Source organism: Mus caroli, unplaced genomic scaffold (genome assembly GCF_978045245.1).
Source record: "Mus caroli unplaced genomic scaffold, Mus_caroli_1 scaffold_15, whole genome shotgun sequence".
NCBI classification, from domain to species: Eukaryota; Metazoa; Chordata; class Mammalia; order Rodentia; family Muridae; genus Mus; species Mus caroli.
Window position 1 is genome coordinate 101,671,848 of NW_028227270.1, and position 72,089 is coordinate 101,743,936.

Genomic DNA, 72,089 nt, shown 5'->3' on the forward strand with positions numbered 1-72,089 from the left:
CCCTAGACAGCACATACAGATTGTCTTTTAGGGCTCATTTGGTTCCGTTTCTTTGTGGCTCTTGTTTCTGGTGGCTATCACATGGCACTGGTCTTTCCAAAACTGCTGGGGTCCCTATCCTGGGCTCTCTTTAGGAACTCCAACCCTGCCACACAGTGCCAAGTCTCAGTTACTCTCCAGGACCATTTCATGTCTTTAAAGCCAATGCTACTTGAGTGACTCTTTCATTATAAAGTTTGGCTGTCAGCATGAGGTTCATTCTTATATATAAATACATAGAGATGCAGTTTTAATACCTTATAAAACAAGCACTGTTTTAAAATCTTATCTTTTAAAATCTCTTACTTTGTTTTTAGGACAAGCATTAGCATACAAAAAAAAAAAAACCATGCTAATCTAGGATATCTTGGAGACCTGTTGTTGCCTCCTTGATTGATTGATGATATCACGTGGTCACCTTTAGCCAAGATGGCGATGAAGTCACATGGCACACACCCTTTCCAGCAAATGTGGCTACTGGACTCTTGGTCACCTCTATGTTAATAGGGGGCACAGGCTAAGATAGCAGCAAACCATATGTTACTTATATTCCAGATGACATCACACCATTTAGTTCCTTTAAATTATAAACTTTTAACTATTGCCCCCCTGTGTTATGAGTTTTAAGTTAATGTTTTTGTTACAGATATTACAGGACTTAACCATACCCAATAAATTTATATATATTGAAGTCCAGGAAGTTCATATAATTCACATAATAGTCTTTCAAATCTTATGGTTGGGCTTATATTTTACAAAAGTTTTAGACAGTTAAATGAAACCAATAGTCCATTTTTATGAGTTCTTTTTAAAGATTTATTATATACATTATATGTAGTCCATTTTTATGAGCTCTTTTAAAAGATTTATTATATATTGTATATAGTATATAATACATACATAGATGTATTTGTGTGTATATATATACATATATACATATACATATATGTGTGTGTACATATATATGTGTGTGTGTATATATATGTATATATATGTGTGTATATATACATACACACAAACACACACACACACACATATATATGTATATATATATATATATATATATATATATATATATATACACAGTAGCTGTCTTCAGACACACCAGAAGAGGGCATTAGATCCCATAATAGATGGTTGTGAGCTACCATGTGGTTGCTGAGGATTGAATTTAGGACCTCTAGAAGAGCAACCAGTGCTCTTAACCACTGAGCCATCTCTTTAGTCCCAATAGCCTCCCATAAGCCTGAAGCAGGCTAAACCAGAAATCGACCTTGATGCCACTAAGGAAATTAACTAGGGTGGAGCCTTCCTCCCTAGATCACTCTATTGTTCTGCCACTGCTGCTGTTCCTCTTCAAGATACTGCTACCTGCTGAGAGCCCCCCCACCCCCGGAGCTATTCCAGAGTCTACGCCCTATACTGCACATCATCACCTGCAGCTGGTTCCAGGCTCCAAGGATGAACTGGCCAGAATGGACTTTCCCCCCTCTTTTATAAAGCATGTCTGCCATTAAAAATTTGAACCTTGAGCAGACTAGTTGTCTTGGTTCCATTAATTCTCAACCAGCCTAGGCTCCCTCTTCCAGATTCCAAGATGCCTTCCAGGCTCGAACCTGGACATGTGAGCTGCTGGCCGGCCTTAACACTATAGTCAAATGTTTAAAGCAGTTCTGCTTTGCTTTCTTTTCTCTGTCAGAGAATCAGGTGGCTCTTCTGACAAAGGACATAGAGGAAACTTAAATAAACGTGCTTGGGTATAGAGAAGGGAGAGCTGCAACCCAACCCCAGAGCCAGCATCTCAATAAAGTAGAACAGCCTAAAGCAACTTTAATATTATCCACACCTAGACGATGTTTAAATCTCTGCTAAACTAAATCCAGTGACCAGAAGGGCTAGAGATAAATTCTGAACTCTGGCAGTAAAAGCAGCCATGACAGGTGAAGTTAGTGGTGGTGGCTTGCATCAGCAGGGAGAGCAAAAACAAAATCAATAAACACAGAACACAGAAAGCTCTCCCACACGAAGGACATCAGCCAGAAACAAAACATGTGGTGGCCACCATCACTCATACATCCAGCTGAGCCTGACTCAGATCCATCTAGGCTCCCAGGTTTGCAATAAAGCTTATGGGCACACCACAAAACAGAAACCCATCAACACACGCACAAAACAGACAGACATAAACTTTCCAAATTTCCTGAACCAGGTGGGCAGGCGATGTCCTGCTTTTTGCCCTGGATGGAAGAATATTTGGGTCTTGTTGAACCCCTCCATGCTCCAGATCAGGACCCCACAGAGAGAACCATACTATGACTGACCAGGAGATGCCTCTGTAGTGCTGCTGCTGTTCTCATCGTGGCAGTTCACTTTGATAGTACACAAAACCGAAAGCACTTCTCCGAGGCTTGGAATATCTCAAGCTGTATACCTCTTAAGGAAGGCCTGGAGTTTGGGAATGAAGGTCTAGCTTTAAATTTTAGGTAGGTTGTCTGATTTTGCTGGGGCCTCCAGAACATGCTAATTCTACTAGGTGAGAACAAGACTACTACCACAATTTTTGAGCCAAATTCGAAGCAGGTTTTATTAAATACTGGACTGGATAATGGATGCTGGCCAGGTCCATACCCAGGATTCCCAGAGAGTGGCCACAAGTATGCTAGTCAATTGCTTGTAAAGGCAAACCCCACACAGCTACGTATTTCTTGCCTTCAACCAATCAGGGGCAAGCATACATCCTGATATACTTCCTGTCTATGTGCTGCTCACATACATGTGATTAAGAACATCCTGTATAGTTGAGGTAAGCAACCTTGTTTACAGAAGTGAAAACCATGGCTTGTTGTCTTATATGAACCATAGCTCCCAGAACTCCAAGAAGTTATCTGCCCTTGGTCAAGTGGAAGTTTCAGATTAGAGGCATTTTTGTTTTATAGATTTCTTAAGTACAGTAATTAAAACTTAAAACATAACTTTGGCCTTCACAATTCCTGGGCCATGTTCTAACACAATATATTTGAGATGAAGAACTCATATCAAGAATATAAGAAAGCCTTAAGGAAAAGGCTGATAACATAATTAAAGAGTTAGCAAAAACTAACTTTTTGAGAGATATTGACAAAAGACATACAAATAATCTTAGTTTATAAACTCATTTTTATGTAGAAAATGCAAGTTAAATGCACATTATGATACTTATAAATATAGACATGTAAACATGAAAAGTAGTATGAAAGATTACAGCTGAAAATATTATCCATTGAAATATTGAGCATCCAGATTTTTTTCCTTGTTTGTGGATGTGGAAATTGATGAAACCAAAAATTTACTAGGAAATGTCTATTACTGCTAAACATGTATTTATATCCTGAGGCACAGTGAGACATTTCTTATATATCAGGATCAAATGTATATAGCTATAGGTACCAATGACAAGGTGCAAGAATATCCATAACAGCATCGTTGTAATTACTCCAAACATCCAATACCTAATGCTGAGCAACAGTAGAATGAACAACATTTGAAATTATAAACAAAACTGAGAATGGATAAAAATTACTATAACATTTTTACTATGTATTAGTATTACAAATATAGTGATATGTTACTTATCTTCCTTATTGTTTAGATAAAATATAAGACAGAAAGCAAGTTCAGGAAAGATATATTGGGCTTATATTTAGGGTACTATCCAAAATGTCAGAAAAGGCATGGTGGCTGGAGTGTAAGATGTATGATCAGATACATCTACATATCTGGAAACACATCAACATGAACACAGCTATTCCACTCATTTCTCCAATTTACTAGTTCTGGGACTGTAGAATATGAACGAGGTGGCTTTAGAGTGGGTTTCCCACCTCAATTAACACAAGCTAGAAACTTACACAGACATGCCCAGACATCTGTCTTCTTGATGATTCTCGATCGTGTGAAGCTGATAATCAATACCAGCCATCACTGGTATCAAGAAAAAGGAGCCTTGGAGTAAGTATGTACTTTGTATGTATACAAAAGTCTGAAAGCAGGCAAAACTAACCACGGTGACAGTATTAGGATAGTGCGTAGTGTTTTAATTACTAAGTGGAAGGCGTCTGCATTACAGTAGTCACACAAGTTGCTTCACCTTGTCACCCAAATCATTGTATACAAGAACCCTGAACTTAGTTTGTATATATACACACACCCTAACCCTAATTTTTCTCATGCTCATCAATTTGAAAACAACAACAACAACAAAAGCTTGCATATTATTTGTCTTCCAAAGGGTAGTAAACAGGATTATTTAAATTTTATGGGTGGAAATGAACACTGTAGCAACACTAGGGGCCCTTATCTGAAGAATCTACTACTAGGATTGAAGATGTATGCCTGAGATCTAGTCTGTTCTTTTGTTGTCATCTGCACCATAAGCAGTACTTGGACAGAAGTAGGAAAACACATTCACACATGTTTAAGGTAGCATTTCTCTTACTAGCAATTAAAAAAAAAATCCAAACAAACTGTATGTTTAAGGACATAGAAATGGCAAATTATATCATTGGTGCTGAAGACTTTTAGCATTTAAAAAGCAATGAGGCACATTTAAGGATAGATGAAGAACTGAACTTGAGTGTTAACAAATATTTTCACATGTCAACGCACAGGAAGGACCCCATGTCAATGCAGGAAAGACCCATCACACAAAGACTGAGCCTTTAATTGGTTTATAAAAACAGGTTTCACCCAACTTGCACTGTTCAAAATTTTGTACGTATATAAATTCACATTTGTAATTTAAACATTATAAAAGCGATTAAACGACTTTATAAGAGTATCTATTATAAATACTATTCTTAATATTATTTTCCTCTAACAGGCTGAGAATCTTCAGAACTCATTGTGCTATTTTATCTTCCTTTGTATTCTTGCATGTAAGGACGTAACTGTACCAGCTATTGGAAAAATCTAAAACATCACTTAGTGTGAAATGTCATGTATAACAACTAAGTAAATACAGTTAGCCTTAACTATCAGTAAGACAAAGGCATTACTGAGTGGGGGTGAAGAAAAAAGCATCCTACGGAAGACTGAGCTGATTGAGACTTACGGTCGAGTCCTAGCATAGACAAGTTCTTAGTGCACCTGAAACCAAGGGACCAGGGCCTGAAATCCACTCTCAGAGTTACCCCTCACCGGCTGCAGCCTAAAACCTATCAAAGAGAAGCCTTCCGTAGAATTCCACAGGAAGGTAAAACCCACTAAAACCCTGCCATTGGAAGCTGGATACCTTAACAGGCTTTGGAGGCGCGGCTAATCCTAGGACCGCCCACTGCCTCCTTTATGAGACACCTACTGGTCGTCCGAAAACTGACAGTTCTGTAAACCAACCCGCCGTCTCCTCTGCCACTATTCACTTTTCCAGCAAGCTGCAGCGTCTTTGCGTGACCAGCGCGTTGACGTCACGGACAGGGTCCCGCCCTGCAGCCCCGCCCCAGCCCCGCCGGCGGGGACCGCGGAGCCGTGTCTGCAGGCCGGCGGGCGGCTCGCGCCGCGGAGGAGGTAGGCTGTCTTTCCGCGCCCTGTTGGGCAGGTCGTGAAGCCAAATGCCTGAGGTTCCGGGGTTTGCCGGGCTCCCCAGACCTGGCCTTGGCCGTGGGGCCTGTGGGTGCAGCCGCGGAACGCGGCGGAGCGCGGGAGGGAAGCTGGCCCCGGGCCCACACCCACACTCACCGAGAGGCAGGTGGTCCAGCTTTGGCCCAGTGCCTTGCATCCCCATCAAGACCAAGGTGACATGCGGGTGTAGGCCGGCAGGTACTGTTTGTTACTGGCCTTGTGCCTTCGTCAAGAGAAGCCCTGATGTAACAAAACAAAACGAAAATTAAAGCATGAGTCATGAATGTTCTAGCCATGGTTTCAGCTCTCCGCGTTGCCCACTCATCCTGCCTTTAGTTTTTCTTTTTTTTTTTTAAATCTCAGTAGGGCTCTTTTTCTTCCTCTTCTGGTTGGAACATGGGTGTACACTGTGGAACTTTTCTTAGTGCTCTCTTAGTATGGCAGTTGCAAAGGCATTTGTCTCTGTTCACAGATGGAATCCATCACTTGACCCAGTACTAGTTTGGGTAAGGTTAGTAAGGCTGAATGAATGAACACAGTAGCGGGTCTGACCTCCCAGGGTACTGGAGTTACTATAGCAAGTCCCGTCTGATGTTTTTGTTTAAGGGTCCTAACGGTAAATCCCATCTATGCTTCCTCTGTCCATCATCCACTTAAAGAGCAAGATTTGATGACAAAGAGCAGTTTACAGTATTTTTGGCTGCATCTCTGCATAAGTAAAATGCTAGATAATCATGCTCATGAAGGGACAGTGTAGACTGTGCCCCCCTCTACATAATATTCACACATATGTAATGTTTTGTATTGTAAGGAAGAATACATTTTTCTTTGAGATCTTCCTGTCTCAAACATGAACCTTTAAAGATTGCATTGTCAAAAGCATTAAAGAAATGGATTTAAAACTGCTCCAAGGACTTACCTTCTCAGGAGAGTGATTATCATTTGGATTTAATTATTAGACAACTTATATGATGCCACGTGCTGTTTTAGGTGTTAGAAATTGAGTATTGAACACTAGATAAGGTTCCTGTCCTCAAGTTCCTTTGATTTTAGTGAAGATAGAATATATGTGCAAATAAAAATATGATTTTAGATAGGAATGAATGCTAGAAAATCTGGCAGTAAGGGACATTGGTGTGGCTGTGGTGTGGGATCTGGGAAAATGTCCCTGAAGAGGTGATGCTCTGGATGAGACCTGAATGTTTAGAGTGATTTAGTCAGGGGAAGAGCAGGAAGTGTCCAGTTACAAATGCAAAAGCTGGAAGAGCAGGCACAGTGGGAGGAGAGTCCAGCAGTGCTGTCTCCTTAACGGTGGGCTAGTGAGGTGGCTGAGCTGACCTGGGTTGGGCAATGCTGAAGAAGGAACAGGCATCCTTGTGGAAGTGCGGACTTCAGATACGTTCCGAGGCACTCCTAAACTCTCAGCAGCGTTCTATTTGTTTTGATTATGAAATCATTAATTGTTTTATATTTTCTCTTTAGAGGTCCTCTTAAGAATGGCTTTCTTTTCCCTAGTACTGTATCCCATAGTAGTTTTCTTCTAATTGCTGCTATATGCAAGACTCAAACCCTGTGCTTATCTTCAGTTCTAGCTTTTATCCCCTTTTTTCCAGCTGTCACTCATTTCCAGGACAGTCTTTATCTATTTTCCATTTGGAAAGCACTGGCAGGCAGTCCTGCTCTGTCCAAACAAGTGCTGAGAAGGTGTAACAGTGTAAGTAGGTGAGCCTTTCCTATTAGCACTTGCATTTCTAAGGATTACTGTGTCTTTATTTAGTTCCTGCAGTTTTCTGGGCGTGGCACATGCATTCTGTTCTTTCAGACATACTGCAAATACTAAACTTTTCATCAGTGAAGAAAATGTACACTAAGTTACCTCAGCTAGACTGATGGAGGTCGTTAGCTTTACTCTTCGTCACCATGCTCCACCCCATCTCCCTGAAGCAAGTAGAGGATCGACAGATTGATGTTTCAAATTTGGTTCCTGATGTTGCATTTTGGAACTCATGTGTTGGACCCTTTCGGTGGAGAAGGGGCTCTGGAACTATAGATAGGCAGCAGTTTCTAAAGTGCAACACATAAAATGCCAAGAATGCCAAATACTTATTTCCAAATTTGCATGCTAGGCCTTTTTTCTTGTTTCCTTTTGGTTCTATTTCCTTCTCGAAAATCCCATAGCAAAGAGTGTGTGTATATTTCAAAGTACAGCATATCAGTATCTAGGAACTTAACTCATGCTTTTAACTCACAGAAGATGGGGCAATGTTTTTCCTTGGACTAAAGTAAAGCTCTTTTAGCTTTTTTTTTTTTTTTTTCCTTTTTTTCTGAAGAAGTGTATGTCAGCAGTTTACACACACCCTTCGTTTTTATTAGAAGGCTAACTGACTTCCAGTGAATAGTACATATGGCGTGTAAGTGACTCCCAGTACAGAGGTATACACTTACAATACCAACTATATGCAAAGCCCTGGGAGGGGAAATCCCAAGTTGTAGACCAGCCTGGGCATAGCAAGACCCTGTCTCCTGATAAAAAAATAAGAAGGCAGGATTGTAGCTCAGGGAAAGAATGCCTGAGTAGGCCTGAGTTCAATCTCCAGTACCTCTGAAACAATTTTAATTCAAGTTGTAATTTCAGAAATACTTGAAATTTAAAAGTTGTTAACTATTTTCCTAGCCTGATCTTTTTCTTAGATATGAGGTAGTATGGCTTACGATTTGCTGGTTCTTTGTTTCTGGTAGCAAGTAGAATTTTCCCATGATTGAGGAAGCACTTGGGTCAACTCAGTGATGTCATTTTTCTCATGCTACTTTAAAAAGGTAGAAGCCAGTTTATAAGCTTTATATGGTTGAGGAACCAGTTTAGTATGTGGTTGAGAAATAGCGTTGGTTGTCCTAAATTTTAAAAAGAACCATTAGTTGTAAGGTTCTCTTAGTCAAAGAACTATATTAGATTAACAACAGTAAAGTTATAAAAATTAAAATCAGTAGGTTAATTTGCTTTTGGCTGCCACTTGAGTGGCTATCAAGATGGAAATTGCATTTAATAGCTTTAAAGTACTGTAAATAGAATTCTTAAACGTCAGAGATCTTTATATTTATGCAAAAGAGGTTTTTCCATTTGATCTCAAAATATCAAAACTGTATATTTAGAGCAAGTCTCAATGTCTGGAAGGATGTTCGTGCAATTGATGCCCACATTCTTAGAGATCTAGGCTATCCGCATCAGACTCTACCTTGTAGGCATCTGGGCTATCTAGTCATGGTGAGACCTGTGCACCCTGACCACTTCTGTGCCACTGCTGTGTTCTGCTTGAGGACTACCACAGCTTAACTGTGCCTCAGCGTCTACCCCAATGTTGGGCCCTCTCAGTAAAATACTTATTTCTCTTCTGTTGATGGAAGCTTTGCCTTTTCTCATAACCTTTGGAACATTTTCTCTGCAACATGTTTTATCTTCATCCCCTTTTCCATGTGTTACCATAGATGCACCGTCATATCTGTGTTGGCTAAAGTTGAGAAGACTTCGTCTGCATTGTCCGCGCTGTAGGTTTTGCAGAGTCTTGAGCCTTCTAGTTTTATTTGCACTTTTATTACCATGTTTTCAAGAAGTGCTGGCTGGTGAGCTTTTCTTGGCTTTGATTCCACGGAACTGTCTTCCTGTTCCATCTTGGGTCTCTTGAGAATCTTAAATCTTTAGCTGTAAATGTTGAGAGCACATTGCTACTGAGGATTTTGTGTTAAGATAGTTATCATCGTTACTGTTGTTAATGTTATAGATGGAGAAGCTGGGTTCTAGAGAGACTGGCCTTGGGACTCTTGGCCACTTTCCTGGGCCTGGTCAGCTCTTACGGCTTTTGTTGCACTTTAGAACTCCTGGCAAGCACACCAATCACAGATTTTCTGATTGGTTCCTTTCTTTGTGAGCAGATTTAGATATAGAAGATCCTTCTTCTCTTGTGGTGAATGGAGACTAAAACCTCCGTTCTCTGCTGGGGTTTTTGACTCAGGCTCTTTAAGGCTGGAGAGTCTTGCTGGTCGGGAACTGGATTAGGGTTAGGTTTCTACTCTTGAGTGTGAAACATGTCTCTTCTGGGGTTTTTAAAGTTTCACAAAGTCTACCCCTACCCCCAGTGTTTTATGACTAATCTTCAGTTTGTTAAATGCACAGAGCTTTTACAGTTGAAGCAGTTATAGATTTCTTGTATCCTATATCTCTCTAGAAATAGACATTTCAAATATTGCATGTTATTGAGTATTATAGTACACTCTTATTTTTGTTTTAGAAAAATATATTCCATAATTCCTTGAATTAGTCACTTCCTGTTTGTTGATTTAATAATGCAGAATCAAGTAATCCCAGTAACATTTTTCTCTTTAACTTATTTTAAACATTTTTTTAAAACAATCTGTGTGTTTGTGCGTGTGTGTTGGAGTCTGGCCATCTGCACCTGTTTGTGTAGGCACCTGAAGAGTTCAAAAGAGAGCATCCCGTTGGTTCCCTAGGAGCTGGAGTTGAAGTGGTTGTTAGCCACTCCCAACAGAACTGAATTCATGTCTTCTGCAGAGGTGTTCTCTGCTCTTCGTGCTGTGCCATTCTCCAGCTCCCTGTGCCATTCTGTGATGTTGTAAACTCATCAAAGGGAACAGCAGCTCTTGAGGCGTTAGAAGTTTCTCCAGCCCAGGTAAAGCCACCAAGCCAGGACTTGCGCTGGCCTTGTTGCTAGTAATTAGCACAGATTTTCGGTGTCCAGAGGTGTTCTGATGGCCTATTTTAGGGTTTCCCATCCTCAGTACCACTGATATTGGACTAGAAAAGTCTTTGTTGTGGGAGCTTTGCATTGTAGCCCTAGATAGTCATCTATATGGCAAGTGCCTGGCTGTGAGCAAAGCTACATGGCTGTGAGCACATTCGACTCCCAAGTGCCCTGCCCCATGGGGAACGTCTGTTGTCTTTATTCTCCAAGCGTTTCTCTAAGTTAGCTTGTGGTATTATTGTCCCTATTTTGCAAAACACAGAAAGGATGAGTAACTTGACCAACGTGGCAGTACTGGGTTGTAAAACCAGGCAGTGCCCCTCTGACATAATACTATCAGTTATCCAAAGACCTGGTAATAAAAAGGAAAAACAAATGCCAGCAGGAACCAGCTGATACCGGAAGTAAACACACTGGCTAGGTGCCAAAATGGTGAGATGGAGAATTTGGCCAGTTGTCTATTTTTTTTTTCAAGAGAAACTAGAAGCCTAGGGATTTCATCAGTGAAATGTTCACCTGTGCATAGCAAATAGTGATAACCTGGTTAGAAAGTGGGTAAGCCAGCAGGTAACCAGAGCCTCCGCTTGGTAGCTCAGGTCCTTTTTGGAGGTTTGTGGTAGAGCTTTGCTGCCCTAAGGACCTGTGCATCCACTCCATGATGGAAGTCGGGTTCATGCTGGGTGGAAGGAAGGCTCAGGCGTGCAGGCAGAGGATGGGCAAGGAAGGCTTCCTTGAACAGGCCTTGTCTTGTGTTCTTTTCAGCCCAAGGAATGTGGAGATGAAAGCTGGCCATCTCCCATGCTTTGCACTTTGCTGCTAGTAGGGACAGTGAGAACTGCCAGCCTTTACCGTCAGGCATTGCTCACAGTCTTTTCTTTCACGACTTGCACTCGTCTCAGTGCTTAAATAAAAATCTCTCAGGGCAGCGGGGCGTGGTGGCGGAGCAGTTTAATCCCAGCACTTGGGAGGCAGAGGCAGGTGGATTTCTGAGTTCGAGGCCAGCCTGGTCTACAAAGTGAGTTCCAGGACAGCCAAGGCTACACAGAGAAACCCTGTCTCAAAAAAAAAAAAAAACCAAAAACCAAACCTCTTAGGGCATTGAGAACACTCAGAGTCTGGGTGCCTCCGTCCTGGAGCTATGAACCAGGGCACACTTCACATTGTTGAGAGCCACTTATCCTGGAGTTCTTGTTTACCTTTCTCCAAACAAGGAAGTTCCCTGCCAACGATGATGTAGAAGCCCTGGCCTTTGATGTTTGCCCTGCCCTTAGGATCCTGGTCTCCTCAGCCCGGCCTTGTAGGGAAGGTGTCCTCACTCTCCTGCCGGCTTTTCAGTCCTCTCACTAGCACACACGTGTTCCAGCCTTCCAGTTGTTTCCCTCAGTCCCCTCACCAGGGTTCTTCAGGCAGAGGCTGACTCACTGTTAGTGGACATGGGAGTGCTTGGTCCACTTTAAGCTGCCCTGTGTTCCTCCTCACTGATACACAGTAGCCTTTCAGATCACTCAAAGTTAAGTTTCTTCTAAGACAAGCTGGAAACTGATACCGAGCCTTCTCTTTTTATATTTATTTCATACTTTGTTTTTATTCTACTAGCATACTTTGTAGGTGAGGATAAGGACAGTGTCTTGTCCATCTGACTTTCCCTCGTACAAACCAGCACAATGTTTTACATGCAGGAGATACTTAACACATATGCCCATTTGTCTGTGTTGGGTAGGTCAGAGTCATAGGTGATATGTTTATGCTTTCTGTGTATACAGCCTTTCTGTGCTGAGCTTTTACGTTTTGGAAAGATGACCGATCTAATCTATTTGGGAAGGTTAGGTTGTTTTTATTTATTCTTGCATTATGAAGAATAGATACTGAACTTAATATTGGGGATATGCATAGTTGTACATGCAGGTGACTCAGGCCAGGTCACCTCCTACTATACAGAGAGTTCATGAGACCCTAGCTCAGAAAAAAAACAAACCACAAATTATTCTTGGTATATTAATATATCATGTTGAAATTCTAAATATGTGTGCAAATCTTTTTAATTTTAAATTTTAATTAGCAAGTCCCCAGACTCTGTACTCCTTTTCCCTGCTTTATGGTTTTGAGACAGGGTCTCTTTATGTAGTCCTGGCTGTCCTGAGGGGTTTGTAGAGTTGTCTGGCCTTGAACTCACAGAGATCCTCTTGCTGCTGCCTCCTCAGTGCTGGGAGTAAAGGTGGGCACCACCACACCTGGCCCTCTTTAGGTTTATACATTGGTATTTGTAGTTTAAGAATCTGACTAGCACATAGAATGTCTGGCATGTCCACTATTTCTCTATGATGCAGAATTGTTCTCTAGGAAATTTTCTGCTTATGTTTTTCTTTTTTTTTTCTTTTTTTTTTTTTTTTGCTTTATTTTGTGTTTGGCAGCGCCTCATATAACCCAAGATGACTCTGTCTGAGATCCCTGCGTAGCTGAGGATGCCCCTCAGCTTGTGCTCCTCCTGGCCCCACCACTAGACGCTCCATGCCTGGCTTTCTAAGAACTTTTGATATGTGGGCAAAAAAGGATACCTCATTGTTCCATAGGAGCTCTTGATATTGTGCTTCACAGAAGACCTATGAGCAATATGTGAAATATATATATGTGTATATATATATATATGTATATATATATATATATATATATATGGGCCATTCATTCTTATTTTAGCTTCTGTTTTTAAAAATAATAATATACTACTGTAAAAGTAATTTTTTTTTTTTTTTTTTTTTTTTTTTTTTTTGCCTGAAGTAATTGTTGCCTCAGAGGCTGCAAACCTAGGCCTAGTCATGGAAGCTTATAGCTTCCATATAATCTTATCTAGGCCTGGAAAGTTTTCAGCCTCTGAGACTTACTGCTGAATAAACTTACCCGTTCCTACTTCTTTCTGAACTCTGGATGGTTCAGTTTAGTTCTTCTGACTCAAACTCCTCTCTAAGCTGACGGAGTCAATCTGGCATCTCTCTTGGCTTCTTGCTTTTTGCTCTGCTTGGCTTCACACTAACTCTGGGAATCTGTTCTAATCTTCTGTGTCCTTCTCATTCTCTGGCTCTTTCTTTCTCCTATGTCTAACTCATTTTCTCTTCAACTTGTCTCCATAAAACTTGCTGGGTAAAACTGCCTCCTTCCTCTTTTATTTCTCTCTGTGCTGTCTTAAATGGCTTCCCTTTCTTCTTATAAGAGTTGGGCATCTCGTATTCTGTCAAATCTTTCTCTAATTTATCACCTTGTCACTCAGTTACACATCACTTTCAAACATGGGTGCTTCCTTCAACAAACTAACTTTACCGTCAGTTTTGGGATTAAAGGTGACATAAGGGCATGTCTTTATTCCAGCCAGAGGGAGTAAAGGTGTGTTCTAAGGGTTGAGACACAGCACAACTAGAAACATATTTTTTTTTTTCCAGTAAATATCACAGTCTCGGAGTTCACAGTGTGGTCAACTATCCTGCAAAAAAAAGCTCAAAAAAATAATTATGTCATTTCACCTCCCTTCCCTCCCTCCAAATCTTCCCATATACCTCCCTTTACTCTCACATTTATGGTTTCTGTTTTTATTATTGTTATATACATATGCTTGTGTATGTGTGATCCTCTGTGTATGTGTATGTATAACTACAACTCTTTCAGTTTATATAATGTTACTTGTATGTATAGGTTTTTGGGGCTGACCACTTAGAATAATAGAGGTAGCCTTGAAGGTGTTATAACAAAATGACTGCTATAGAATAATTCTATAAGTAAGTGGTTTAGTTTGTAAATAGGTCTCCTAGTTAATTTCAGCTGTCACAGTTTGGAATTGTCATAGTATTGATACAGTCTAGAGGAGGTTCGACTGGGGGATTGCCTGGATCAAACTTGTCTATGGGCATGTCTCTGGGGCATTTTTTGATTAGTAATTGCTGTAAGAGGGCCCAGCCCACTATGGAAAGAGCCGTCCCTGGGAGGTGGACCTGGCCTTTTTAACAGAGGTACCTGAATGCTAGCTTGGGACTAAGCCGGTGAGCATCACTCACCAGTTCAGTGGTTGCTGCTGCTGCTTGAGTTCCTGTCTGACTTCCCTCAGTGATGGACTGTGGCCTGGAGTGTAAACCTGATAAACCCTTTTCTCCCAAGTTGCTTTTGGTAATAGTGCTAATCACAGCAACAGAAAGCAAGAGACTAGCATGCAAGCTTTTGCTAACACTTGATATAGAATGGGTGCATCTTGAATACACTGTGATAAGTAAAAGTTACACAAATTCCAGCACGTTCTTATGAAATATTTAAAACAAATCAGTGTTGTCAGGGCAGGGCAAGGGGGAGGAATAAGGAGTTACTGTGTAAGTGTTATGAAATTTCCATTGGCAGTGATGAAAATATTTTGAAACTATATAAAGGTGAAAATTACACAGTATTGAGAATATGTTCAAAGCCTCTGAGTTGTACACTTAAATTTTATAATTTTATGTTATGTAAAGTCTACCTCAATGTTAAAAAGAAAGAGGTTTTTTAGCTTATTGCTTTGGAGGATAGAAATTCATGGCCAGATAGCTCAGCCTCTGGCAAGGGTCCCTTGGTAAACCAGAAGACTCAGGGCCCACAACTTCTCTTTTACAGTCTGGTGCTTTTTTCAGGATCAGCCAGTCCAGAGAACTTCAGTAATGTCTCTCTCCAGTGAGCTAGGCTCCCCTCCAGGCCCTGCCTCTTGATGGTTTCATTACCTCTCCACATTGAGAACCAAGCTGCTCACACCTGAGCCTTTGATGGAGGCCTCAGAAGCCTCTTAGATGCCCAGGGATGCAGAGAGGAGGTGTCATGTGAGTTTCCTGAAGCAGTGGATAGATAGGCTGTTGATAGGTGGTTGCAGAATGGGCATTCTAGGTGGAGCTGAAGTATAGCAAAGGTGCAGACCCCTAAACCTGTACAAGGAGCTCAAATTCCTAAGCAGAGTAGAGAGAGGAAAGCTTTGTTTTTGAGCACAAGGCAGAACTGGGGGCTTGCAGACTAGAAAGACTGAATTGTTGGATGAGAGGTGTTGAGAAAACGGTGAGGATGCTGGTGAGAGCTGATTGGGGCTGTGCTTTTCACCAGTGAGCATGGTGCCCTCAGCTGCAGTCAGCCTTACCACCTTTTCCTATTCGAGCTGTAAATAAGACCTTAGTGATGGTTAGCGGCTATTCTTAGCTATGTGGAAGGTTTTATAGGTAATGTGTGAATGTCAGAATCTTTGATTTAGTCACTAGAATTTTGTTATCATAATTGTTTATCTCGTTCTAAAAGTCACAAGATTTAACTTTTTGAGAATGCTGCTACTTTAAACTCTTTACAGACCCGTAATAAGATTTTAGAGCTCCTATTGCAGCCAGAGATGGTTAGGGCATGCCTGACCTTTCTACACTTGGACTTTCGGGGTGGAGGCCGAAGGTTTGAGGATTTCCTCAAGGCCAACCTAAGCTACAGGCAACCTGGTGTCTAAACAAACGGAGGAGGTGGAAGGGAGGGAGGGGAAGAATGAGGGAGGGACGAAAGAGAAAAAGGGAGGGAGGGGGAAGAATGAGGGAGGGACAAAAGAGAAAAAGGGAGGGAGGGGAAAGAATGAGGCAGGGACAAAAGAGAAAAAGGGAGGGAGGGGAAAGAATGAGGCAGGGACAAAAGAGAAAAAGGGAGGGAGGGGAAAGAATGAGGCAGGGACAAAAGAGAAAAAGGGAGGGAGGGGGACTTTTTACTCTCAGGTGTGCAGTATACTGATTTCTCGGAATATCAGCCTGTAGTTGCATTGCGTCTCTTAGTGGTTTTTATTGTTTTACATGATTTTGTTTTCTGAAGCACAGATTAGCCTGATAGAGATGATCCTGGACATTGTACTTGATTCTTACCCTTTGAAGATCTAGTTTCTTGTGTAAGTGTGAAAAACATCTAATGAAAAAAGAGAAAGTATTATTTCTTTATTTTTTTTTTTTAAATCTAGGCATCCCTATGTTAAGATTGACGCCTCTAACTCACATTCAGTAAGATTTCAACTGCAGACATTTATTTGTAGTATACATTAGAAAATTAGTTTTGAAGCTGGGCCATCTGTGTGCACATTGCATTCTAGGAAATGGCACATGCAACTTTTGCCTGTAAGTCGTCCTGGTCATAGATGGAAATGGCTTATTGACATGCTCTAGTTTGTAAAGGAGGAGGGTGGTCTCAACTGGCTTCAGGGGAATTTGATGTTCACTATTCCCAGGTGTTTTTTTTGTTTTTTTTTGTTTTTTTTTTTTTTTTTTAGCATCCTCTTATACTAGAGACAGTAGGTTGGTTTGCCATCAGCTAGAGTAACACGTTCTGGAGTTCTTACCCTACCCTCCAAAGAAAAAGTCTTGTGATATTAAGTGAATAGGAGCTTAGCTCTCTCTGAAGAGGCTTGTGGAGTTGGCTGACTACTCACCAGGCTGCTTCTTGGAATTAAGCTGTGATTTGTCTGTGTTAGAAAAGACAGGCCTGGGAAACATGAACAATGTGTGAGAAACACAGTCTCACTTCTGGCCTTTGGAGTGCAAGATAGTTACTATAAGAGATTTAACTTTTAAAATAATTCTTTTATGAGTTATTTGAGAATTTCATTAAAGAAAATACTTTTTTTCTCTCTCTCTCAAAAGCAATCAGATTCTAAAAAAAAATCATCAGATAAAAGTGGGACCTCATTCTCACTTCCCTGCTTTAGGCTGGGATTGTGTCTGGAGTAAGCTTGTGCAGGACCTGGGCATGCGTCACAGTCACTGAGTTTGTATTTGCTTCTGCCCTCAGGTGTCTGCAAACACTTCCTTGAAGTTGTCACGCATGGCTCTTACAGTCTTTCTGCTCTTTCTTGCATAATGATTCCCCTATCTTAGCGGTAAGATAGAGTCATCACATTTGGGGCTTGTGCTTGTTACTTTTGTGCATGACACAAGATAGAGACATCTAGAAAGAAGGAACCTTATTTGAGAAAATGTCTACATCAGAGTGCTCTATAGGCACGTCTGTGGAACATTTTCTTGGGTAGTGACTGATGTGGGAAGGCCTAGCCCACTGTGGGTAGTGCCGGCCTTATGTGGTTCGGGAAGGTATAAGAAGGTAGCTGGGTATGAATTTGGAGAACAAGGCAGAAGTAAGTAGTGATCCTCCATGGTTTCTTCTTCAGATCCTGTCTTCAAGTTTATGCTCGAGCTCCTGCCTAGCCCTTCCTTTCTCAATGGTAGATTGTGACCTGGGAATTATAAGATGAAAGAAACCCTTTCTTTCCCCAAGTTGCTTTTGGTCATGGTGTTTATCACAATAATAGAAAGTAAAGTAAGGGGCTGGAGAAATGGTTCTGTGGTTAAGAATTCGTGATACATTTCCAAAGGACTTGAGTTGAGTTCCCAGCACTGTCTCATAGGGTGTCTTATAACCCCACCTGTAACTCCAGCTCCAGGAGGGGATCAGATATGCCTGGGCTCAGTGTGCAACTGCCCGCATGTGCACATACCCATACATAGATCCACAAACATACTTTAAAATATAAATCTAAGAAAGGAAACTAAGATTGGACTGAACACCCAGTTGTCTTTTATTCTCTTCACATTGACCAATTCTGAGTCTTCTCTGGATTAATTGCTATCCTATGCAAGAAGAAGCCTCTGAGAAGCGTTGAGTGATGAATTAATCTGTGGGCATAGCAATGAGTCATCAGAAGGCATTTTAGTGCTATGCTCTTCTAGCAAAATAAAAGCAGGTTCTTTGCTGGTGCCCATGACCTATCTAGCCAGAGGTTCTTGACCTTGTTGACAGTGTCTGTATAGCCACAGATTTGACAGTGATAACCAATTTAAAAAATGGTTGGTAACTTGTATAATGTGCATGCCACTATTGCACCAGAGAACCTATTTTGTCAGGCAGGGCCAAATTGGAGCTTGCAGGATTCACAGCTGGGTGAGACAGATGACTACATTTCTCTTCCATTCACCTGCATCTTATCTTCCAGCATTGTGAAGGCTAGCCAGTATGGATGAAGCTTCTAGTTGAGTATCTGCTAAATTTTTCTGTGGTCTGTAAATCAAGTATTCTAGTGTCATCAATAGAGTCTAACTGTCAAACTCTGGTGAGTAAGCAACATTGGCAATAGCCTATAATTGGGATTCATTGAGACACCACAAAAAGAGAACACAAACATTGGACAACACAAAATGAGGTGTCTTAGGGCTTCTATTACTGTGCAGAGACACCAAACCAAGGCAGCTCTTATAAAGGACAACATTTAGTTGGGGCTGGCTTACAGGTCCAGTATCATCAGGGTGGGAGCATGGCAGCTTCTAGTAAGGCATGATGCAGGAGGAGCAGAGAGTTCTGCATCTTGTTCTGAAGGCAAACAGGAGAAGACTGGCTTCCATGTAGCTAGGAGAGTCTTCAAGCCCATCCCCACAGTGACACAGTTCTACTCCAGCAAGGCCACACCTACTCCAACAAGGCCACACCTACTCCAGCAAGGCCACACCTATTCCAACCAAGGAGTACCTCTGAATAGTGCCACTCTCCGGACCAAGCATATACAAACCACAAGAGGTAGCCCATTCCTCTGAGACATTGAGATAAAGGAGGTTTAGGTGCTATGTGGAGGTGAAATAATTTGAGTGTACTATTTAGCACTAGAAGGTACCTTTCTAGGAGGAAACTTGGAAATGGCGGATGGTTACTATGGAGACCCTGTTGTTTCAATTATCCTGGAATGATAGTAGCTTCTGAAAAACAGGAGAAAGAAATGAAAGGTCAGTCATGCTCCAAGCGAGGTCTTGAGAGACCAGTGATGAGGTGTAGCTGTAACATCCTATTCACTTGAGGGCATTCCATGTAACACATTCAAAAGTTTATCAGGTCATTAGTAGTCTTCTGTAGTTGTTGTTCTTAAAAATAACATTTTAAAAGACTGTGTCTGGGTGCATGCTTGTGTGTGTGTGTGTGTGTGTGTGTGCCTGTGTGTTTGAGAGAGAGAGAGAGAGATTGAGAGAGAGAGAATGTGTGTGTGTGTGTGTTTGTGCTCACTGTGTGATGGCATGCATGTGGAGGTCAGATGACAATTTTGGGGAGTTTGTTTTCTTCCGGTACATTTGTATGGGTTCCACGGATTGAGCTTGTGCTGGCATGCTTGAGTTTCATGGTGATTGACCCACTGAGCCTCCTCACTGACCTTTGTTATTCAGCGAGGCCTTTTCATGACTTTACGTTTGGGCTTGATGCCCTTGTCATTTTGAAGAGTGTTCACAGTGCTGCACTTGACTGTTTTGCGGACTCTTCGTTCACTGCCTTTTCTGAGGCGTCTAGGAAAGCTGTCTGCGACTGATTACCTCCTTATAGCCACATGCAGGTTAAACATTTATAGTGGGGAATATTGTAATCATTATATGTTTATTGCAACACAATATATGATATCATGGGAACTTGTTCGAGCTTTGGTCCAGGTGTATTGTCCCCCAACAGAACTTACTTATGTAAGAAGTAATACTTTGAGACTATTCCTCATAAATTTAAAATTCTTGTTAGCATCTACTACTGTGTCTTGCCTAAATAATGTTTGCACTGAGAATTGTAAACTGAGTTTTCTAATTGTCTTCCTCCTACATGTTTTTCTGACTTCCTACTCTTAATCTGCTTTCACAAGGTGGCCATAATCTTTTAAGATTGTTTTCCAGAATGAACGCCAACCATGCTATCATTAGTCATACTTACATCAACGTTCACACTGTTTCAGATAGGACAGTAAATGGTCTTTTAAGGCAACCTGCACAAAAAAGTTTCAGTCATGACATTTTGTTTTTCTGCCTTTTCTAAGAAAGCTGTATTTATAAGAATATTGTAAAGGTGTTCTCCACAAATTCTAATAGATACATTGATAGAAATGCTTTGTTATTTCATTTAGTATATAGAATAATGGATTTTATCATTACATTTCCATACATTGTTGATGTATGGAAATCATCTCTCTACCCCTTCCTGCAGGCTCTGATGCCCCCTCATGTGCTATATTCTTATTATGCTTATATCCATGATCCATCTTAAATTAGTTTTTACATGATGCAAATTCGACGTTGAAATTCGTTTTTTGTTTTTTTTTTACGTTTTATGTGGCTGTCTTAGCACGCTTTTCCGGAGACAAGCTTTATTTCCCCACGTCATTGCTTTGGGATCCTCATCGAAAGTCAGCTGTCCAGATGCCTGTGGATCTGTCTGGGGCCCAGCTAGATCCTAGGATCTGCTCATTTGTCTTTAACCCAGCAGCATTCTGTTTTCATTACTGAAGTTTTGTGGAAAGCGCCTTCTAATTTTGCTCTCTTTCAAGATTGTCTGTGGCAGTCTCATCTTTGTATTTCTTTTTTAAACACACACACACACACACACACACACACACACACACACACACATTGAGGTTAAAAGAACTACATCATTTACACCTTCTATTTTTTCCCAACAAACCCATATACCCCTTGCTCTTTTTCAAATTCATGATCTTTTTCATTACCTTTTGATATTTATGTATGTACATATACACACATATAAATTTCTAAACACACACACATATTTCTATACACAAACACAGCCTGTTCAGTCTATATAATGTCTGTTTTCAGGGGTGACCATTTTGTACTGGATAATCAATTGATTTATTCTTCCCTGGGAAAGATGATTTCTCGTGCTCTCAGTATTCTTTACTTTCCTGTAGTTCTTTGGGTAGGCTTGAGTTCTCATGGGCTTTCCCCATCCATGCTATCCATGTTAGCAAATCCATTTTTATTGTCTGTGTTAACATCAAGGCAGTCATGATGAGACTTTCTGGCTGTAGCTTCTGACATTCATAATAGGCCTAATCTTGCAGCAGTTTCCCTAGTGCTCTGGCTTTCCAGCCTTTCTGCCCCCTCTTTCTTTAGCATTGGTCCCTGAGCTTTAGTTTGAGTGTTAGTGGGTCTCCTGGGACTGGGCTCTACATTTTGATTGATTGTGGTATTCTGTAATTCATCTGTTGCAAAGAGGCATTTCCTTGATGAGAGGTGAGTACTGCACATATCTCTGGGAATAAGGGCAAGTATTTAGAATGTAGTTAGAGATTATGCTGGTTTGGTGAACTGACTGCCACTAGTAAGCAGGGCAGACTCCCTGTTTGTCCTCATAGGAAGACAAACTGGCATTTTCATAACATAATAGATACATAGACATGTTTTGTTTTTACATTACTTTATAAAATCATGGATTTTATTATTGCATCTCCATAGATTTTGGTCCTCATGTTCTACCACTTGTATGGTAGTTTCTGTTTACTGTTTGGGTGTTGTCACTTGTGTATGGAAGCAGATGGGATTGAAGCTCACCTTCACTTTGTCCCCAGCACGGGGACTGATGTAGTAAAATGATCTGGAAGATGCAAACAAGTCCCTGGAAGCACAAAGGGCTTTTTCATTCTCTCTCTCCTGACGATGCTGCACGATGGGTAGGATAACTGCAGGCTCTCCTGCTTCAGGAGCAGGACAACACATGAGCATGTGGGTTCCCCAGGTTACCCTGCTGAAACGTCTGTCAAGCACAGGTGTCCTGTCTGACGGAGGCCTACTCCAGCAGCCTTTGCAGATGCATGCACAGTGCCTGCTTTCCCTGCATGGCTGGACCTGCATTTTGTAGAACTTTTGTAGAAACTGATGTTTGTCATTTAGCCTATCCATGGTTTATAGACATTACACTGTCACTTCATGTCTCAGCCCAATCTCCCTTGAGAAGAAACCATTCAGCTTTGTAGACAATTTTCTTTCTTTCTTTCTTTCTTTCTTTCTTTCTTTCTTTCTTTCTTTCTTTCTTTCTTTCTTCTTCTTCTTCTTCTTCTTCCTCTTCTTCCTCCTCCTCCTCCTCATTATTGCTGATGTGAACTAAATAGTTACTATAGAGACTTTAAATGTTTATGTGGTCTCGCTTGTCTCTTGTGCTCTGGCCATCTCTCATGACAAGAACATGCTGACGGTTTGTTTCCCTGGTCTGAGGAGCATGGCAGGCAGCGCAGACCTAACCAACATGCATGAGGCAGAGTTGCTTACATGTGAATTAGAAGACCTGTGAGCTTCAGAGTAAATGAGACCTGTTTTAAGTTTTATGTGGTTTGTCTGCTCAGCCTAATTGTAGCAATAGCTAGAATGCTGTTGACCCAATTGAAAAAAAAAAATCACGTAACAATATTTTTAAATTTTAAAGCATTGGTTTTTGTGCACAGCACACTGAGGTTGATTCCTTCAGAGATTTTCAAAATGGTTTGCTGATTTGCTGATTCTAGGAGACAAGTAACGCAAACACTGTGCTAATGTTCCCCAGTTTGGAGGAAAAGAAAAGAGAGAGGCCAGGCGTGGTGGCGCACGCCTTTAATCCCAGCACTCGGGAGGCAGAGGCAGGCGGATTTCTGAGTTCGAGGCCAGCCTGGTCTACAAAGTGAGCTCCAGGACAGCCAGAGCTATAAAGAGAAACCCTGTCTCGAAAAAAACCAAAAAAAAAAAAAAAAAAAAGAGAGAGAAAAGAGAGCTGTATAGATTTTTGGCCAGTTCTGTAAAGAATCCTAACAGCAAGATGTGTGGACTTAGTTCCTCCTGTTTTAAAGGTACTGTGCACAAAGTACATTTAAGAACTGAAGAAAAAAGAAGACTCACCATCCATAGGTAATCCTGGCTAGTGTCTGATATGTTTCATGAATATGGTCCTTTAAGGAATTAATTGTATGGTTTTATACACACACACACACATGTGCTCCACTTAACATTAGAGTTAATATATTAACAATTAATATAACATAAGCATTATCCTAAATCATTATAAAGGCTTGAAAAGGATACATTTAAATCAGTCTTACATGGCTTCCCATGTAACGACTTGTCTGATTGTTCCTTTGGTTAAGTAGCACGTTTGCTTTCTAATTGAATTGAGTAATTTTATGATAAACTTTTAAATGAAAATGTTTTTGAAAGGCTACACGTATGTGTACACGTGTATGTACGTGTAAGCTATTTTAAACAGTCAGCACACTACTGAAACTACCAAGTGAATACAGTTTATCACCAAGTGAACACAAGGAGTCAAAAAATAGAACTTTACCAAGCTCCCTAAACACATTCCTGCTTTGAGCTTCTAGTCACTGTGCCCCTCTACCTCCAAGACACGTTAGCTAACACATTAAATGGCTACGGTTTGGTGAGTTTCCTCTAAATCTCTAAAAGTAGAGTTCCTGTAGCAAGATACCAACTCATGTCATTAAATTGCTTTAAAAATAATATATTTCCCCATCAGCAGATATAAATGCATGGAAAGGACTTGAGTTTCTGACTATGGTAAGGTAGCAAGCAGAGCCAAGTCTAAGGAGAGAAAATGTCCTGTGTGAGACCACACTGCCTGGGGGGATCTTAGCAAGCTGTTTTCATATTGTTTCATTCATCTGAGAGATGCGCCTGGTATGGACTCTACCAGTGACATGACAGTTTAGAAAGGTGAGCATACAAATTTGACCACAAGTACCACCCAACAATGTCCACATTAATGGCCAAAGAAAAACATGTATGTCAGTGGAGCCAGAAGCACAAAAAGTCCTCCCCAGAGAGAGGTGGCCCTGGATGGAAAGCTGTAATGCTCAGCACTGCAGCCACCATCATTCTGTTCAGTGGTCTTCCCCATCCGTGAGGAAGCTGCTCATTTGGATTACTGCTCCTCAGTGTTTGTTAATCAAGAGGAAGCATTCCAGGTCTTGGGGAACTCCTATATATGGCCATAACTTCTGGAATTATCAATCTGGTATTTGCATTGTGCTGGACTTTGGGGGTTTAAATACAACCTTCCTAAGAAGATGCCCAGAAAACATGTTTGTTCATGAAGAGGTGCTGTGGAGTGCTAAATACAGTGATGTCTCTCTTTAGAGCAAACAACTCCTCCCTAGGAGCAGCTTCGTAGCTAGTCCATGTGATCTGCTCCTTTCTTTGGGGAGATGTGTGGAATATGGCTTCCTAGCCCATGGAAATAACAAGACTATGGAGATTTACCTACTGGTGTAGCCCGGAAGCTGGCTCCTGGTTTCCAAGAATGCTTTGGTATTGTGCTTAATACCCTAGCTTCACCTTTTCCTACTGTAACTTTGTTTTCTTCATTGATATACTTTTCCAAGCAGCCACTTAGTAATATTGAGTGCAGTATTACTATTTTATATATTATATATTTTCATATTATAAAATATATTGTTATTTTATATAATATAGAGCAATATATATTTTATATATTATGTTATAAAATATATACTTATATAATACATATTTTAATGTATTATTTTACTTCCTGTTTGTTTCTGTCAAGCATGCATGTCTCTGTCACAGCACTGTGGCTCAGTGAGAGTGGTGAGGGCAGCATGGTCACAGGCCATCAGCATAGGTGTAACATGGATTTTCTGTTCTGTTCTCTCAGGTTGCTTCTCACTAGGGATGGTGGAGTTGGATGGAGACTCCTTCAGTCCTCCTCCAGGATGAACCATCTTCCAGAAGACATGGAGAACACTCTGACGGGGAGCCAGAGCTCACACGCTTCTCTGCGAGACATCCATTCCATCAACCCTGCGCAGCTCATGGCCAGGATTGAGTCCTATGAAGGAAGGGAAAAGAAAGGCATTTCTGATGTCAGGAGGACTTTTTGTCTCTTTGTCACCTTTGACCTCTTATTTGTAACGTTACTGTGGATAATAGAGTTAAATGTAAGTTGGTTTTGCTCATGACTTCTTGCTAAAACTGTTGAAATTTTTTTCTCATTATTTTTGTCTTATTTAGTGAATAGCATCTCTTCAAATGATAACAGTGTTACCTGTCTCCATCTGATTTAGTCTTTTCTTACTTTTAGTGTTAGTATGTGAAACACATTGTGTAAACTTAAAATTTACTTCTTCTGGGATTTTGAAATTTGAATTCCTGGTGCTCAGCTTAATAATACAGAGTTGAACATACACAGCTTGTTGAACAAATTCAGTTCTCTATATTTCATAAAACTTCCTAGGACATAATTCTGGTCATTGTGCACAGGCTTGGTTATGTCTGTCTCTCCTTTGGCTCAAATAAATTTAGGAAAACCTGTCTTAAAAATCACAAACAACTATTTTCTGTTTTTTTTTTTTTTTTTTATGTTTACCAGCTATTTTTGTTAAAAACAACAAAACTGTTGGTGCTGGAGAGGTTAGGAGTATTGGCTGCTCTTCCAGAGGACTCCGGTTCTAGTTTAAGCACCAAAATGATAGCTCACAACCATCTCTAACTCCAGTTCCAGGGGATCTGATGCCTTCTTCTGGCCTCTGAGAACACCAGGCACACACGGTGCATAGACGTACATGCAGGGAAAACACCCACTCATATAAGATAATTTTTAATATTAAAATATATGTGTAAAGTGCTTCTGAAACATGCTTGCGATATCTGCTTTTTAATTCCTTTGTGTAAGAGTTTGCAAAAGAGATTATTTCTTCATATTTTATTGAACAGATCCTAGAATAATTTGGGGAACTTTGCAGTTATGTTGCCCTATAATTATCTATAATAGTACTGTCAAATAGAAATATAATACAAAGTTTAACATATATTATTTTAAATTCTCTATATGTACACTAACAAAATTAAAATAACCTGATGGAGTTTTATTGTAATAATGTGTTCGGTTAACCCTGGTATGTGTTGTTTCTCAAAGCCTTGGGTCTGGTTGCTTGTGTTCCCCACCACCTAGCCTGAGCCCGTCTGGAAGGCTCCTCTATGCAAGCTCTTCACCCTTACTTGTCCATGAGTGCTTTCATTCCACAGTTGCTCTGGCCTCCGCTTTCAGACTGGAACAGGCTCCTGTCTGTATTAAGACGGTAGTGTTCTCTCTGCATAAAATTATTAATTTCCTGGATCCTCTTGGATTTGGGGACTTTATAATGCTGTTATCAGTTTAAATGGCACCATTATTCTGTCACCCTGTCTTGTTATCTGTGTGTTGTGATTCACTGTTGTTGGTGTTAGCTTTTTACACATTGACAAGCACCTGAAGATAGACATTGTTTTATTGAAGTAATTCCCGTATTTGGAACAATGCCCAGCCCTCAGTAGGTTCCCAGCACGTACTTGTGGGTGGATGAAGATCTTCGTGGCAATGGTGAACAACTTGATTAAGCTAGCGGCAGGTCGGTAGCAAGAATACAAAGTCAGAAGCTGGTGAAGAAGTGCCGCTCCAAGTGCCCGACTAGAAGAAAGAGCTCATCGGAGAGGCACATCCAGGAGACGGACAGGGCAGACTTGTGTCTATGTAGTATTTAAGACTTATCTGTTGATGGAACCTAGAAAAATATAGGCACACACTCCCCCTTACCTGAGGTGCTTGGGCTTTGAGGGTATTAGAATATTTTCATAGTAAGTTATCTTAGGAATGAAACCCAATTTAGTGACATATATTTATTCATATTTTATTCATAGTCTGATGGCCAGTTTACACTCCTTAGTGGACTTGAAGTTGAACTGAGTCCCTTCCTATGAGGCCAAGTGTGAAAGTTCCCATTTGTAGTGATGTGTGTACTTAGCCTCAGGCTTTGGAAGCAGTTCAGGTTTCATATGCGTGCATATGGGACGCTTTAGTCTGATCTAGAAAGATGATTGGGAAGAGATCTTGTTTGCACTGTAGTTAGTCTGAGAACCCCTGAACCACAGATGGTGAAACAAGGAGTTAAGGTACAAGTTTGGGTTGCAGACATAAACTATGAGGACTCTGCTTATAGGCAACAGAGTCAAGTTACAGTGCACACAGACAGCAAAGGAAGCATTTCCCCGTGCCAGTGAGCACCCATGAAACAGAAGCAGAGGGAGACGTCTGCTAGAGACCCTTGGCCGAGGCCACCAGTAGTAATCATTCTTTTACTGTTTGTGCAGCAGCTCTCTGTAGTTTGCAGAGACACAGCATGAGGGTAGGTGGCTACTTGCACATGACTTCTGCACTTCATTTGTCCAGATCAATAGCCAAGTGCGTCTATAGCTGATCCACACTCACCACTCAGTTGTGAGGCAGAGAGTAGTAGTCATGCTTTGCCCCCCTTTCTCTGGCACATGCACATCAGAGAAGTAGCTAAGACCTCCCTTTCTGTGTGACCGTTTCTATGCCAAGTTGAACAGCTGTGGAACAATTCTTCATTAGTTCCCCCTCTTACCCAGTTACCTGGTAAATTCTATCTGCCTGTCTGTTAGGACTGCGTTTGTAATGAGAAACTTGAATTGACCAGGCTGAGCCATAGCCTAGGGCTGTAAAGAGACTGCCTGGACTCCATGATTGGACTAATATATGAGCCCTACTTGATTTTCTTTTTTAATTTCTCTGCCTAGTTTAATCTGTAGAATCCTGAACTTGATCATTTAAGTTTAATTTTGGTAATATGAAAGGACAAGCAAAAAATTTATCCTGTTGAATTTTATTGCCCTCATTTACTGTACTTGTGTGATATACTATTGTAGGCCAATTTTATTCCTATTTCTTAAACCAAGTAATGCATATATATCTATTAGAGTATCAAAATTTTAAATGTCAAGAGCAAATTAAAACAAAACTAGCCACAGAAAATGTTGGCACACATGTCTTTTGTCATAATGGGCCTTGGGGATGAGTGCGTGAGGTCAGGGTTCCCTGGTCCTTCCAAGAACTATGGAGACAGACTCAACTGGGAAGAGATGGGTTATTCCATATTTGAGCATTTGTGAGTTCCAAGGAGGTATGCAGGGAAGCATATAGTGTCTCTCCTCTCTCTCTCTCTCTCTCTCTCTCTCTCTCTCTCTCTCTCTCTCAGTCTCTCTCGTGTGTGTGTGTGTGTGTGTGTGTGTGTGTGTATGTGTGTATGTGTAAAAGTATGTATATAGTATATATTAGTGTTTCATTCTCACGTCTCATTCTGCTGTTTGTTCTGCAGGTGAACGGAGGCATCGAGAACACCCTGAAGAAGGAAGTGATTCACTATGACTACTACTCCTCTTACTTTGATATATTTGTAAGTATTTTTATATCCTGATTCAGATATAGTGAGATGGAAGCCAAGAGGCAAGGTCCCTTGAAATAGGCCGTAGATGCAGTGCCAGTTTTCCTTCCTTTGAGCAGTGAGCATGTTTGTTTTCCCTGAATTTCCTGCCCACTCAGTGTTCTCTGGCTCACGGAGAAACTGATGGGCAAGAAAGGGAAGGAAAGGTGAATGAGACCAGGAGCCCTCCCCAGGAGCGCTCAGCGTCTCCAGAGCTGGAGGCGAACTCACTCACGGACAGGTCCTGGTTCCTGGAGGGGGTGCTGGTCTGTCTTTGGGTTTTTGTTTGTTTGTTTGTTTTGTTTCCCCCCTGTTTATCAATTGTAGGGACTTGATTTGAAACCTAGGGCTGCACTTCTGCACGTTCCACATATGACATCTGGGATCTGATGACAGAGTGAAGCTGCTTTACTTTTTACATATTGTACATAACTTTTCTTACTGTTTTTCCCCCTCAGCTTTTGGCAGTTTTTCGATTCAAAGTGCTGATACTTGGGTATGCTGTATGCAGACTGCGCCATTGGTGGGCAATAGCGGTGAGTGCACATCACAGTGGGTCATCTCCCAGCAGGCTGGTGGCCAGGGAACTCACAGCAGGCTCTGCTGGGAGGAGACAGGATTTGGAGGATCTGGTTTCACCAGCTTTTCCTAAGGTCTTTCCTCCCTTTAGTAATTTACCTGTGATCTTTCTGCAGTGAAAACACTTAACTCCGTAACTGGCTGGCGTGGTCTGTGGGGGAGGGGGATGTCTAGGGAGCCAGGAGTAAGCCCTGGTCTCTCCTCCATCTGGTCTTTTAGGTGAGAGTGGAGGGCAGTGCCTCTGACTGAGATTTGTGGGAAATGCCTTGCTTTGTGAGTTTGTAGTCACATGATGTTCTGGTCTCTGTTTTGGTGATAGCCCCTCCCCCTGCCCCCAGTCCTCTCCCGATAGTCTCTGTTGGCTGCTTTTCTATTGAAGTGATTTTAGCATCTTGAGAGTGGAAGAGTTTATTTGCTCACAGTTTGAGATATAGTCTACTACAGTGGGGAAGGGAACTGTGGAGAATGAGGCAGCTGGTCACATGGTGTCCACAGTCAGGAAGCAGAGATGAACTCTGGCGCCCAGTGTACCTCATTTGTGCCCAGTTCTAGACCCCAGCCCATGGGATGCTGTTGCCAGCATCCGGGGTGGGCCTTCTGACCTCCATTGAGGTTTTCTCTGGAAACCTCCTCACACACATGCTCAGGCTTATCAGCTAAGCGATTGTAAGCCCCCATGTCCACAGCCCTGCTAACCAACTCTCAAAGACGGAAGAGCCATTGCCACGCTCCTCCTTTTGTTCCTCTGCTTTCTCCAGATGAGCGGACACCTCCCCACCCCTGCCTAAGCTTTTTCCTTGTGTCTAGCAGAGACTGCACAGAGTCTGTTCATTTTCAGTAAATATTAAGAAAGTGAATGTTGGAGACAGTTGGCTGCCTGCATCACTTTTGCCATGTCTGTGAATGTCCTGGATGTTATTCATCCCTTCCTACAAACCTACTGATTGAGATGGAGGACAGGTGCAGAGCCCTGGTGCTCCTTATACCAGACGGAGCTCAGGCCTAAGTTGAAATCCAGCAGGAGCATTCTCTGGTTGGGCTGGTGCAAATGTGAGCAGTGCTGCCCGAGCCAGTCATTAAGGCTGACCGCGTGTGTCAGACCTCCTGTCATTGCGAGTCTTGGTTCAAGGATGTAGCTGGCCACCGCAGCAGGCCGTATCCCCGTCTCTTGTTGACCTCCTCACCCCTCTCTGCTTTTCCACCACATGCTGCATTTGGGGCATTCTATTCCAGAGTCTCCACGCAGACTCATGTTTGTCCGACTCTCCATCTTGGTATCTGTTATGGAAGAGATTCACACAGATGTGTGCGCTGAGTCACAGTAAAGCACCTTCTTTCATTTTCAAATAGAATTCACTTTACTTACATCAGTACTGTGTCACATCTCAGGTAGTCTGCAGAAGGAAAGTCCTGATGTAGCAGGTCCAGGCTTTTGTTTCAAATTATTTACGTTATTTGCAGGAAGGGAAATCAGCTAAGTCACCTAGGAGCAACTGATGTGAGTCTCTAAAGTGAATTATTGTCTGGTAGTAAAATGTTTTCTCTTAGCATGAGTGTGTATATCTGATTACTCCTGCTAAGCATGTGTTCGGTGTGTTCCTGGCCTCTGTGCTGCGGGTCACTTTAGTCATTCCTGCCATTCATTCTTAGGCTTTCCCATGCTCAAGCGCCAGTTGGAGAAGTGCTCAGCGTGCTGTGAGTGCTGTGGCTTTCACAGCCCTGGGAGACAGAGCCCCGTCTGCATGTCACTTGTCCTTTCTTACATGTATTAGAGTTGTACCTTGGGCTAGAGAGAAGTTTCCCAACACATTAGCCTTCTACAGCATAGGGGGAGGAGTGTTGTATATAGCCACTTAGGTCATATGCCTCAGAAACCCCATTTTGCCTGGAATGGTATGCGGGAAAGCACAAATACTATGGGAAGTAGAAGGCTGGGCACAGTCTGCTCGGGCACTGTCTGCTCTTGGCCCAGCTTTCTTGATGCGGGGGTCACTCACAGTGCTGAGTGCCCTGTTTGAGGAGTGTTATATTATGTGTCTTGCAGTTGACAACAGCAGTGACCAGTGCCTTTCTATTAGCAAAAGTGATCCTCTCAAAGGTATGTGTGACTCTCCTCCCTGTGCTGTTGCTCTGTGCCCCGAGGAAGCCCTCCTTCCCTCCCGTGTGAGCTGAGTACTGGCTGCTTTTCCTCAACACCTCCTGTTCTCTAGCTTTTCTCTCAAGGGGCATTTGGCTATGTGTTGCCCATCATTTCATTCATCCTTGCCTGGATTGAGACGTGGTTCCTGGATTTCAAAGTGTTACCTCAAGAGGCAGAAGAAGAAAACAGTAAGTTGTCTTTTGGCACATTCAGCCTGCCAGGTTTGCACATATCACACTGTTGGGAACTGATGTGGCTTTTTGCTATGAGAGAAGTTTCAGGGACCATACTGAGTCAGGTAGGCACATGTTCTTCAGTGGCTGTGTCAGAGTTGAGGGTGAAGTGGGTGGACATGTGAGTGCATAGGGACTCGAGTGGCTCCTCGCTCTGGCTGGGCCATGTGTCCCTTAGAAGGTGTGGCCATTGGTTAGACATTCGTAACGTAACGTAAAGTAGTCTCTGCTTCCGTCTCCCTGGGCCCGGGCGGTTTGACCGTTTCGCATTATAATCCCAGGTCTGTAAGCATTCGTCTAGACCAGAACTGGGTATTTTCAGGGCAGAGAATATGGAACCAGCTCTAAGTGAATGGAAGAAGCAGTCAGTAGCTCTGCAGAGGGCCACATCACTGTACAGATAGCAGGCTTAAGATGGGTCACAAATAGAGCATTTAAGTGCCTGACACTGGGACTCTGATGGTTCAGAGGAGAACTCAGTGGCCGGCTCAGCAGTCAGTTGTCCTCCCTTGAATGACTGAGTGACATCTGGCACCATTTTCTTCTAAGATCTGACAGAGCTATTACATAACCTAGTGTGCTCCGACGTTAGGGAGAAGGGTCAAATGGTCCATCGGGAGCCATGAAGTTGGTTACTGGCCTGGGGTTCTTCTCTGGAGGAGACCTTTAGTGGAGATACAATGCCACCCTCCTTGTAGGAGGGAAAGGCATCATAACTCGGTTTAGAAGGGCATGCTGCTTTAGACATGCCCCTGCTGGATTCTTCCCCAGCATCTGGCTCAATTTGCCCCAACAAGAAGAAAAAAAATCTTGTGTTTTATAGAAAATTAAGCATAATTATAGCTCTAAAAGCAGCAGGACCAAGGATCACTCTACCTGAAGTTTGATTTGAAGAAGTTTCTTAACAGAGAAGGCAAACCAAACAGAAGAACTGTAATTCAAGAGTGAATTTACAGAGCACACTAAACGGTGATCCTAGATGCTTCTGCCCTTCTGTGTCCTTCCTTCAAGCAGTTACTGTAGGGAGGCCACTTTTTATTATAATCAACTCCACACTCTACTTGTTGAGAGCATCAAGTGTTCACTTGACTGAGGTTTGAATAGTTATGTGATTAAACCAGTTTCACAATATCTAATAAAGGTGAGCAGAAAGGCTGGAGACGTGGCTCAGTGAGTAAGAGGACCTGCTGCCAAGGCTGACAGCCTAAATGCTGTTCCCAGAACCCTCACTATTGTCTTCTGCTTATACACCAGATACGCATGTATACACAAATACATAAACATTAATTTTTTTAAAAGAAGGCAAAGCCAAAGCCACCTAGAATCAGAAAAAAACCAAAACATATTTTCCTCCCAATATTCTACCATATGTAGATCCTAACCTATAATATATACATTACATATAATGTGTGTGTGTGTGTGTGAGCACTCGCGCATGCTTGTGCATGTGTGTAGGAACACGTACCTGTGGGTACAGTATCACGTGTAGAAAAGAGAACAGGAAAGGTAGTATTAGGTGCTAAGAAAAGACAAAGGCACAGGACACATGACTCATGAAACGATATGGGGCTAATTGGTTTTCTAGTTTAAACTGTTTTTTTTTTTTTTCCTTTTTTTGTGGTAGATGAGCATATACGATTATAATTGGTAATGACAGTATAAAACTCTAAGTGGACCCCATGGCTTCAGAATGGTTATGCTAACTGTATAGATGTTTATGGAGAGGTACAGCGTTCAGGGCTGGGCGGGTGCTTGCTCTATGGCTATGCTCATTTAGTTGTGTGGTAGTTTTATTTGTGAAGGTTTGGTTTGTTTGTTTGTTTGTTTTTTAACAGTAAACTAATTTTTATGTCAAAAAATGAGTCCATATTTTATGAAATGTAAAGCATCATTTGCCTGCATTGTCGTGGCACGAAGGAAACTTACCTGTTTTCTGCTGTGTGGCTAGGGACCTGCTACCACAGTTCCTCACACTGACATGGGTTTTAGCAAAGAAGCCTTAAGGACAGATGGTGTTCGTCCTTGTATGAGTTTCTGTCATTTGTCTTGTTTGGTTTTGAAGTTGGTGTTGATGTTTGTAGAGAAGTGAGACTGAGGAGTGTGATCGGAACACTGAGCCCAGGCGTAACTGGAAAGGATTATTTAAACTATTTGTTTTCTGTCTTTCTTTAATCTTCACAAGGTTGGTCTGTCGTTTAATTAATGAAATCTTTATTTGATGGTTGAAAGATTCTCAAAGTACCTTGTTTTTCTGACAGTTTATTTGCTGTATTGAAATGTCATTTTTATGACAGTTAATCTTGCTGGGCAGCTGCCAGGACAGTGATGTGGTTCTTAACATCTGGTTCTTCTCTCCAGGACTCCTGCTAGTTCAGGATGCGTCTGAGAGGGCAGCTCTCATCCCTGCAGGGCTCTCTGATGGTCAGTTTTACTCCCCTCCTGAGTCTGAAGCAGGTAAGCCATCGCTGACTGTTCGTGTCTTGGTCCATTTTGAAATCCCCTCCATTTTTCTGTCTCATGCTCTGTCTATTTCCCAGTCTGTTTAGCAGGCCCTGAGCATGCCATGATGTAAAACTAAGTAAGGGAGTCTCCCAGGAGACCAGTGGTGACAGATGGCAGGAGCAATGGGCCTCACCAAAACATACAAGGGCAGGACTATGCATTCCCAAAGAAGGTGTGCAGAGAGCCAGTTCTGTGGGAAAGCGTGGCAACACCGGTAACCTTTGGGAAAAATACAAACAGAACCATACTGAGGAACCACTGTACCATGTTAACATACGAATTACTTGTTAAAATCCCTTATACATGGAAGAGGTCAAACCCACATGCACAACAGTTGAGAGGGCAACATGGTGCAGCTCCTGTAGAAAACAGCTTGGTATTCCCAACAAAATTCAGTGTAGAATTATGATATCACTCAAGCCTTGGCTGTCTGGCTGTCTATCCAAGAGAAAGGAAAATGAACTTGAGACACAGTGAGCCCCTGAAATCCTAGCAGCATTGTGTACGGTAGCTATCAACAGGTGACGACAGAGTGTGGCGCACCCAGGGGAACATATTAGAGCCTTAAAAAGGAACTAGATCTTGACCCATGGCCATCTGTGAACCTTGAACAGAATGCAGGAGATAAAATAAGCACCATGTGAGAGTAACAGTTGCAGGACTTGGTTTATCACGGTACCAGTGAGGTCAGATCCCAAGCGTCAGCAGAAAAGCGGGGGTGTGTAGATGTTAATGGTTTCACAGTAATGTGGACCTTAGAGCCTCTGCATGGACCACCTCAAAGTGGTTAAATGTTATAGTGGGTGAGGAAGAAAAAGATGTCTAAAGTACTTGATTTTATTTGCGTTTATTTTCATACAGTATATCAAGTATTTTAAGTTGTTTGGACTTTACAGGTACCAGGCAAGTAAGGGGGCACTGGGGCTCATTCACATCTTAAAACCACTCTGAGCTTTTTGTACCAAGAGAGAAACAAAGTCAGGCACAGAGCAGAAGTACACCAGCATCACACAGTAAGTGCTGGTTCTTGGGCACACTGCTGGCTCCAGTGTGAGAGTCTGTGCTCACAGCTACTGCTTACAGCGTCCTATGTCTGTGGAAGTACCAGAATGGCCGGGTCAGCTCTCTGCCCAGCACCTTCAGTGACATGGCCCAGGTCACCTCTGTTGGCCTTCCTCCCTTGCTGTCCCACCTCTTACCCTGCCTTCTTTTCCCTTCTTAGTCTACAGAAAACCTGGGCTCCAAGGCCCTCAAGCCATTGTGCATTTTATAGCTTCTGTTCTGAACATTGTAGCTCTAGCTAAAGCTCCAGGAACCTCCATCCAGTCTTCTCCACAGCCACCCCCCTGCTGTCTTGGTTAGGGTACTCCTAGACTTCTAGGTCCTGTTCTGCAGCCCTGTCATCCTGCCCCATATGTAGCAGTTATTTGGTCTGTTTCGTCCTCTGGGATGTAACTTGAATTACAGGCTACATTGTATTCCCAACATTAGATAGAAGAAAGGCTATGAAGGTGCAGCCCTGTGCAGTGAGTGGTCTTGCACTGGAGGAACTTAAGGCTGCTTACATTGTGGATTGTTGATGTGGGGTCCAGACCAGCACGATATGGACAAATCCCATGTGCATGTTAGTGTCAGTCTGAAGCCTGTAAAAAGTAGAATCTGGAGTGAAGCGTTTTACTGCTTTGCATCATAGGACTATTTGATTCAGATATTTTATGTCATAGGGCTTGTCTCAAAAAATGGAACTTATAGTCTAATTCAAAATGTAACTGTTAGCTTAGTTTCCCCATGCTAATGCAATTTCTCATTATCAATTTGTCTTCTTAACAAGGAGCTCAGCTCAGGAGGCTAATAACTGGTTCTTCCCAGTCAAGCTTCCCAGGACCCACAAGGGCCTTGAGTCTGTGATGTCTGCCACCACCTAGTGGTCCTCTGGAGAACTACCACTGGGTTATGAAGCCAGAGAGAACAGAGACAGTTCTGTAGGTAGCGTTCCTGTAGGCACTGCTTTATTTACACAAGATACACATCAGTATTGGTTGGTAAACACAGGTGCATTCTCAAAGAGCTTGCTTTCCTGTGTTACATTTGTGTTATCTGAATGTTCAATTGGGAAAAAAATGAAACTATTACAGAAGGAAACGTGCTTAAAACTGGCAAGCCATTTTCTCACACAGACTCTCATAATGCTGAGAGGGAGGGAGCAGTGCTGCCTGCCTGCAGAGACTGGTGCTGTCAGAAGACTGGGGGCTGCTTTGCTTGCCCTGTGACCCGGCACCCAAACTAATACCTGACACATGGTAGAGTTCTGTCTGCAGGAGCGGTGGGTTAAAGTAGAGAAGGAGATTCTAGGAAGTGAACCTAGAAATGTTATCTTCTTCTCATAGGAAGGAACATCTCGGCATTTAGAATGGGAATACAGAAATCATCACAGCTCAGTGGATATGCGGCTGGAACTAGACCCTGCTTTGTTCACAAAGCTTACTGTTGAGGCTATCAGTAGCCTGCTTGCTTGTTCTGATCAGTTGCAGAGGAGGAAGGCCTAAGCTACCCATGTGACTGCAGTGAGGGTGCTGACTGAGCAGAAATGCACTAAGTGGCATGCTTAGGTGGACACAGTTCTTCACCCCCACTGGAAGTCTGGTTTGAAAGACAGGCTAGTTTGGGACTGAAGATGTGTAGTATTGAGTGCAGCACTTGTCTGGCCTGGGTTTGATCCCGGTGCAGCCGACAGGTGGATGAGTAGATGAATACCACACACTGTAGAATATTAACTTTTTGTGGGCAAGTCAAAATAAAGGTGCTAAGATTCCAAGAGCTATCATGCCCCTGCTTTGTCTCATTCCTTCATCCCTCAGAAGGGCTCTCAATTAGATGGTCGCCCTTTGTGTAAGGAATATTTAAAGCATTAAAAACCCATTCCCGGGGTTATTAATTAATGTATGTTTTAAGCGCTATGAAAGTATATAACTTTACATACTACAAATAAATAACATCTTTTGTGAATGATAGTTAAATGAAGTAGTTTTACCCCATCAAGCTTTCCAGGGTGACAATTCATCTGTGATGTCTACCACCTAGTGGTCATTTGGGGAATTGCCACTGGGTTTTGGCTAGTGGTAGTTTTTTAGGTTGTCTTATTATATCAGTGAACTGTTTGTGCATGGTTGCACTTAGCCCCTGTGCCTGTACAGTCATGCCATGTGCGTTCTGCATTCAGCTGCTCTTTCTGCGGGCATCAGTGCCTGTTTTTGTACAGTGTGACACTGTACCACTTGTCAGTCGCTGGCACTTCAGATTGCAATCTGAGCTGTAAATAAGTAATTGAGCCAGGAACAGTCACTTACGTGTTTGCACATTTATTACCTTTCATGGGTGGAAGCTGCTCATTGAAGCCCTCTCTTCTGCACGTACTTCAGGCCGTGAATGTTGGCTTTATCCTTATAACTCCTTGCTGTTGCACACGTCTGCTTTTGGTAGGCTAACAGAACTACAGAGGTGCTCGCTGTCTTTAACTTACGTGTCCCTACATGCGGACATCTCCTCCACATCCCTTCTCCACATCCCTTAGGTCTTTTCACTTTATAGTTACTTCACATTCAATTACGTTCTGTAATAATTCCACACATTTATATAACACAGTCTGATCACACTCCACCCCACCCCTCCCACTCTAGTGAACCCCTTCTCCTCTCTGCAGAGCCCCCGCTCATTCTCATGCCTTCTCATTTGGTTTGTTATCTACTGGATTTAGCCAGAGTCCTGTGAGCATAGGTGACACTGTCGACTGGAGCCTAGGGAACCCAAAATGACCGCACTACTGAAGACAGTAACTGCCCCTCCCCCAAGGCCCACCAGTATTCAGTAATCCCCACAGGGAGAAGCAGGGCCCCCATGACCACCCAAACCTCATTCATGATTAGTTATTGATCTTCCCAGTCTTGTGTAGGCAGCTACGTTGCAAGTTTATTATTGACTATCCAGATCATGCCCATCAGATAGCGAGTGGTTCGCACCGTCTTCCCTGTCGTGGTCCTGTGTGGTCTCTGAGCCTTGGAGGAGATGCAGATATCCTCGTTAGGACTGAGCACACAGCACTCATACTCTCAGCACTCCAGCAGCTACGAGATTCTGCACTTACCTCAGTCAGTGGCAAAAAGAAGCCTCTCTGACCAAGGCTGACGCCTCGGCCAACCGTCTTCGAGCCCACTTCAGGTGGTGCCTGCCTGTGGGCTTCTCGGGTGTTGTGTCTTAATGTCAATTAAGCCTAGCTTATGAGTCTAGTCTGATGATGCTAGTGTATTAGCAGTCATAGCTAAGATCTCGTAACCTTCATTCTGGGTCATAAAGGAATTTGCCTGTGGATTTTATCTAGAAGTTTCAATCAAGATTAGGGTATTTTTGGTTGGATGGTTTTGCATTTTTTTTAGGATTATAGTATATTTTAATTACTTTTCATATATAAAAGAAACACAAGACTACATGCACATTCTTTTGATGTCAGCTATCTCTGTCCATTTGTCTATGAAACAGTTATCAAAACAGTGACTCCCCACTGACCCACTTGACATATTTGCTGAGAGTCATTTGCTGAGAGTGTGCCAAGCCAGTGGTTTCTCTGACTCCCTTTGGATTGCAGTTAGCATAATCTTTTCCTACTTTGTAAAAACGTCACTTATTTTACTTGCTTTGCTGCAGTCCTTTCTTATGGTCTGATACAGGCCTTTAAAGCTCTAGATTCTTCTAGACCCTGCTTTACTGGTACGCATGTATTCTGACCTGCTGTAGTGTTTCCTGATTATCCGCAGGTTGGTGATGTGGCCCTCTGCGGAGATCTGTATTCACATTTCTTCAGCTGTTAGGTATATGGGTTAATGGCTCTCAACAACCCCAGGAACATTTGGCTAGTATCCTTCAAATGTCTTCCGGATCCCCAACCTCCCCATGCACAGTTCCGGTTCCTTGGCATGAGGTGGCCAGCATCTGTCTCTGCACAGTGCCCTCTGCTGTGCAGTCTGCATGCTATCAGTCACTCCCTAGTGAGCGAGATCTTCCTGCTGCCTGACTTGCCTTCCAGATCCCCTCACAGCCGCTCCTGACCGCTCTCCCACTCCAGGACTTGTGTTTCAGTCTCTGCTCATTAATGTTACCCCATCTTGACAATCTCTGTCTATCTTTTTCCTCTTGCCTGTCTTTACTTTCTTAAATTGATTGTATCCTTTGTGTATTTATTATTACTGCTTTAGTGATTTCCTGGGTAAATATAGAACTTGCAGGCACACAGAGGTTTTGACTCTCCTTTTATCTCTCTCAGGATGATCATTAGCACATTGTGTTATATTCCTTTAAATAATGCTTCCTATAATTTCTGCTACATTTTGTTGAATGTTTAGTGAAGCAGTTCTGAATTTTTTTTCCTCTCAAAAAGGCACTGTTGTTAATTTAGTAAATTAACCACAAAGTACACTGCATATAGAACAAAGCTACTTCTCTTTTCTGTTGTTGTTGTTGCTCTTCCTCCTCCTCCTCCTCCTCCTCTTCTTCTTCTTCTTCTTCTTCTTCTTCTTCTTCTTCTTCTTCTTCTTCTTCTTCTTCTTCTCCTTCTCCTTCTCCTCCTCCTCCTCCTCCTTTTCCTCTTCTTCCTCCTCCTCCTCCTTCTTTTTCTTCTCCTCCTTCTTCTCCTTCTCAAAAAACTTGATTTTTCAACTTAGTACTAAGTTTTAAGAACATTTGTATTCCCAGAAGACTTGCTGCATGTATGGAAATCCTCCCCCGACCCCAGGTCCCTGTGCACATTCCCAGCACATCTACCTGCAGCGTCCTGTCCTCTTTTAACTTAGCTAATCCACTAAGTGCAATCAGTGCTGCATGGATGTTGCAGGGTGGGGTAATCCATCAGGGCTTGGACAGCCCACCAGAGGCCACCCCTAAAAGAAAAGCTGCCAAAGCTCCTTAACCAGGATGGGCCCTTAGGTGCCCTCCACCTTCCACACTGGGATGTTAACCTCCTTGATCTTGGGCAGCTATGTAACCACAGCTGCTCTGTGTTCATGTGTTTGAAACGTCATGCCCAGTGGACAGAATTTTGTAGCATTCCTCCACGTCCTCTGACTCTTTCATTCTTATTTTTTTCTTTATTTTTTCCTGTTTCAATAAAACTTTATTTATAAACAAAAGTGATAGGTCAGATTTGGCCTGGAGGCCACAGTTATAAGCAATTATTATGTTAGAGGGAACCCTGGATAATAATAATCACATCTGCAACATGAAACAGAAGCTGCTGGCCAGACACACAGCATAAAGAAGTAGACAGGAGCCGGGCGTGGTGGCGCACGCCTTTAATCCCAGCACTCGGGAGGCAGAGGCAGAGGCAGGCGGATTTCTGAGTTCGAGGCCAGCCTGGTCTACAGAGTGAGTTCCAGGACAGCCAAGGCTACACAGAGAAACCCTGCCTCGAAAAACCAAAAAAAAAAAAAAAAAGAAGTAGACAGAACAAAAAGTTAATGCAGGTGACTGAAGAGAAACTTGATTTGTCCATTCCGGCCACCTCTGCTTCTTCCCACTTATAATTTCCTTAGAAAGGGGAAACAGACGGAAACCCTCTCCATGAACAGTGAGATTAACTAAAGGATCCTGTGAAGCGGTGTTGGCTACCGTGACATTTCTGGAACAACTTCGGCTCTTTCATTCTTGCTTTGCCTTTTAAGCCTCACTTCCCAGAAGTCTCTGAACTCTGCCATGCTTAGCGGTATCCAGTGACTAGACAGAAGTCATGTTCAAGCTCCAGACTAAGGCCTCTCTCCTCTGCCACATGGCAAATGGAACTTTGTGTAAAGACCCAAGACAGAAACAGCCATTCATGCCAGTCGGCATGCCAGCCGGTACACACTGAACCTCAGAGGAGCGGGAATGCTCAGCCTAGACAGTCTTCTGAGACACTCTTCTTGAAAGGAGGTAGTTAGCCCACCAGAGTCTCCATCCAGTTCAGCAGCAGTGTGGTGGGATGGAAGAGAACCTAGCGACCCCACATTCCCTTGGCATGGTTAAAGTTTGTGCAGTTAACACACGGGGCACAACCTGAAGACTCCGCCATTCCTTCCCTGTGCTTGTTCTCTGCTTTATAAGACAAATGTGCACTGGAGAGCACATTATCTCCCAGTCTCTGCAGCCCATGAGGGTGGCCACCTCCTTATCTGTGCCTTGTCTTCTCACTCTCCTAAAATCCTTCCCTGATCGTGAGAATGCTCTATACTTACATAAAAATATGCAAAGATGACCTGCCTATCAAACTGAGGGGCAATATCAGCTCATGGTGTTTTCTTCTCGTGTGTGTGTATAATTTCACAACATGGTGCCTGTACTTGCCATAGTAAAAGCTGTATATGAAGTTAAGAGTTAAAAATTAGTTTCCTTCATTTTTTTGTGGACATTTTGAAATTTTCAAAGATATGTAAAGGTTATGTTATATGATTATTTTCTATTATTTCTCTATATACATACACACACACATTCACACACATATGTGCATATATATATTTGGGTTTTTAATTTTGTCATATGTAAGCTTAGACTGTGTAAACTTTTTATTTAACTATTTGTTTTGAATTTGCTTTTGCAATAATTTCTATGTTATTATAAATTATATATAAATTAATTTTAAGTGAGTGCAAGTTATTTCACAGAAATTTAACTCAAAGAATATAACTCAGACTGGTAGCTTAGCTCTGATTTCTGATCTTTAGGAGGAAAAGTCCTGATAATAATTAATATTTTTTTGTTTAGTAAGGCTACAAAGGAAGGAATTTCAGAACTAGACAGCTTGCTCAATTGTAGAAAAACCTAAAGCTGGAAATCTTCTCTCCAGAGAGCTGGCCAGTGATCCCCGGGGCACCCGACCACCTGGCAGCCCCTTCCTTTAGCATTAGGAATCATTACTGTGGGGCTAGAGAGGTGGCTCAGTGGTTAAGCGCACTGACGGCTCTTCCAGAGGTCCTGAGTTCAATTCTCCGCAACCGTATGGTGGCTCACAACCATCTGTAGTGAGATCTGATGCCCTCTTCTGGTGTGTCTGAAGAGAGCAATGGTGTACTCATATACATAAAATAAATAAATCTTGAAAAAAAAAAAGGAATCATTACTGTGCCTAGTTCAACCTGTGCCATGGTTTCTAAAACATCTAGATTAAATGTAGTGTATACTTAAGAATATATACACAGTGGGGCTGGAGAGATGCTTCAGTGGCTAAGAACACTGACTGGCATTCCAGATTATTGGATTCAATTCCCAGCACCCATATAAGAGCTCACTATAGTCTGGAGACCTATGTTCAAGAATGTATGTATTTCACAGTCGTATGCAGACAGAACACCTATACATATATTTAAAAAGTTTAAAACACACCAACAAGTCTTAACAAGGAGGGAGCTGAAGCCTAGGAAGTGATAATTGTTGTTATGTGAATTCCTTTGACTAGTAAGTGAGTGAATCCGTTCACCAGCCTAGTCCAAGGTAGATGCTTGAATTCTCTCCTACAGAACCCAAGGTCACTTTTAATGACAGTCTATTCATCTGTTTCTTTTTAATATCTACATTATATTTTACATCTGCATTTCAGTGAAGAAGTTTGTAGCATTAACTCAGTAAGACCCTGACTTTTCTTTTCCGCCTCATAGGATCTGAAGAAGAAGCTGAGGAAAAACAGGAGAGTGAGAAACCACTTTTGGAACTATGAGTTCTGCTCTGTGAAGTGAGTGTTCATAAATGAAATTGTATCAACAAAGTGTTGAAGTGTGTCATGTAGTGTGCAGCCACCCAGAGCCAGATTTATCCTGCTTGTAACAACAATTAAGATTAAGGCCTTCATATTGTATATGGGCTATAAATATGTGGCTTAAAAGATTCCTCAGAAACCCACATTTCTAAGAAAATAAGAATTAACTTAGCCAGACTATCAGTGCCAGCTGTTGGCTTAATTTCAAACACCCTCCAACATGCCTTAAGGTCCGGTCCTGTGAGGTATGGGATTGATGGTACCTCCCTGTTACACTTGTGGTGGCACAGCATAAAGTGCGGAACTGAGCTCAGACCCACTCAGGTGTACCCCAGGGACTTGTGCAGCTCCCCACAGGAGCTCATAGGAAAGCTGAGCTCTAGCATGGAGGACACTGCTGAGTGTCTTCATATGACAGGTAAGTCATTTGAACATCCTCATCCAGAGACAGTAGCAAGCAGAGGGGCAGCAGTGCTTCTGGCCATAACCACTGGGGAAGAGGCTATCAGACTGGCTCACCAAGCAAGGCAAGGCTGATAGGCCGCTGACCCAGCCACTGCCACAGCAAATGAGCCCTATATCTGTGACACTGTCAGCACACAGCCCAGCACAGCACAGCAGCTGGACACACAAGAGACAAAACTGTCAGCATGAAATTACCAGTGTTTATGTTAAAGCCTTTGAAGTAAAGCCATATGTTGTTGTGCCAGTGTCCTTTATTTGTCTCTGTCTCAGCCTGCCTGCAGTACAGTGAGGAAACTGACAGGCAGCACAGAACTTGGCTCTGGCCACTGCTCACTGTTTCTTCACTCTTTCTCTAAGTGTGAAGAACCTCACTGCGAGTCATCCAAGGAAGACAGCTGAAGTGGTGGATCTGCTTGCTGCTGGATGCTGAGGAGCTAGTGAGTTTATTATGGTGATACCTCATGGACATCGCTCCACCTCCACTCACACCATCCCTGCCTGCGGCCACTGGGTCATGCTGTGCTCCTTCCTCTAGTCTGTGAGTTTCGGTCTGACCTGATAATGAATAACTCGGTCTTGTGCTGCATTTGAATCAAAAGACTGCTTAATATATTGAAATAACAATTTTGTAGTAAGTGAGATACCTTTTTGTTTCAATTTCCAGAATGTATTTTTTTTTGTTTCATGTCTCAGATTTCTTTTGTATTTCTTTTTTAACTCCTTACATTTCACTTGTGTTTTTAAACTCATGCACATGTGCTCTTTATACAGTTTTAAAATAATAAATCCAACGTATCAAAACGATGATTGTGTTTTGTCTGTATTATATGTCTGTCCAGGAGTGGTGGGTTACAAAAGGAAGAGGGTGTGGCCTGAGTGCATAGAAACTATTGGCCTGTGTTTTGTATGACTCTCTTGGGACTTCTTGTTCTGAGCTAGGGTCTGATGTGCTGCACACAAACAACCTGCAAAGGCTGTGGATGCTTTTGCTATGCCTTTCCCTGCACGTTTACTTCCTTAGGATTAATATGAACTAATTTACGTCATCGGCTGTTTTTCCAGACATTTTTCCAAATTCACTTTCGGCTTCCCAGAAGGGCAGACTGTGAGGCTGCATCATTGGCTGGGGCATGCTAGGAAGGTTAACTGCATGCAGGAGCAATGCTTCAGGCTTGGGTGGAAGCGGGCCCTGTGCGGATCCAGTCCTGCATAGGCACTGTTTCAAGAGTATGCCCACTTGAGCAGTGCCACAAGGAGTCTGAAGGGAGACTGGGTGCAGCAAAGAAGGGCTACTTATAGTAAGGGAGGCTAGAGGGAACTCTCTAGGTCTGTTCATGGGGCAGGACCTCAGGAACTTGATGGAACCGTTTCAGTAATAATTTCCTGTGTCAAGAGTGGAGCAGTATGTACTTGAAGCCTAGTCGAATGTCAGTGCTGAGAAAAAGTGCCAGCCTGAGCCAGCAGATGCAGCCAGACCTCTCAGGAAGAGTTGACCGATCACAAACACAGGTGGACATCATATGTGTGCAATTGTGAAATCAGATACTGCATCCTAGGGAGATTATCTCAGAGGCAGTCATGCTTCCTCTGGGTCAGGACGAATGAGCCCTGAGGTGTGGGTGTCGACTCTGCACCCAGCCTGTCCTCTGACCTCTCATTACTGACTGCATGATGGCATCCTAGAGTTAGTGTTCCTGTGGTGCCTCCGGTATCAGCCCAGATGAGTGTTTCAGTGCATTGGATTGGCTTCCATTCCTTTGCTCATAAAGCACATTACTGTGGCCCGCATCGCCATCAGCTGGAGTCAGAATGCACATGTAGCACCCTTTTTGTACTCTGAGAAAAAAAGTTAAAAGTGTCAGCATCTGATGCCAGCTGAAGCAGCTGAGCACCGAGTGTCCACCCCAGGAGGCCTGCTGTCCGCAGTGTGACTCTGCAGTTTGACAGCCACCACACAGCATGAAGCTAATTTTTTTTTTTCCTACTAGCCGTGGCCTTTTGAAGCAGAGCAGAGCTGGCTGCGGTTTAACTGCTCTTATTTTCTCTTCTAACACCCTAGCTACCCTTTGTGTCGCCCCAGTCAGTAGTGGTGGGTTTGACTTTGAGCATTTTCCAGGAAGCAACCACATTGACCAAACAGATAAACGAAAGATGCCTGAGAAAATAAAGCCACCAACCATAGCAACGCCATCCTGCACACCTCCAGTGTCCCCTCCTCCCCTGCAACTGACACTCTACTGCTGAGACTTGGGAGCCCAGGTGGGCTCTGGAAGGAGGCTGCTGAGATGTCTGACCACAGGAGATGCTGCCTGTGTCCTGGCTGGTCATGGCCTGACAAAGCTCCTGCTGCTGCTTGTCCGTTCGCTGTCTGTACTTGGCACTGCAGAAAGAGTTCCATGTCTGGAAAGCTGGGCCTGGAACTTGGACTGAAAACATCGCATCAACTCAGGACCATCAAGGAGTTATCTCCGAGTCTTGTTCATGAGTTGTTCCAAAGGAACAACAGTTGTTCTGCTTCCTTTCCAGAGAACCTGCTATTTAGACGGAGACTGATTATAAACAACCTTTCCAGTGTTAAAGTTAGATATAATTGACTCAAATGTAGTTCTGACTTGGTAAGTGTCCATTAGAAAAGGTGTGTCACAAACACTGGCCTCTCATCCAGCTACTGCATGTAGAACACTTGGCTTATTATCTCTGCTTACAGAAATGCACTAAGAGTGCCATGTTTGCTGGTATTACTGCACAGTAGAAAATGGGGAAAGAACATGAATAGACACATGTAAAGAGACAGGTAAACAGGTGTCAAACTGATGAGATGTTTATTTTCCAAAAAAAAAATAAATTGATGCCACCCTGAGATCCTGTTTTATACTTGGAAGGTTAGCATAGCACTGAAGTTTGTCATGCCTCTCCCAGGTGTTCACATACACGTGGGCTGCAGAGCTAAGTCAGGCTCTCTGCAGGGGACTTGGCATATCAGTATCACTAGAGACCATGAATAAGGTATTAGTCAGTGACTGTACATATGAGCATGCATATGTAGATATGCATATAGAGGCAAGCCCAAGTGTTGGCTTTCAGGCACTGTCCACTCTCAGTGACCTTAACTCACCAAATAAGCTAGGCTCACTGGCCAGTGATCACCGAGTATATGCATATTAGCCTCATCCGGGGTGAGATTAAAAATGTTTATCACCATTCCTGAATTATGAAGGCTTTAGGGATTGATTTGAGTGTTCATCATTATAAGACGTATTTTTGTTTTGCAAAATTTATTTAATTGCAAAATAAAAAAAGAAAAGTGCTTGTACCTAAGTACTGGAGAAAACTCCGAGGTGTGTTGTCTAGAAGTTTTTTCTTTGCTTTATAATTGAGTCATGGAGTTTCTTTTTTTTTGTGGTTTTTCGAGGAGTCATGGAGTTTCTAAACTAGTTGTATTTATTTATAGTTGAGAAGTATTTGAAGGACTCTCTGCTTGCCTGTGCACCGTGGATGTATAAGAATACCTGAGGAAATGTAAATGAGCTAAATATCTAATAAAAAAAATGGAAAAAAAAAAAAAAAGAATACCTGAAAAGCTTGCCAGCCAAATTCTCCCAGCTATTGAGGTGGTTGGGGCACATTCAGTTTTTTCTCAAAGGCCTGCCTTGGGGGTAAGACTCTGGATAATTGTAGTTGGGACCTTTTGAAGTTTTGGAAAAAAGGCTACTGTTCAGACAGGACTTTCTGCATGTGAGATTGTGCAAATCTTTGTTTTCTATGAGTGCCTTTGAGTACAGACTTCTGATCCCAAATTTATTTTATCCCAACCTGTGGTATGTAGCACAACCGCCTTGCTGGGCAGGAAGTCTGGGTGGAAGTCGGCCTGGCATAAACAATCTATAACAGGTTGGTGTTTAGCTCTGTAATTTTAACAACATCATAAAGCCAGGAGATGGAAGGAAGATGGATCACTCTCTGAATCATTTTTAGCCTGGTGAGGAAGACTTTCCTGAGGAATACCTTTTTCTGCTCCATGGTCAAATGATTAACACAAGAGCTGGCCTGGTGAGCCCAGGCAGCCTGGGTTCAAATTCTTGCTCTAGTTCTTAGTTGCATAGTTCTAGGAAGGTTTCTTCCTCATCTAGGCCTCGGTTTCCCAACCTATAGAAAGTCAATTAGCCTTGTCTCATTGTGAATGAATGAGATATAAATTAAGGCTCCACATACCATGATCAGTGTTCTTCATTAGGCTTTCTGCAATTGAATTTGCAGGTGCATAGAAACTGGAATATGTTCTCTACAACATAGTTAAATTTCATCACGAGACTAAATCATACACATAACGTAATATCTATCTCACATAGCTGGGAGAAAAAATGCTCTCAAAGATTGAAAAATACTTAAGGAAAAGTTGTTTACAATGATTTGAAGTTTTTATAGGTTAGATATTCATCAAGCGTGGGATTCTGTAATTACATACATGCTATGGATCACTGTGGGAGGGAAAAGAGTAGGAGGCCAACTCTCTCCAACTCTTAAAATGGCTTTGGAGTGTGATTTCTGGTCCAGGGTCCTCCCATCAAAGCTCACAACTTCCCTATATGTATCAATTTTGGTGAACAAGCCTTGGATGAAGAAGGATGCACAACTGTCTTCCTCCTCAGAAATGTATTGAGTCTTCCATATGGCAAGTCTGAGGACTTCCAGCATGGAAGAGCTAGCTGTCAGAATGTTGTTCCCATCCTGAGAGCATTAATAATGGCCCCATGGTACCTGCAGCCTGAAGCTCACTTCACTAGTGCTCTCCCAGAAAGAGCCAGGACATGGTAGCTACTCCCAGATGAAGGCAGAGTTTCTGCTGATGGCAGAGGGGGAGACTGCTGTGATGCCAGAGTAGAGCAGAGTCTTCCCCGAAGAAGAAAGTCTGAGAACGGATGACTAATAGGTGACCTGGAGTATATGTAAGGAAAGCAGAATGCAAGCCCTTCAGGAAATCCTTGGGATGATTCAAGCCATTTGTTTTATTTTTCTAATTGAGAGTGACTTAAGGAAGGCACACAATAATTGCATAATTTATCTATGTCTATGAAACAAATGCACCGACAAGCCTCATTTCAAATTATGACTGTTAATTGAAAAGCAGTGAGTGTAAATGTTCTATAGAATAGAATTATACTCACATCAGTGTACTCAGAGAATTGTAATTTGCCTGGTGCACCAGTAGAAGCTAAACCTGTGCCTTTGTGTGAGGTCTGGGTGTGCTATCCAATATTTCTAAGGTAAAGCCTGGAACATAGCCTGAGGCTCTCAAGGACTCTCAGCACAGAACTTTATTAACCCATGTAATGTGCACAGCTCCAACGGACACATCATTCTTTCTTTTACAGGAGCAAACTAGTTCAGTATTTGGTCTCACACAGACCCTAAATTCTGGATCCAGGGTTGAAACCTAGGTCCTTAGGTCTACAGTCCATGTATCAATCTCCATTGGCTTTCCTCTCTGGGGTTTGGGTAGCTTTCCAGGGAATAATGTGAGGATTGGGAAGCATGGTACTGTGAAACATGCATCCTGTTTCCATGGGAATGACTTAAACACGATGACCTAGTTTCCCCTGAGAAAGTAGTCCCATCGGCTTCTGTACTTGGCTGCATCTCCTAGGACCCACTGCTCCAGAATATTTTCCCATCCATCATCTCAGATTTAGGATTATAGTTTTGGACCTTGTTACCAACAGATATAACGTGTCCTAGTTCCCTTGTCATGTTTCTTTGCACCTTGAACCTTCAATCACTGTCACAAAAACACATATCACACCAAAAGTAGCCTGGATTTTATTTTATTTTTTTTTATTTTATTTTTTTTTTATTTTATTTTTATTTTTATTTTTTTTTAATATTTTTATTACATAATTTCCTCAATTACATTTCCAATACTATCCCAAAAGTCCCCCATAGCGCCCCCCACTTCCCTACCCACCCATTCCCATTCTTTTGGCCCTGGCATTCCCCTATATTGGGGCATATAAAGTTTGCAAGTCCAATGGGCCTCTCTTTCCATTGATGGCCGACTAGGCCATCTTTCGATACATATGCAGCTAGAGACAAGAGCTCCAGGGTTCCGGTTAGTACATCATGTTGTTCCAACAATAGGGTTGCAGATCCCTTTAGCTCCTTGGGTACTTTCTCTAGCTTCTCCATTGGGAGCCCTGTGATACATCCAATAGCTGACTGTGAACATCCACTCCTGTGTTTGCTAGGCCCCGGCATCGTCTCACAAGAGACAGCTATATTTGGGTCCTTTCAGCAAGATCTTGCTAGTGTATGCAATGGTGTCAGCGTTTAGAAGCTGATTATGGGACGGATCCCTGGATACAGCAGTCTCTAAATGGTCCATCCTTTCATCACAGCTACGAACTTTGTCTCTGTAGCTCCTTCCCTGGGTGTTTTGTTCCCAATTCTAAGAAGGTGAACAGTGTCCACACTTTGGTCTTCATTCTTCTTGAGTTTCATGCGTTTAGCAAATTGTATCTTATATCTTGGGTATCCTAAGTTTTGGGCTAATATCCACTTATCAATGAATACATATTGTGTGAGTTCTTTTGTGATTGTGTTACTTCACTCAAGATGATGCCCTCCAGGTCCATCCATTTGGCTAGGAATTTCATAAATTCATTCTTTTTAATAGCTGAGTAGTACTCCATTGTGTAAATGTACCATAATTTCTGTATCCATTCCTCTGTTGAGGGACATCTGGGTTCTTTCCAGCTTCTGGCTATTATAAATAGGGCTGCTATGAACATAGTGGAGCATGTGTCCTTTTTACCGGTTGGGACATCTTCTGGATATATGCCCAGGAGAGGTATTGCTGGATCCTCCGGTAGTACTATGTCCAATTTTCTGAGGAACCGCCAGACTGATTTCCAGAGTGGTTGTACAAGCTTGCAATCCCACCAACAATGGAGGAGTGTTCCTCTTTCTCCACATCCTCGCCAGCATCTGCTGTCACCTGAATTTTTGATCTTAGCCATTCTGACTGGTGTGAGGTGGAATCTCAGGGTTGTTTTGATTTGCATTTCCCTGATGATTAAGGATGTTGAACATTTTTTCAGGTGCTTCTCTGCCATTCGGTATTCCTCAGGTGAGAATTCTTTGTTCAGTTCTGAGCCCCATTTTTTAATGGGGTTATTTGACTTTCTGGAGTCCACCTTCTTGAGTTCTTTATATATATTGGATATTAGTCCCTTATCTGATTTAGGATAGGTGAAGATCCTTTCCCAATCTGTTGGTGGTTTTTTTGTCTTAATGATGGTGTCTTTAGCCTTGCAGAAGCTTTGTAGTTTCATGAGGTCCCACTTGTCAATTCTCGATCTTACAGCACAAGCCATTACTGTTCTATTCAGGAATTTTTCCCCTGTACCCATATCTTCAAGGCTTTTCCCCACTTTCTCCTCTATAAGTTTCAGTGTCTCTGGTTTTATGTGAAGTTCCTTGATCCACTTAGACTTGACCTTAGTACAAGGAGATAGGAATGGATCAATTCGCATTCTTCTACATGTTAACAACCAGTTGTGCCAGCACCATTTGTTGAAAATGCTGTCTTTCTTCCACTGGATGTTTTTAGCTCCCTTGTCGAAGATCAAGTGACCATAGGTGTGTGGGTTCATTTCTGGGTCTTCAATTCTATTCCATTGGTCTATTTGTCTGTCACTATACCAGTACCATGCAGTTTTTATCACAATTGCTCTGTAGTAGAGCTTTAGGTCCGGCATGGTGATTCCACCAGAGGTTCTTTTATCCTTGAGAAGAGTTTTTGCTATCCTAGGTTTTTTGTTATTCCAGATGAATTTGCAGATTGCACTTTCTAATTCGTTGAAGAATTGATTTGGAATTTTGATGGGGATTGCATTGAATCTGTAGATTGCTTTTGGCAAGATAGCCATTTTTACAATGTTGACCCTGCCAATCCATGAGCATGGGAGATCTTTCCATCTTCTGAGATCTTCTATAATTTCTTTCTTCAGAGACTTGAAGTTTTTATTATACAGATCTTTCACTTCCTTAGTTAGAGTCACGCCAAGATATTTTATATTATTTGTGACTATTGAGAAGGGTGTTGTTTCCCTAATTTCTTTCTCAGCCTGTTTATTCTTTGTGTAGAGAAAGGCCATTGATTTGTTTGAGTTAATTTTATATCCAGCTACTTCACCGAAGCTGTTTATCAGGCTTAGGAGTTCTCTGGTGGAATTTTTAGGGTCACTTATATATACTATCATATCATCTGCAAAAAGTGATATTTTGACTTCCTCTTTTCCAATTTGTATCCCTTTGATCTCCTTTTGTTGTCGAATTGCTCTGGCTAGGACTTCAAGTACAATGTTGAATAGGTATGGAGAAAGTGGACAGCCTTGTCTAGTCCCTGATTTTAGAGGGATTGCTTCAAGCTTCTCACCATTTACTTTGATGTTGGCTACTGGTTTGCTGTAGATTGCTTTTATCATGTTTAGGTATGGGCCTTGAATTCCTGATCTTTCCAAGACTTTTATCATGAATGGGTGTTGGATCTTGTCAAATGCTTTTTCCGCATCTAAGGAGATGACCATGTGGTTTTTATCTTTGAGTTTGTTTATATACTGGATTACGTTGATGGATTTCCGTATATTGAACCATCCCTGCATCCCTGGGATGAAACCTACTTGGTCAGGATGGATGATTGTTTTGATGTGTTCTTGGATTCGGTTAGCAAGAACTTTATTGAGGATTTTTGCATCAATATTCATAAGGGATATTGGTCTGAAGTTTTCTATCTTTGTTGGGTCTTTTTGTGGTTTAGGTATCAGAGTAATTGTGGCTTCATAGAATGAGTTGGGTAGAGTACCTTCTGTTTCTGTTTTGTGGAATAGTTTGTGAAGAACTGGGATTAGATCTTCTTTGAAGGTCTGATAGAACTCTGCACTAAACCCATCTGGTCCTGGGCTTTTTTTAGTTGGGAGACTATTAATGACTGCTTCTATTTCTTTGGGGGATATAGGGCTGTTTAGATCATTAACCTGATCTTGATTCAACTTTGGTACCTGGTATCTGTCTAGGAACTTGTCCATTTCATCCAGGTTCTCCAGTTTTGTTGAGTATAGCCTTTGGTAGAAGGATCTGATGGTGTTTTGGATGTCTTCAGGATCTGTTGTTATGTCTCCTTTTTCATTTCTGATTTTGTTAATTAGGATGCTTTCCCTGTGCCCTCTAGTGAGTCTGGCTAAGGGTTTATCTATCTTGTTGATTTTCTCAAAGAACCAGCTCCTTGATTGGTTGATTCTTTGAATAGTTTTTCTTGTTTCCACTTGGTTGATTTCACCCCTGAGTTTGATTATTTCCTGCCGTCTACTCCTCTTGGGTGAATTTGCTTCCTTTTGTTCTAGTGCTTTTAGGTGTGTTGTCAAGCTGCTAATGTGTGCTCTCTCTAGTTTCCTTTTGGAGGCACTCAGAGCTATGAGTTTTCCTCTTAAAAATGCTTTCATTGCGTCCCATAAGTTTGGGTATGTTGTGGCTTCATTTTCATTGAACTCTAAAAAGTCCTTAATTTCTTTCTTTATTCCTTCCTTGACCAAGGTATCATTGAGAAGAGTGTTGTTCAGTTTCCACGTGAAGGTGGGCTTTCTATTATTTATTTTGTTATTGAAGATCAGCCTTAGTCCATGGTGATCTGATAGGATGCATGGGACAATTTCAATATTTTTATATCTGTTGAGGCCTGTTTTGTGACCAATTATGTGGTCAATTTTGGAGAAGGTACCATGAGGTGCTGAGAAGAAGGTATATCCTTTTGTTTTAGGATAGAATGTTCTGTAGATATCTGCCAGATCCATTTGATTCATAATTTCTCTTAGTTTCACTGTGTCCCTGTTTAGTTTCTGTTTCCATGATCTGTCCATTGGTGAAAGTGGTGTGTTGAAGTCTCCCACTATTATTGTATGAGGTGCAATGTGTGCTTTGAGATTTACTAAAGTTTCTTTAATGAATGTGGCTGCCTTTGTATTTGGAGCATAGATATTCAGGATTGATAGTTCCTCTTGGAGGATTTTACCTTTGATGAGTATGAAGTGTCCCTCCCTGTCTTTTTTAATGACTTTGGGTTGGAAGTCAATCTTATCAGATATTAGAATGGCTACTCCAGCTTGTTTCTTCATGCCATTTGCTTGGAGAATTGTTTTCCAGCCTTTCATTCTGAGGTAGTGTCTATCCTTTTCTCTGAGATGAGTTTCCTGTAAGCAGCAAAATGTTGGGTCTTGTTTGTGTAGCCAGTTTGTTAGTCTATGTCTTTTTATCGGGGAGTTGAGTCCATTGATATTAAGAGATATTAAGGAAAAGAAATTGGTGTTTCCTGTTATTTTTGATGTTAAAGTTGGCATTTTGTTCTTGTGGCTGTCTTCTTTTAGGTTTGTTGAGGGATTACCTTCTTGTTGTTTCTAGGGCGTGGTTCCTGTCCTTGTATTGGTTTTTTTCTGTTATTATCCTTTGAAGGGCTGGATTCGTGGAGAGATAATGTGTGAATTTGGTTTTGTCGTGGAATACTTTGGTTTCTCCATCTATGTTAATTGAGAGTTTGGCTGGGTATAGTAGCCTGGGCTGGAATTTGTGTTCTTTTAGTGTCTGTATAACATCTGTCCAGGATCTTCTGGCTTTCATAGTCTCTGGTGAAAAATCTGGTGTAATTCTGATAGGCTTGCCTTTATATGTTACTTGGCCTTTTTCTCTTACTGCTTTTAGTATTCTATCTTTATTTAGAGCATTTGTTGCTCTGATTATTATGTGTCGGGAGGTATTTCTTTTCTGATCCAGTCTATTTGGAGTTCTGTAGGCTTCTTGTATGTTCATGGGCATCTCTTTCTTTAGATTTGGGAAGTTTTCTTCTATAATTTTGTTGAAGATGTTCGCTGGTCCTTTGAGTTGAAAATCTTCATTCTCCTCCACTCCTATTATCCGTAGGTTTGGTCTTCTCATTGCGTCCTGGATTTCTTGGATGTTTTGAGTTAGGATCTTTTTGCATTTTACATTTTCCTTGATTGTTGTGCCGATGTTCTCTATGGAATCTTCTGCACCTGAGATTCTCTCTTCCATCTCTTGTATTCTGTTGCTGATGCTTGCATCTATGGTTCCAGATTTCTTTCCTAGGGTTTCTATCTCCAGTGTTGCCTCATTTTGGGTTTTCTTTATTGTGTCTACTTCCCTTTTTAGGTCTAGTATGGTTTTGTTCATTTCCATCATCTGTTTGGATGTGTTTTCCTGTTTTTCTGTAAGGACTTCTACCTGTTTGATTATGTTATCATGTTTTTCTTTAAGGATTTGTAACTCTTTAGCAGTGTTCTCCTGCAATTCTTTAAGGGATTTTTGTGCTTCCTCTTTATTGTCTTCTTCCTTTTTAGCAGTGTTCTCCTGCATTTCTTTAAGTGTGTTATTAACGTCCTTCTTGAAGTCCTCTATCATCATCAGGAGATATGCTTTTAAATCCGTGTCTAGCTTTTCCGGTGTGTTGGGGTGCCCTGGACTGGGTGAAGTGGGGGTGCTGGGTTCTGATGATGGTGAGTGGTCTTGGTTTCTGTTAGTAAGATTATTACGTTTACCTTTCGCCATCTGGTAATCTCTGGGGTTAGTTGTTATCGTTGTCACTATTTAAAGATTGGAGCAGAAGCTGTGTTCCACTCACCAGCAGTCCCAAAATCCTGCGGCGGGGGTCGTGGGTAGCTGGCGGGTGTCAGGCAACCCTGCGCTCCCGCTACCCTGGCGCTGATCCGGCCGGGTGAGGCCTGTGGCCCTACTCAGGCTGGTTTCTGCTTCCCTAACTAATGCAGTCTCAGGTCCCGCGCAATTGGATTGGAGCAGAAGCTGTGCTCCCCTCACCAGAAGTCTTAAGATCCTGTGGCGGGTGTTGTGGGCAGTTGGGGAGTGTCAGCAGACCCTGCGCCCCAGCTGCTCAGGTGCTTTTCTGACCGGAAGAGGGTTGTGGCCCTGTGTGGGCCGGATTTCTCTCTCCCCAACCAGAGCAGTCTCAGGTCCCGCGTGATTGGACTGGAGCAGAAGCTGTGTTCCACTCACCAGCAGTCCCAAAATCCTGCGGCGGGGGTCGTGGGTAGCTGGCGGGTGTCAGGCAACCCTGCGCTCCCGCTACCCTGGCGCTGATCCGGCCGGGTGAGGCCTGTGGCCCTACTCAGGCCGGTTTCTGCTTCCCTAACTAATGCAGTCTCAGGTCCCGCGCAATTGGATTGGAGCAGAAGCTGTGTTCCACTCACCAGCAGTCCCAAAATCCTGCGGCGGGGGTCGTGGGTAGCTGGCGGGTGTCAGGCAACCCTGCGCTCCCGCTACCCTGGCGCTGATCCAGCCGGATGAGGCCTGTGGTCCTACTCAGGCCGGTTTCTGCTTCCCTAACTAATGCAGTCTCAGGTCCCGCGCAATTGGATTGGAGCAGAAGCTGTGCTCCCCTCACCAGAAGTCTTAAGATCCTGTGGCGGGTGTTGTGGGCAGTTGGCGAGTGTCCAGCCTGGATTTTATTACTGTATTTTGTAAAACAAAGCACAATATCCAAGTTCAAATAAAGTTATTTAGGGCATATGAAGTGGAGGCTTTGGGGGAATTATCTGGTTCTAGGGTATGAAATGGGGTGACTAGGAGTGGCAGTGTGTGTACATTGGGCCTGTGATGCTGGGACCTGCTAGAGGGGCTGAGAGAGGATGGGTTAGGATGGCTGGATGCTTGGAAGCTACTATCTGTTGAAGAGTAAAGTTGATCAGTTTCCACTCTGCTGTGAGAACTATAGTAATGATACAAAAATCATGCATATGTGTCCTCGAAGAGGTCAAAGACAGCAAGCAAGCCCCGCTAGACCCTCAGCAGATATTGAGATGCAGGAAGGGGAAGATAGCAGGACTCCCCTGTTTCACCATCCATTATGAACGTTGATCATCACAGGACATGGCTGCTCTTCTGAATAGACAGAATACAACAAAGGCCAAGTGGACCATGCTCTTGAAGAACAGGATGAGGTAGGTGTAGAATGCACAGGTGGTGGTGACCTGAAGCTGCAACATATCTAAAGGAATCCTGGAGTTAGTGTCATCTGCTCTTTTGACAAAACAGCACACATAGTCAACCTTTTTTTTTTTTTTTTTTTTTTTTTTGGTGACCTACATTGAGGGACAACTCACCACTGACCACTCTTAGCAGAAGGAGCAAGAGGACTCATCTTAGAAGTCAAATTAACAATAACATTTGATAAGTTCATTTGTAATCTTCCTACTACTGAAAAGAGAATTTGCACTCGGAACAGATGCATCCATTTGAAGGTTAAGTGCGGTATAAGTTTAGAAATTTTCATTCTGGCATATCTAAATAATAACATAATATCCATCACGTACAAAGCAAATTCTAAATAATATTCTGATATCTTTGCACATAAAATGTTTCCCTTTTTCATAAATTCATAGCTTTTGGTAGAAGAAGATTTTTTATTTCTATTTGCAATCAAACAGTGGGCACAGAAAAAAAGAGTTTGCCTAATATGTATTGAGTAACCCACAGCATAAGTCTTTGTCTACAGAAGTGACTGTAAAGAAATGTTACCTAATTTCTTTATATATTTCCAAGTAAAAATAACAGCGCAGACATAAAAAATATATAAGCGCAAATACAAAATAGAACATCTGAAGCACTGTAGAAGCCTGCAGTGCTCCTCCAGGAGACATGGACTATGGAAACCCAATGCTAGCACAGTGGGATCAACAGGACATTGTAGAAGCAAGCACTACAGAAAAGCCTGAGGCACCCTGTCAATCCAGGTTTCCAAAGACACTCATCTGTCTCTCTCAAGGCTCTCACTAGTATATAATGGCTAATTGGAGTTTGATAAGAAATATTTGCTGTTGTCAATTAATGTAATGATGGAATTGGAGAGCCACAAAAATAGCTACTTAATGAGTCAAGGCCATGATTGTTTCTGGCATAAAGATAAGAGATCTCAAGTAATGAAATTTTTAACTCTGTCCTTGGTCAGGTCCATTCCTCATGTGGTACATCAGATTCTGAGTTCATGGCCCTGAGGAAATGGAAGAGCAGTTAGCCCTAGGATAGATATATGAGTCTCATTTTGGTGTGTATATCAGGGGGACGGAGCAGAAACTAGTACTCACTTTGTTCACTAAACGTGGTGAGGATGCTGGGCATCTGACACCGTGGCACTCTCATGAGTAACTGGGAATTTAAATAATCATTTTCCATTGCCAGGTGAAGCACACTCTGCTGACAGAATGGAAGTCACTCTTGCATATATGTACAGAAGGATCACTAGGAAGACTGGATCACTAGCCAGATACAGTGTGAAACCCATGTTCTTCCCCATTCATATAGCAATGCACAGAAGACAATACCTTATTCTGTGACTTAGGGGGAAAATGCAAAACTGAGAGGAGATCAGTTGCTGTTTGATGATCTGAGTTGTACCCCAGATCTGAATGTGTGACATGTACAGAGGACTTACTATTAGCTCACTAGCCACATCTAAACAATGGAGGAAACAATTACAGTGTATGAGAGGAGTCACAAGAGAGACAGATACACAAGATACACACACAGAACCCAGCTCAAGGGCCTTTTGTCTAAAATGGACTCTGTAGGTGTTAGGAAATGTGATTGGTAGGGGGAAAAGTAGTAAAAAATCTGGAGCCCCTAGTCAAGATCATACTGCACAAAGACAAATTGTTGCTATGACTAGGAAACGATGGGTTTAAGCTATAGTGTCACTCAGTCTAAACTGCAGTTCCAGCCATTATGGCCTTTCTTTAAAGCAAAGAAGTTCAAACTTAAGATGATTGAGATCATGTTCTCTATGACAAGATAAAGGGAAAGAGGAAACGACGACGACGACATACCCTTTCTTCCTTTCATGCAAGCTTCCAGATCAGTAGCATTGTTAACTAGAAGAAATGAGAGCAAGTTCTAGTGAGTTACACTATTTGACATTCTCCCTCTCCCTCTCCCTCTCCCTCCCACCCCCCCTCTCTCACATACACACACACACACACACACACACACACACACACACACAAAGGATGACACCAAAGGTTTTCCTCTAGCTTGCGCATGCACATGTACATGCATGTGCGTATACACACATGAATCCGATCGCATCCTGTCTCAGAGCCCCTGTCAACCCCATGAACACATGAAAACATTTAACAAAGACACTCATCTATCACAGGCCAGTTTTGAGCTTTTGAGTGTTCTGCCATGACCTCCCAAGTGCTAGGATTTCCGGCAGGCCTTACAGCACTTACTTAGTGCATCTTAATATTTCTTAGAAGATTGCATCTTTGTTTGTTTGTTTGTTTGTTTGTTTGTTTGTTTTGTTTTTAACTACCAGGGCTGAGAATTTCAGTGCAAATCTTTCTGATAATGGAAAAAAACAAACCTTCTATTTTTGTTGGTAAAGTTTCAGATGGAAATTGTTTCCAATCTATGGTGACATGGAGAAAATACTGATTTAAAATGCAACCCAGACTTCTTCTGCATTTAGCACTTGTTTTTGTTTGTCTTTTAACAAGAATCCAAGAACATTCAAAAGATGAGGAGATAGAAGAAAAACCCTTTTCAAGAGGTAAAGGCAAGCATATATCCAAACTTACCATTTTCATGTCGCAAAACACTGTCTCTGGGATTAACATTAATAGTTGTGAAAGCTAAAAGAAATTAAGGCACTAGTTAGTTATCCATGCACATTATTTGAAAGTGTGTGTGAATCAATATATATGAAGTCTTGACACAGAGACTAGAGAAGCCATATTAAAAATTATGAGGCTCAAAATCCAAGAATAATTGATTTTTGAGACTTTATAGATAACAGTTATCATATAGTTTTACACACAAAGGTACCAAATTATATATTGTGAAGTATACTTTTTTTAACCACACCTCAAATACTATATTCCAGATTCCCTGCTTTTCTTCTGTATCTATACGTACATGTATAAAAATTGCCAGAATGTTGCACAAAAGATATAGTTAATGGAAAAAATTTCAGATGGGCTGATTTAAGACTTCGGATATCTCATGTTCTACCTACAGTAAATGTGTCTAACCTTAGAGTCAAAAAAACACTCATCCTCCCTTGAGGGTGTCTGATTTAGGCCAATTTCTATCTAAACAGAGAAGGCAGCCACAGCTTTCTCAATAATTCATTTCTCCAAGTTTCCTATCCATATGCTTGGTCTCTAGAGGTCAGGTGCTTGTGGACATGCACCTGAGTGCTAGTAAGAGATGCTGCCTATCCTGTGATCACTACTGCTCCAGGAACTGGGCAAATGCATCGGGCATCATCATGTTTAACTCTCCTGTACCACTAAAGGGAGTTGCATTCTAGATGTCCTAACTACAAATTAAAAGATAAAATTTAAAGAGCTTGAGTAACTCATAATGAGAGGGTCAATATTTAAAGGATTTGAAAGTCTCTCTTTCTCTCTCTCTCTCTCTCTCTCTCTCTCTCTCTCTCTCTCTCTCTCTCTCTCTGTGTGTGTGTGTGTGTGTGTGTGTGTGTGTGTGTGTGTGTGTGATTTAAAAGCGAATTTAATAGACAGGATATGTGGGAAATACTTTTGTAAATTTCATCAAACTTGTAGTGAATTTATATTTTTCAACCAAAATAAAAATATTTGGTATAGGATACTTGTTTGAGAAGTTAGACATCAGTAAAGGAAAATAAGCATGACCACAAATTCATGAATTCTGACAAGTAATCTAGAGATTAAATCTGAGAAACCATGGGGTATGAAGAAGAGCTAAGTTAAAACTAGCTATAGGTCTCAAAAATGTATTCACTGAAACTATAATAGAACATTTTCAAACCAGGGAAAGATATAGATATCCAAGTACAAGACAGCCTTAAAATTCCAAATACAATCAGAAAAGAACTTCTGCATGGCCTGTTAAAGCCAAGATATGAAAACTACAATAGAAAGAGCCCATGAAAAGCCGCAGAAGAAAAATACCAAGTCACGGAGGCACACATATCAGGCTTTCTGAGCTATTGAATTACAGCTATTTTTGTGTGAACATGCTGGTCATGGGCTACTGCTACCGAAGCCAACTTCTTTTAGTATGAGGCCTTTCACCCCTTTCTAGATGAGTAACCCTTTGTCCTCAAGCCCTGTAGTATTATTCTCCAAATTAAATCCTATCATATAAATATATTGTTTTCTCTATAGTTACTTTTGGGGGAAAGCCAAGCCTTTGTAGGGTTTTTATTTGTTTGTTGTTTGCTTAAGTGTCTGGTTCTTTGAATCAATTTAGGGTGCAGGTTTTATTTATCAATGTTTAAAAGCTTGTGAGACTATGCCAGGGCCTAGCAAACACAGAAGTGGATGCTCACAGTCAGCTATTGGATGGATCACAGGGCCCCCAATGGAGGAGCTAGAGAAAGTACCCAAGGAGCTAAAGGGAACTGCAACCCTATAGGTGGAACAACATTATGAACTAACCAGTACCCCGGAGCTCGTGTCTCTAGCTGCATATGTATCAAAAGATGGCCTAGTCGGCCATCACTGGAAAGAGAGGCCCATTGGACTTGCAAACTTTATATGCCCCAGTACAGGGGAACGCTAGGGCCAAAAAGTGGGAGTGGGTTGGTAGGGGAGTGGGGGGGAGGATATGGGCAACTTTTGGGATAGCATTGGAAATGTAAATGAGGAAAATACCTAATAAAAAAAAATATATATATAAAAGCAATACTAGAGTAATTTGGTATATTCTCTAGTCATTAAATGGTGGGTGGGTGAATGGATGAGTGGTGGAATATTTGGGTAGATTGATGGACAGATGAATGGATGGATTAGATTCTTCTTTGCAATCATTTAGAGCATTTCATTTACATCCCATTTGTTAATTTTCTATATTAATATGATGCCAAGGAAACAATTGATTTCTTTAAATATCACTCAGCACCCAGTCTGTTCTGCAAAATTCAGTCATTCTGTTTTTTTCTACCTAAAGCAGGGTATATCAAAAGCTCAAAAGACTAGAAAGAGGACAATACAATCTAAAACTTACCACTCTCAGTCTTCAAAGCAGATTCTGTGGGAGTAATGATGTTGGCAGCTAAAGGAAAGGAAAGGAAAGCAAAAACTAGTCAGCTATCTACAGCTATTATTTTACCATATTTGTGTGTGTATGTGTGTGTGTGTATGTATATATATATATATATATATATATATATATATATATATATATATATATATATATATGTGTGTGTGTGTGTGTGTGTGTGTGTGCACATACACACACACATCTGTACACATGTGCATAGAGACTTAATGTCAAAAAAGACAGCCATTAAAACATGAATCTTGCAATTCCAGAAATGTTTGTTGCATTGTATGTGATTAATTCATATATGATGATGATTACATGTTTATCACAACTCAATGAAATTCCCAACACTGCCCTGTCAGGCCTATTTTTCTTGTGTTCTAGGTCCTAGAACACTGTCTGGAACAGAAGAGAAGATGTACAACTACATGCTTAATGGAAGAATAAGAGTATCAGTTGACCTATGGGCCTGCATGTGCTTGGCTTTCCTGTCACACTATAAAAAGCAAGCCTGGTCTATACAGTGAGTTCCAGGCTAGCCAGGGATACAAAGTAAGATTCTATAAAAAAAAAAAAAAGAAAAGAAAGAAAGAAAGAAAGAAAGAAAGAAAGAAAGAAAGAAAGAAAAGAAAAGAAAAAGAAAATCAACCTGATAAGATATCAATTCTAATTATAACATCTAAAGATTCCTGTGCAGTTATTTATAAGGATACACAGATAATCCAAGTTTTCTGTATAAAATGTGAGATAAGACAGAGACAAATAAGAGTTTTAAAAAGTAAAAATATTATGGTGTTTAATTATTTTAAATGATGTCGGAAAAGCATACATTTGTTCTTTGAGTTTATTTTTCTGCTACATGTATTCTCATAGAAATGTATTTCCTTCCACGAATTGACTTTATTGAAGAACAGGTTCTGTGTGCATGAAAATGGGTGTTTTAATGGGAATATAAATATGAACATGTTTGGTTTCTATCTTCAATTCTGCCTGATGGCTCTAAAAGTCTACTTTTTGTCTTTTGAGTGACTTTATTATATAAAAGAGAAATGAAAACCACTATCAGCATATAGTGAATGAGGTACAGAGACTAGAGTTACTAATAATATGATCTACATGCGTCTAGAGTCTTTCACCCAAAGGTAATGGCAGTCTTAGAGACTGGATTCATGTCCTTTTATAATTACGTCATTAAGTTCTATTTCACTGTATGACTTTGAGGCTTCAACCATTAAGACAAAACATACCCCAGAGGCAGCATCAGAAACTCTTTGTTGAATCCCATTGCAGAGAATGCCCTTGACCTCTTTCCTGCCAGGAGATGCACATGGCAGATGCTTGTTTTAGAGTCCACTGTAAGCAAATTTAATAAGTGAAATGTCTCCTCAGCACAGCTTCATCCCTAAGGGTTTTACTGTTCTTTTATTTTTTTCCTGACCACTAGAAAGGTCATAACATAATCAATCTAATAAAATGGTTATGTTCGCTTTCTGCTTTGTGTATTTATATTGCCTCTATCCCTTTAAGCTGGAAGTAGAATATGGGGCTATCTTGTAATGCTTTGCTTTGCTGTAGCAAACAACTTTTTTCGTTGCTATTAATTCATTTTCTCTCTATGACAACTGTAGGTGAAAGCTGGCCACTTGACAGACATGGCAGGCCACTGTTGAAACAAAGTATTCCAGAGGACAAAGACTTACTGAGGACATCTGATGGACAAATGGCACAGATGTCTTCAAGTTGTGTCATTTGTATGCTGTCACTCTGGGGCCTTAGGAATGCTTTCAAAACAGGATGACAAAATACCCAAATGGTGATCTAGCTAGTGGCCCATCTCCAGTCTTTGCCCACACATCCCTCTGCTTAGTTGTGTGAAAGTGCCTAGAAAAGGGTACCTGAATGATGCCTGATGTTAAATGACGAGGAGCAGAATACAGGCTCTCCTCTGCAGGCACAGGGACCCTAACTCATCCTAAACTATTACATCTCACTCATCTCACTTGGTCTGGCATACAGCTGACATAGCAAATGTCTACTCAAGTGCTTGCATTTACCAATGGCAAAAAAAATCTATTCACACAACAGGTATGTCGTGTATATATTAGCTCATGCAAATTTAAATTATGAATGCTGTCTAACAGTGCCATGTAAAACAGAAATCAGATAACCTCAGTCTAGCATACATCTTCTGTTGCCAAATAGACATATTTTGTTGTTGTTGTTGTTGTTGAATGTAAATATTTTGTGTGAGCACTATCTTGTCAGTCAAAACTTTCTGTAAACAAAATTTAGTGTATCAAATTGAATTAGGTAATTATGATTATTTTACAGGTAGAACATTTCTGAGAAAGGTGTATTGATCTTATGTCTGAGTCAAGTAGTCAGCAAAAGGGGAACAGCAGTTTATTCACTGAGTTGCTAGATGAGCTGCTAGATGCTTTAGGGTCTGTTCCTTCATTTAATCTATGCAGGAATTCTTTAAAAATACGATATGAGTGTCATGTTTTATGTAGTGTCACTGAGGCTGAGTGAATTGAAAGCAAATATTCTGCTCGTTTTCCCCCACCTGTACCATTCTCGGGGACAGAATAGTATGGTTCTGTGATTACAGTGTTATAATTCTGAAGAAAGATTCATGCTTTACTTTTATAAATGCATACTATAACAACAGGACCATTCCCTTTTACATGTGTAAAGTTGTATGTCCCTTAAATTACATGTACCTTTACCTATCGGAGGAAACAGAATCTCTTGGTCAACTCCTCTTTTGTTGTTTTCGTGTTTGACAATGCAACTATGTTCTTTAGCCATTGAATCTCCAGTCACCGTCAGCCAACTAAATTTCATGTATCTGTCATTAGTTTTTATGGTGTTTCCTTCCTGAGATTCCAGAATCTTATCACCATCCTTTTCTTTCCAATACACCCTTATGACTTCAGGAAAGAACTTTTCAAGGAGACAAAGGTATGTCCCAGCCTTATGGAGATTTGTTTCAGCAGCAGAAGGAAGGAAAATAGTAGGCTTGGGAGAAAAGTCGGAGTCAGTGCGTTTGTCTGTAGGGAAATGTAAAAAATAAAAAAGAAAACTATTAGGGAGACTCGAATGTTGAATGGATTTAACACAAACTGATGCACAGTGCTCAGAAGACAAATTATGACTGTAGCACCCACTGTAGACTTCTGGCCACCATAGGTTGCAGATTCTTATTTTTGTCCCTCCTTTAAACATACACAATTGATAAAGGTTTTTCTCTCTTAGACTGACTGAGTAAGTCACTCTCTCATGCATTTGAAATTCAAGTAGCCCACCCTCTACTTAGCTGAATCTCAAAGTGCACATATGCGATATCACAACATGGGCTGCCTGTTTTAGTGTCCATCTCCTTCCAAGTACACTACTGACCATTGACTAGACCCCTTGGCTGTGCCCATGGATCTCTACTGCCAATCATGCATTTTCTAGTGTTTACCATTCCACAGCATCTCATTTCCTCATCTAACCAACTCTAGGTTTGTGAGCTGCATCGTTTTTAAAGCTTCCCTTTCAAATGATTTGTAGTATCTTGAATTTGGTGGAAATAAGAACAAATCTACAACTTCTACTAAAAATACTCAGTCTTTATATTAACCTTACAGCGTTACCCACTAAAGATGGAGGTAATTATCTTTGTGGTACAAGCAACTATGAATAATTTAAGAACCATAGTTGGAAAGAATCCTTGTAGCATAGCACCAAGTGAAAAACACTCAGAATCAGTGTTGTGTACCTACTCTACCCTGATTGTGTAAACATAATTAAAGTACACTCAGGCAAATGATTGAATGGAAATTTTACAGAATAATGGCCAAGAGTGATGGTAGCAGGAGTTTGTGCTTATGTATGTATCTTAGCACTTCTTCTATGATCAATAGGAACTTTAAAAACTTTAAGAAGAAATTTGTTTTCTTAAAAGATTTTCATGTATAAATCAGCTTTTAGCCTAGCATGTAATTACACTTTTAAAAATTTCTTCACTTTTTATGAACCAGTTACAGTATTCATGTATTTGAACATTTAATAAATATATATTAAATAATATGGGCATTTTGTGATTCATCTAAGAGGAATGATTGGCATCTAGGTGGAGTATAACATGATGTCTTACTAGGATCCATCTCCAATTAATAAATGACTTGAGTTATTTTATAGAGTAAATTCTCTTGGGTGGGGCTACTGGCATGATATGCAAGAATTCTACCACTGATCAGCAATTCCCAACCCCAGGATGTGATTTCTTAGTGATGACCTCATAAGCTATTCCTTGCTTGGAAATTTTCCTTTTAACTTGAAGATTCCCTGACAGTTTCCAGAGGATTGAATTTTAATTCTGCACTATGCACCAGAGCATGCTAACCTGTGGTTACTTCTATAGCTGTCTCTTCATGAGTGCACAGGCAGCTTTGAATTATTAGCTAAGGAGTGCTATTTAGTACAGCTTACTTCTTTTAGAATCTTCAATATTTCCAACAACTTTGATACCAATACAGAAATACAAGTGAGGCATGTCACATCATGTAGTCACATTACAGAAGTAATCCAAGATCCAGGACTCAATGATTTAATAAACACATATTCAGAATGATCTCTTGAGGGGGGAAGGAGGTAAGTTTGGCTCTACTACAGAACATTGCCTTTCTGTGATGCTTCATGTAATTACACAAATTGAGAACGTTAGTAATAAAGTAGTTAAGGTAAGCGTCCATGTAAAGGGTCAAGCTGCAGAGCAGGAAATATTGTGAACTTAAAACACTGGAAAACATTTTGAAGGCCAGATTTTATGTTAAGGAGTTTGTGCACCTGCAGTCATTATTCTACATGACAGTATACAAGCTTGTCTCTTTTCACTGAGGGGACACTGGCACTGAGAAGTTCTTTCTAATTATAGAATATACAATGGTGGCCAATGTCATGAATTACGATGTCACTGTACTTAGACATGTAATCATAATCAGGTATAGAATTTTTGCAGGTTTTTGAAGAAAGAAACGTAGTGTAATTCTCCAAATGTATAGAGAAGAAATTAATTAGATTCCACTTTGAGGGGTTCCACTTAAAAGATCTTTTACAAAAAAGTAACCTGATATAATAGTGATATTGGTGAATAGCATAAACTATCCTCACAGAGTGCTAACTGCTATCTTGTCTATGCATTTTAAATGCAGGATTTTAGTTTCCTAACTGACAAGGAAGGAAGAAATTGCTTACAATGTGGCTTTATTTCTATATCCAGTAACTCATAACTGTGAAGTTGTATCCAGATATGGTTGATCATAATAGTTATATTTTTCTAAAACCAAGAAAAAAATCTCAATGGTTATTCCCGCTAAGATAACAACACAACAGCTTACTTACCTGGGGGAATTACTACGAGCTTTGTCCCTTTGGCAAATATCTTGACCCATGATGTGCCTGACACATTGTTCAGCGCTTCTACAAAAACAGGAGCTCTCTCTTGAGCTTCAGTATGATGAGTCATTTAGGAATTCTTATCTTAGAAAGAGACCTGGATTCCTTTGCAAAGTTTTGTATCATCCAATAGTTTGTAAGTTTCCTTCACACACTCTTCTCTTCTCCAAGGTAGTGATGACTGGAAGGCATCCACAGACAGTGGTAAAAGCTAGAGAGGGCTGGGCCACGCCACAATCCAACTATGTTTCTAACTAACTTACCAGGAAATGGATTTTCAGAATTAAGTCTCTCTTTGTGTGTGTGTGTGTGTGTGGTTCTCAGATGTTTAATTTTGATGAAACTGCTAGGATAATTCATCAAACATGTCTCTGTCCTCAGAAATGTCAAGGCCACTCCTTCAATAATTTGCAAGTTTCTTGAAGGACACTTAAGGATGGTGAACCAAGCCCTCCATGCCTAGTGAGACATGACCTCTTATCATCAGGACTCTCTATTGGGGTGGTGCCAGCTAGGAAATGGTTTCAATGATGGCTTCCTTTTATCTTCTCACAAAAGAAAATAAACATAAGGATATAATATTATACAATTCTATCTCCCCTGGAATTATATGTTCCTTGTCTGTGAATATTTTGCCTGCATGTGTGTATATATAGAGCACATATACAGTGCCCACAGAAGCCATGGAAGGCATGAATCTCCTGCAAAGGAACTGTTAGATATCAGAAGACCTCACTGTTATGCCTATATAACTGTCCCCGAGGTACTTACAACTGCTCCCTACCTCTTGTCCATAATTGTCAAAGATTGATTCTTATATTGTTATTTTGTGAGGTGCAGGGAGATTTCTTCCCCTTTTTGTTAATTTATTATTTCATACACCCATATAACATACATAATATGGTCATACTAACTAGCCTGCCTCTTTCTTATTCACCTCATCTAAAACCTCCCCCTTCCTAAGCAGTCCAACGACCACAGCCTACTCTTTTATTTTTTGATTTGCTTTTGTTTAAATTTGTTCTGTGACCCACTGCATCCCCTCCCTGATACTCTTGCCCTGAGTTCATGACTCTCCTTGCAGATCACTAAAGTAAAAGCCATGAGTCCAGGGTGTGGACCAAACTTTGTTACACTGACCTGCCTCCCAAAACCTGTACATTGGTCTCTAATATTTTCCCATTGAGCTGATTATTTAGTTAGTGATGCAATGGTCACTAGTTTTCTTCATTATAAACTATAGAGAGATCCTGTAATCTCTGAAAATCCCCAGTGTGTATAAAGGTACTGGGAAACTGTAGCAGTAAATATCCCTGTGGGCTTCCTGTCTCTCCTCATCTTTAACCCTGTCCTGACTTAATTCTAAGCCATTCAGTTGCTGCAAAGCTCTGTGCAGAGAATTAACAAAAGACCATATCACATTTTGAGCTCCCTGGCCTTTATTTGAATAGCTCTTAGATACCCTCACTGAGTTAGTGTGAAGGCTATTCTGTCTTTAGTTGGTAACCTGCAGGACCTAAGACCTCACTGGGGAAATAGAACCCAAGATGTTCCCTGGAAGCCCTAAAAGTGCTGTGAGCAATTAAGGCTCTGGTGGCCCCTGGCTGAGCATCAAGTGGCTGTGTTTGCCAAGAGGATGTGGGTGACCACAGATGGGGCTGGTTCTTATGCAGGCTAGTCTAGAGGCTCTAATGTTGTGTTTATCCAGACTGCACAGTAGTAGGTGGCTTCATCTTCTTTCTTCAAGTAATTTATTTTCAAGGTTGAGGTAGAAGTTTGAAAATCTTTACTTGCTTCAATTTTTTTGTTCTTCCTTCCTAAGGGTCTTTGATTATAGTTTGTCACAACATATATTAGATATTCAAACTGTTTTGCTTTTTGCCGGTACCAGTGTATTTCTGTGTTGCTGAAGTCTGGAAGAGAAACTATACAGGGTATTTGTGCACTCTCATCTGTCGCTCTGGTGACCGATACTTCAGTTTGCTCTAGCTGCCCAAGCCCAACTGCAAGCAAAGGGAAAAGTTCTCATGAGCAAATAAAACAGCATTTGAAGAAATGGAAATGAGGATGAATTCACTGCCTTCTGCACTCAGAAATGTCTACTTACAAACCCAGAGGCAGCAGCAGGAGGTGAACCATCTCAGGAGCAGCATCCCAATGGTCGGGCTGCTTCACAGGGAGGCAGGAAGTGCTCTGCAGGCTGGAATTTCAGGTCACCAGCTGGAGGGTGGGGCTGTCCTGTTGTCTCAGGAAAATGTTGTCCTAGGGTTGGTCATGATCTGCTCCAGTTCTGAGCAGTTCTGGGGTTTCCTGCCTCACAGCAGCTCATTGGATGTGTCTGTAGGTTAAAGGTCTAGAGAGACATCTTTTGTATGTCTTTATTTGGGTACAGAGTAGGTAGAGTGGCCCAGTCAGTCCTTCACTGCACTGTAACTTAACCATTACTTGGATACTATGAAGAAACATTGGCTATATTCTGTCTGTTTTTTTTTTTTTTTTTTTTTTTTTTTTTGTGATTTGCTGTTGATTCAAGATCCAGATACAAAGGATGACTGTGATGTTCTGCCCTAGGAGAAAAACATCAGATGCTATACTTGGTTGACACTGTGCACAAACCAAAGTATATTTTTGTGTTTTCTTCTACCAAATGCAAAGTAGGTTTTGGCTTGGGTAATTAACATTTCATTTCTAATACAGGAACTTCAAAGAAAAAAAAGTTAATTGAACTTGTTGACAGACTTTGCAAAGTTTTGTCTCCTTGTGTATACTAGGTTAGAGCTTAAGTGTACCCAGCTTGAGACAGCTACGATTAACATTCAATGATAGCATTAACACTCAAGACTAAGGTTACCATTAGTGTGTCACAGCCATTGGGGATTTCTTGGGCATTTGACAAGCCTCATTACCTGCCTTGACTTAACCTTATCTGCAGCTGCATGACGTGGGTGCTGTGTCTTCTCTATTTGACAAATGGAGACAGAGGAAAAGAAAACGAAAATTTAATACCATTCAATAACACAGAACCCTTAAGTGTGATGATTCAGATAAGGAAAAAAAAATAATCCATGAAGATAACAGACATTTACATTTTCTTCATCTTTTACTCTAATTTATGGACAGAAGTATAGTTCCACTCACATCACCCACATGTATTGTGCATTTGCTGCTAAGGAAAAGAAATCAGCTTGTCAAAGAGATATTTGATCCTGCATGGTTTTTGCAGCAGGACTCACATGAGCCAAGCTTTGGATCAGCGTTGTTTTCTAACCACGGATGAATGGATGAAGAAAGCATGAGGTGTGGGTGGGAGTATGTGTGCACATATATGGGTGCAGTTCTATATTATTTACCTGTCAAAAAAGAACAAGTAGTATCATTTGTAGCAATAAGGATAATATGGAAAGATATCCATGTTGCGTGAAATCAGTGAGGCACAGAAGCAGTGTATGACACTTATTTTCATTCCTGTTATAAGAGGCATTCACATCTCATTTACATATGGATGCTCGATAATGATGTCACAGATGTAGAGAATAAAATAATGACTGAGAAAGGAATGGGGAAAGTGTGGTTGGAGGAACAAGGCCCAGTTAGGCATTGGGAGTAATGTCTAATGTTCCTCAGCAGACTGGAAAGACTGTGGACAGCTACTCCAATTCTCTGAGTCAGTTAAAGTACCATCCCTTTGGATCAGCTATTGCTCAGATGATAGACTGCTTGTTCAGCTCTAGGTGTGATACCCAGTACCACATATGTATCTGTTAGCAAACATGTATCCCAGACCTTGAGAAGTGAACATAAAAGGATCAGAAGTTCAATGTCATCCTGAGATCAATATCAGCTTCAAGGCCAGCTGGGATTATAGCAAAGTAAACTAAAACAAAATAAATGTCCCATTTTACCCTATAAATATTACTATATACAACTACTATGTGTTGGTTACACAACCACATATTTTACATGTTAAAAATTCTAGAAACTTCTTAATGGTATGGTTTACTTAGTGAAAAATGGTTTTGTGAAAAAGAAGGAATAAGATCCTTTGTTATGCTGGACAGTGGTTGCACATGCCTGTAATCCCAGCACTTGGGAGTCAGAGGCAGGCAGATTTCTGAGTTTGAGGCCAGCCTGGTCTACAGAGTGAGTTCCAGGACAGCCAAGGCTACACAGAGAAACCCTGCCTCAAATAACAACAACAACAACAAAATCCTTCCTTATTGTGCACACATGCACAAGCACACAGACTGTGCATCAGTGGTATTTGCATGTGTGGCCTCTTATTCTCTTCCATTGATTAACTCACTGTCAGAAGCAGTAGAGTTTTGAATAACCCATGTGAAAACATAAGGAATGAAGTCTGAGAGAAAAGTCCCCAGTGTTTCTTTACCCTATAGAATTTTGACTAAATTATTTAAGCTTTGATTTCGGCATGGGTACCTTGGCTACCCTTGAATTTTTAGAAGCATTAAGAGGCTGATGCCATTGAATGACACCAGAATATAACATAGCATTGTCACTTAATAGCAGCTGACAAACCAGGATCTTCAATGATGTCAACAAGTCCTAGCATCACTTTTACCATCAGTCACAGGTGACAAAGCATTTAAAATACCTGTTTAAAGTGCAGAATGATACATCACTTTCTTTCCCCCAGAGTACCACCTTCTCCACCCCACCGTGGACCAATGACAGAGAGAGAATGAGAAGAGGACTGCAATTTCAATCGGAGAAACAAAACCACAATAGAAACCTGAGAATTTCTTATTGTCTCAGAAGGTTTGAATGTCTCCTCATCCTGTTCTTCTCCTACTCTGGTAATGTGGAATCATTCCTTTGCAAATCAGAAATAAATATTAGCTGCCTGCTGATTGGCCATGGGCCTGAGTAGGTAAAGCGAGGCAGCTGGCTGCTCTTCCACAGTCATCGTGCTAGTCTTCCTCTTTACATAGAATTCTTCACACATCTTATAAACCACGATGTCTATAATAAACCATATTCAATGTTTTCTTCTGGTCCTTAAAGTGTCTTTATAGTGTGATTTGTTCATTCTCAGAATTATTTACTGTATGCTGGACAGATCCTGATTAAAGCTTTGCATACTCCTAAAGAGGACACCATCCCAGTCCTCATCAGTCAAAGTCTTGATCGACTTTACTTACTTTCATATATCTGTTCTGAGACAAAGCCTTACTCTGGTGCCTGGGCTGGTCTTTCATTCTATACTCAAGATATATCCCTGTTTCAGTCCTCTAAGATGTACAGTCTATGAGCCTGTGTAACTGTGTGGCTGACTTATTATTATTATTGTTATGGTGACGATGATGATGAATGAAAGTTCTAGTTGGGCCACACAGTTATATTATTCCCAAGGACTGGGTGGAGTGAG

The 72,089-nt window shown here is 41.4% G+C and overlaps 1 protein-coding gene across 1 annotated transcript; it reads left to right on the forward strand.

Moving 5' to 3' along the window:
- The first annotated feature begins 5,497 nt into the window (after window positions 1-5,497).
- On the forward strand, window positions 5,498-43,957 carry Stard3nl (STARD3 N-terminal like). Its single transcript, XM_021180425.2, has 9 exons — window positions 5,498-5,580; window positions 24,864-25,146; window positions 28,360-28,437; window positions 28,923-29,000; window positions 31,088-31,141; window positions 31,254-31,371; window positions 33,775-33,870; window positions 42,591-42,664; window positions 43,511-43,957. Exons 2-8 carry the CDS (start codon window positions 24,922-24,924, stop codon window positions 42,647-42,649), a joined length of 708 nt encoding a protein of 235 aa, XP_021036084.1. The 5' UTR covers window positions 5,498-5,580; window positions 24,864-24,921; the 3' UTR covers window positions 42,650-42,664; window positions 43,511-43,957.
- The last annotated feature ends 28,132 nt before the right edge of the window (window positions 43,958-72,089 follow it).

Excerpts from the sequence above, each read along its gene's own strand:
- Stard3nl (XM_021180425.2), top strand. The coding sequence starts at position 24,922 with ATGAACCATCTTCCAGAAGACATGGAGAACACTCTGACGGGGAGCCAG. Across the intron at positions 31,142-31,253 it reads CAAAAGTGATCCTCTCAAAG|CTTTTCTCTCAAGGGGCATT; the intron begins GTATGTGTGACT and ends CCTGTTCTCTAG. Across the intron at positions 33,871-42,590 it reads CCCTCCTGAGTCTGAAGCAG|GATCTGAAGAAGAAGCTGAG; the intron begins GTAAGCCATCGC and ends TCCGCCTCATAG.